Source organism: Lathyrus oleraceus, chromosome 3 (assembly GCF_024323335.1).
Source record: "Lathyrus oleraceus cultivar Zhongwan6 chromosome 3, CAAS_Psat_ZW6_1.0, whole genome shotgun sequence".
Lineage (NCBI taxonomy): Eukaryota > Viridiplantae > Streptophyta > Magnoliopsida > Fabales > Fabaceae > Lathyrus > Lathyrus oleraceus.
In genome coordinates, this window is record NC_066581.1 from 18,840,554 (window position 1) to 18,912,642 (window position 72,089).

General features: G+C 36.5%; 1 protein-coding gene across 1 annotated transcript; it reads right to left on the reverse strand.

Annotated features, from left to right (window-relative positions):
- Window positions 1-33,507: 33,507 nt before the first annotated feature.
- Window positions 33,508-58,339, reverse strand: LOC127132177 (protein PIR). Its single transcript, XM_051061069.1, has 30 exons — window positions 58,130-58,339; window positions 57,527-57,599; window positions 57,125-57,189; window positions 56,956-57,033; window positions 56,389-56,508; window positions 56,207-56,277; window positions 56,029-56,121; window positions 54,173-54,242; window positions 53,951-54,015; window positions 53,189-53,384; window positions 52,860-53,011; window positions 52,054-52,147; window positions 51,748-51,939; window positions 51,035-51,246; window positions 50,288-50,435; window positions 49,568-49,736; window positions 48,525-48,601; window positions 48,150-48,320; window positions 47,579-47,655; window positions 47,389-47,491; window positions 46,319-46,438; window positions 46,072-46,215; window positions 45,715-45,858; window positions 44,295-44,438; window positions 39,038-39,125; window positions 36,838-36,965; window positions 36,116-36,323; window positions 34,431-34,603; window positions 33,996-34,205; window positions 33,508-33,858 (listed from the first exon to the last, which is right to left on the reverse strand). The coding sequence occupies exons 1-30, from the start codon at window positions 58,181-58,183 to the stop codon at window positions 33,664-33,666; spliced, it is 3,834 nt and encodes a 1,277-aa protein (XP_050917026.1). The 5' UTR covers window positions 58,184-58,339; the 3' UTR covers window positions 33,508-33,663.
- Between the last annotated feature and the right edge of the window lie 13,750 nt (window positions 58,340-72,089).

Here is a 72,089-nt window from a genome sequence, read left to right on the forward strand (position 1 = left end):
CTATGCTGAGTTACTACCTGAGTTGCTCAGACTAGGATTTGTCGAATTGAGGACTATGGCGCCGTTGACAAAAATACCACCTGGGTATGATGCCAACGTGCGTTGTGACTTTCACTCTGGTGCTCCGGGGCACCATATTGAAAACTGCAAGGCTTTCCATCATAAAGTCCAGGACTTAATTGATGCCAAAACTATCAATTTTGCTCCTGTACCGAATGTTGTAAATAACCCAATGCCTCCGCATGGTGCGCACAGAGTAAACAACATTGAAGGGGAAGAAGCTGAGGATTTGGTTGTCAATGTGGAGGATGTTCAGACTTCTCTGTCAGTTGTAAAGGGTCGTTTGTTGAATGGTGGTGTCTACCTGGGCTGTGATCGGGATTGTGTTGATTGTGCTGAGTCTGGAAATGGTTGTGAACGGTTGAGGGCCGGTATCCAGGGTTTGATGGATGAGGGTTGTTTGCAATTCAGTCGGGCTGTTAGAGATCGTGGGTCAGTGTCAACTGTCACTATCTACTTCAAACCGTCTGAAGGACGTGGTCAGAGGGTTGTGAATGCGCCTACAACTAGTGGTACGCCTGTTACCATCTCTGCACCAGTAACCGCCAGTAATCCAACTACAGTTGTCGCTCCAGTCAGAAGGGCTGTTGACAGTAGGGTCATGCCTTGGAAGTATGACAACGCCTATCGCAGCAACAGAAGGCTGAGAACCAGGTCAGACCGGTTAATCAAGCTCCCGTGACAATCATTGTGCCCAGTAAAACTCCTGTGGTTGTAAGTCCAGTTGTGGACAATGTCGGTGGACCAGGAGGTTTTACCCGAAGTGGACGGCTGTTTGCTCCACAACCGTTAAGAGACAACAATGTCGAGGCTCTTGCCAAGGCTAAGGGCAAACAGGTGGTGGTTGACGAAGAACCTGCTCAGAAGGAAGAGCCTGAGGGTTCATTCGAGAAGGATGTGGAGGAGTTCATGAAAATTATCAAGAAAAGTGACTACAAGATTGTAGATCAGCTTAATCAGACTCCGTCCAAAATTTCGATACTCTCTTTGCTTCTGTGCTCTGAGGCACATCGTAATGCCTTGTTGAAGATGCTGAATATGGCTTACGTGCCTCAAGAGATTTCCGTCAACCAACTGGAGGGTGTGATTGCCAACGTGAGTACCAGGCATGGTTTAGGGTTCACTGACCTAGACTTAACGCTAGAAGGGCGTAATCATAATAAGGCCTTGCATATCACCATGGAATGCAAGGGTGCTGTTTTGTCTCACGTGCTGGTAGACACCGGCTCGTCGTTGAATGTGCTGCCTAAGCAAATTCTGAAGAAGATATTTGTTGAAGGGGTTGTGCTTACTCCGAGTGACCTGATAGTTCGTGCATTCGACGGATCCAAACATTCTGTTTTTGGTGAAGTTACCTTGCCAGTAAAGATAGGTATGGATGTCTTCGATATCATCTTTTATGTTATGGACATTCAGCCCACCTACAGTTGTCTGTTGGGGCGTCCATGGATTCATGCAGCAGGGGCAGTCTCGTCGACTCTCCACCAAAAGCTTAAGTATGTTTGGAACGGTCAGATCGTGACCGTATGCGGTGAAGAGGATATTCTGGTGAGTCACCTGTCCTCGTTCAAGTATGTAGAGGTGGATGGTGAGATCCATGAAACCTTATGCCAGGCATTCGAGACTGTTGCTCTCGAGAGGGTGGCGTTCGCTGATCAGAGAAAGCCGGGTGCATCGATTGCGTCCTATAAGCAGGCCAAGGAGGTTGTGGACTCTGGAAAGTCTGAGAGCTGGGGCAAGATGGTGGATTTGCCTGTCAAAGAGGATAAGTTTGGAATTGGATATCAACCCTCGCAAGCGGAGCAGGGTGTGCAAGCAGGTCTGAGTACCTTTACCAGCGCTGGGCTGATGAATCACGGTGACATCTTTGCAGTCAGTAGTGAAGATGGTGACAGTGATTGTGATCTCGACAACTGGGTTCGCCCGCGTGCGCCAGGGGAGATGATCAGCAATTGGACAGTAGAGGATATAGTCCAAGTTACTCTTCAAACAGAGTAATTTTTTTTGTTTTTTCATTCTGCACAAAACCCTACGTTCTGCCCAAGACGTAGTGGTTCATTGTAGGGCCTCAGCATGTTTTACAATGATTATCATTAATAAAGGACATTTTGCAAACAATTTTGTGATCCCTGTCTTTCTATTTTTGTTTTTCATTTTTCAAAAATAATAAAAATGGCAATGTTTTTGTTTTTGTGACTTTATTGAACTCTTTTTCTAAAACAAAGCATTAAACATGCAGAAGTGATCTCACGGCATCTACTATGAACAGTTCTGTTATGGTTCAGTATGATTTCAATAATCCCATCTACCAAGCTGAAGAGGAGAGTGAGGAAGACTGTGAACTCCCTAAAGAATTGGTCAGATTGTTGAAGCAAGAGGAAAGGGTCATCTAACCTCATCAGGAGGAGTTGGAGATTGTGAATCTTGGTACTGAGGACGCCAGAAGAGATATTAAGATCGGGGTTGCTTTGAAGACAGAGGTCAAGAGCAGGTTGATTGAGATGCTGAGAGAGTATGTGGAGATATTCGCCTGGTCTTATCAAGATATGCCTGGGTTGGATACCGATATTGTGGTGCATAGGCTACCTCTCAGGGAAGAGTGTCCTTCAGTCAAGCAGAAGCTGCGCAGAACGAGTCCTGATATGGCAGTAAAGATCAAGGAAGAGGTTCAGAAGCAGTTCAATGCGGGTTTCTTGTCAGTGACAACTTATCCCCCGTGGGTGGCCAACATCGTTCCTGTACCGAAGAAGGATGGCAAAGTCAGGATGTGTGTCGATTACCGGGATCTGAATAGAGCGAGTCCGAAAGATGATTTCCCATTACCTCACATTGATGTATTGGTTGATAATACGGCTCAATTCTTGGTATTGTCTTTCATGGATGGTTTCTACACAATAACTTGCGGAAAGATAAAACATTTGAAAATCATTTTGAATGTCGAGGACACTTGAGTGTATCTTGTCCATGCAAACCCCTGGGGCATGTTGTTGTGCTGTTTTGCAGGTCGTCATCTGTGAGGACGATTCCACAGCAGATATTTCCCAAGCAAGTATGAGAGCTTTCAGAGCTATTCTCCCCTGCAGAGACATAGGTGGATAGTGCCTTCTATCCCAGCAGATCTAAGAATTGCCCATCCCCAGCAGGCCTGGAAGTGGATTTATTCCCTAGTGAATATTTCCCCAATTGAGTTCCCCACTGAGTTGGAAGGATGTGGTATCCCTAGCGGAGGTATCAGTGGGAATGGTGTGGATTCCCCAGCAGTCTGTTTGAAGTACTGCTATCCCCAGCGTGGTCGTGAGCGTTTATCCCAACAGGTTTGCGGATGTATTTCTCCAGCATGGTCTGGTATATTACTTTCCCCACCAGAGTTATGCTCCTCCTCAACATGATCTGGTGTGTTATCCCCAAAAGAGTTGCTTTCCCTAGCAGATCTCCCGAGTAGAGGTTTGTGTTGATGGTTTTCCCCAGCAGGTTCCCCGAGTGGATCAGGTCAGGTGAAGATTATCTCCAGCAGAGTTTATCCTACCTGTGGATTGGTTGAGTTTTCCCCAGCGGAGTAGCATTTATTTCCCAAAGCAGAGTTTATCCTACCTGTTGGTAACTCTCCCTAATGAAGTCGCCTTATTTTTCCCCCAGTGGAGTCGTATTGATGGTTCCTCAGCGCAGTCACCTTGTTTATTCCCCAGCTAGTTGTATTGATTGTTTCCCCAAGCGGAGTCCCCGAGTGGATTGGGTCTTATGAAGGATGTCCCCAGCAAAGTATATCCTTTCTCCAACAACTGTGTTATTTCTCCAGCACGAGTGAGAAGTCAGTGCTCTCCCCGCAGAGTATTCCTCAAGCAGAGTCTCCCCACAGAGTTGGAGTATCTGATCAGTTTGGCTCCCCGGCGGAGTTCATCATTTTGCATTTGGCATGTAGTAATCATTGCATCCTCAAAAATGCGTAGCATTTCCATTCAATATGAAGCATTACGCCATAGAAAAATTCAAACATATGCATTCATGTGGTGAAACCTAATCAGACCATATCCCCGGCAGAGGCGGATCATTGTTCAACATCTGTCAGCACGTTTGCTACAGTTGCTCCTGACAGCATTCAGGATTGATACTTCCCCAAAGAGGTTTATTTCCTCATCCGTTGGTGAAAGGAAAGCCTGCCTCTCCCCAGTGAGATCCCCAGCAAGTGTTTAGCCTTGCCCTGACATATGTAGATGTCATCCTGTCATGTCAGCACCCGCGTGAGTTATTTCTTTGGTGTCGGTAAACACCATCTTTCGGTGTCGGTAAACATCGAGTCCTTCCCAGTCATTCGTTAATGTCTGGTCGTCTTTCTTTGGTGTCGGTCAACACCATTCTTTCGGTGTCGGTAAACATCGAGTCTCGCACAGTCATCCGTTGATGTCTGGTCTTCTTTTGATGTCGGTAAACATCATCTTTCGATATTTGTAATACCCTTAACCCTCCCCAGAGGTCACCTCTCCGTTGGTTTCGATAAACGTTGAGTTTTTTCTATTCGTCCGTGATCGTCTAGTTGAATTATCCCCAATAAGAGTCACCTCTCCGTTGGTGTCGATAAACGTTGAGTTTTTTTCCTATTTGTCTGATGATGTATAGTTGCATATTCCCCACAGATCATTTGTTAATGCCTGTTGACTCCCCAAGCAGTTCACCTCTCCGTTGGTTTCGATAAACGTTGAGTTTTTCCCAGTCGTCCGTTGACGTTTGGTTGAGTTATATTTTCTCTCCCCAGAAGAGGTCACCTCTCCGTTGGTTTCGATAAACGTTGAGTTTTTCCCAGCCGTCCGTTGACGTTTGGTTGAGTTATATTTTCTCTCCCCAGAAGAGGTCACCTCTCCGTTGGTTTTGGTAAACGTTGAGTTTTTCCTATTCGTCCGTCGATGTATAGTTGTACCCTTCCCCTCAGAGTGACCTCTCCGTTGGTTTCGATAAACGTTGAGTTTTTCCTATTCGTCCGTCGACGTATAGTTGTACCCTTCCCCAAAAGAGGTCACCTCTCCGTTGGTTTCGATAAACATCGAGTTTTTCTCATTCGTCCGTTGACGTCTGATTGTATATCTTATTCCCCAGTCATTCATTAATGTCTGGTCGATCCCCGGTCAGAGTTCCCCAGTAGAGTCGTCGGTAAACGTCCTGTCTGGTCACCTTTCTCCGTTGGTGTCGATAAACGTCGAGCTTCTCCTTCTCCGTTGGTGTCGATAAACGTCGAGCTTCTCCCGTTCGTCCGTTGACGTCTGGTCGAGTATTTCCCAGTCATCTATTGATGTCTGGTTACCTCTCCGTTGGTTTCGATAAACGTCGAGTTTTTCCTAGTTGTCCGTTGACATCTAGAGGTATTTCTTCCCCAGTAGGGTTACCTCTCCGTTGGTTTCGATAAACGATGAGTTTTCCCTATTCGTCCATTGGCGTCTAGTGGTAATTTGCTTCTCCTTCTCCGTTGGTGTCGATAAACGACGAGCTTCTCCCGTTCGTCCGTTGACGTCTGGTCGAGTCTTTCCCAGTCATCCGTTGATGTCTGGTTACCTCTCTGTTGGTTTCGATAAACGTCGAGTTTTTCCTAGTTGTCCGTTGACATCTAGAGGTATTTCTTCCCCAGTAGGGTTACCTCTCCGTTGGTTTCGATAAACGATGAGTTTTCCCTAGTCGTCCATTGGCGTCTAATGGTAATTTCCTTCTCCTTCTCCGTTGGTGTCGATAAACGTCGAGCTTCTCCCATTTCGTCCGTTGACGTCTGGTCAAGTCTTCCCATTCATCCGTTGATGTCTGGTTACCTCCCCGTTGGTTTCGATAAACGTTGAGTTTTTCCTGGTCGTCCGTTGACGTCTAGTTGTGATTTCTATTCCCATTCATCGTCTTTCGATGTCTGGATGCGGATGTACCTTTGAGAAAAAGAATCAAAGTCCCCAGTAATAAGTATCGGATCCCAGTTGAAGTTACTGTTGGATCCCCGCAGAGTGCAAATTTCTACGGTTCTTCGGTATTCAATCCCTGTTTACCCTGAAAGTCTGACAGCCGATGCTCTCATCCGTTCGGGTTCCCAGCTGATTGAATAGGGGCAGCTGTAGCACCTCAAATTTGCACCTCCCATTTTGTACATGCATTTCATTTTAAGTCATTAGCATTGCATTGTCCACTGCATAGCATTGCATTGTCCATTGCCAAGTCATCAGTCCATCAGTCAAGACTAGTCAGGAGATCCAGTTGTGCAAGCAAGCAAGTGCATTTCCTATTGAAGCAAAGACCTAGGATTGGTTCATTGAGTTCATATGACCTAAGGATCATTTTGAAGTGGTTTGGTCAAGCATTGGATGTTCAGAAGTCATCAGTCATTGCACAATGCATCTGAAACCCTAGAAAGTCAACCAAAGTCAATTGTGCATTCAATCATGGATTTGAAGGTGGGAGATGGTTAGAGAGGCCTCATTCATGTCCATACAAGTCTCATTTGACATTTCAAACATCAACAATGAAGAATTTGAGGTCAAATGAAAAGTTTCCAAAAATAGTAAGTGACCTGTAATTTGAAATTGCCAAAAATGGAAAGGTTTTCTCCTCAAGTTTACATCATCAAGCAAGCTTCAAATGAAATTTTGTCCAACATGAAAGTTGAAGATCTTGCTCTCACCTTTCCAAAAAGTCCAAGAACATGAATTTCTCATGTATGGTTGAGAAGATATGGATCAATCCTTGTCAAATGAATTTGAACTTCACAAGTGCATAACTTTTGAACCAAAAGGCCAAATGGAATGGTTCTTTTTGCAACATTCTTGTTTTAACATGAACTATCCAATTCATGCATCACATATCATGCATTTCCATCACAAAATTTTTGGCATTTTCATTTGAATTTTGGAGGGAAATTCCAAATTCAAAAATTATGCATTGCCTTTACATTTTTCCACTTGCACTTGGTCTTAAACAGCATTTGGAGTGAATTGAGCACAAAAATCGTGCACTGTAGCATTCATTTCATGCATGAGGGTGCATTGGACAATTTGCACTTACACCTTGGATTTCACTAATTCCAATTGCATTTTCCTAATTATGATTAGGAGCATCATTAGCAGCTCATATATAAACATAATCATAACAGAAAACAGGGTTAACATTTCATTTTGCTCAGATCTAGATCTCATTCACCCATCTTCACATTTTTTTCTCTCAACTTTTCTTCAATTTTCTTCACAAACATTGCTTTGATCTTCATTAATCTATGATCCACAAGCATTTTTGAGCTGGATTGAAGCAAGATTCGAAGGATTACATGCATATTTGAGGACTGTTGAAGATAACCTCCATCAATGGCAGTTGGAAATTCTAGCTAGATCGTGCAAGATCAACCTCCAAACCTTCATCCAAATCATCGTCCAAGAGCTAAAGAAGGACTGTTTGGACATTACAAGGCTTGAAAGCAGCAAATCCAGTTCTGCACTTCAATTAAGGTCAGAAATCGATTCTCATAATTCGTGAAATTGATGTATGCATGTTGTAGATCTTTCTTAGGTGATTAATCTGAGCTTTGTTCCATGAAATTCCATGAAGAAATGACTTAGTTCTGTTGATTTTAAGTTTGATACACAAAACTTATCTTGCTCGATCCAGGCATGTTGGTGAGAGTTAGGTCAAATTGAGTTTAGATTAGTAATGTGCGTGGAAAGACGAAGCCAATGATGTATTCAGTTTTAATTTCTGTGCATGAGTGTTCTTGAGCATATGAACGCGTATGAACATGTTGAAGGAGCTAGGGTTTCTGTCCAGAAACCTGTTTGATCTTGCTAGCTCGTGTTTTGCATGCGTTTTGTTGTTTGCCGCCATGTACTGGTCCACGTGTGACTGGCGTGGCAAGTTGGTTGGACGAGATTGATTCCCAGCGCCACATGTGCTTAAGTGAAACGGCGTGTTTCACTTAAGAAGCGCCACTTTCAAATTGCAACACGGTTCGAACCTTGCCGTGTGCATTTCCAAACCAGGCCTTTGCATTTTATTCCTTTGTTCACCATGCCGTTCATGTACATGCTTCCATGTTTTTTATTTTTTTCATTCATTCAAAAATTCATATCTCCATGAATAATGATCCAATTGAGATGAGATTTTTTTCACTTTGTTCCTTATGATGTCTACTATTTTATGAGATTTTTTCCAAAAATTGTGCACGGTTGGAATTTAATTTTGCTTAGGGAATGTTCACATGTGTGCTAGCTTGTACCTTGCTTGCCATTTGCTTCATGAAATGATGGATATTGGTCCAATGCTCTTGAAACTTTGCATGCTTAAAATAGACATCTTGCTGGTCATTTTGGTGTAGAGTTTGTATTTTTCTCATTTCTGGTTGTTGAGATATGATCTGCTTAATGTAGGTGTGACAAAGTGTGTCACACCATTGCTTGCTCAACTTGAGGATTTTCTTTACCACGCCTATTAAATGCCAATTGATGAGATTTCTTTCATGATGCTTCTTCTGGATGTTAGGATTGATCATGAATTTTCCTAGATTTTTTGGATTGATTTCTGATTTGTTTGGTATTTTTCTTGCTGGTTGACCATTTGTGGACTTTTTGATAGTCATGAACTTCAATGATTTGTGAAAGGCTTGATGATTATCATATGAACTTGAAATTTGGTACATGGATTCTAGACACTTTGAAGTTTGTTTTGGCTTTGGTTTGAGACATTTATCATGTTTGGATTCTGTTTTAGGCTTGTGTGAAGTTGAGGAAGCATTTTGTGCCCTAATTGAGCTTGTTTATGCTTACCTTGCCTTATGGAATTTATTTGCCATGTTTAGACTTGTCCAAATGCCTTGATTTTTGGTGTGTTGATCATTTGATGTGTGCTGTTTAGCCATGATTTTTCTTGGGTTATTGAATTATGTTTGAGTTGATGTGGATTGGTTTATTCTGTTTCCTTCTATGAGCTTTGAACTTGCATGCTTTGCGTTATATGCTTTGTGAAATGTAATTGGTTGATGCTATTGATATGAGACCACTTGGATATTGTTCTTAATTGATTAAGCTTGATTCTTGCCAATTTTCATGTTCTGTTTTGAATTATTTCTCCCTCTTTGACCCTAGGCCTTGCCCTAGTGGTTTGCTTCTCATGTTTGAGCTTGGTTTGCAGGTTAAGAAGCATATGGCTATGAGGGAATTGATTCACATTGCTTGAGTTGACCATTTGGTTTATCTTGACTAACCATGACTTGTTTTATAGGTTGCTTTTAGCTCATTTGAATTGAGCTTGTGGCTTGCACATTGGTGCTTGATGCATTGCTTTGCTTGTTTGTCAGAGTTGTCTGTTGACTGTTGACCATTAACTGTTTGACTTTTGGATTGTATACTGATTGTGTTGGATTGTTTTCAGGTACCTTAGTTGCTATAGTTCATTGTGAACTTGCTTTTGCTTTGCTTGATAGCTTGAGCATTGAGGTATAATGCCACTAACTCCATGTAGTCTGGAAGACCTGTCCTGTTACTTGGGCAGGCACCTGTCTGAAGTCCTCCTTAAGAGGCAATGCTTGTGATTATTTATATTTGTGCCAAGCAGGAAAAGACCTTTGATAAGGCAATTGGCAGATAAAAGAGATGTGTAGTCCATCTCCTGCTATTCAGTTGAGTCATCCCTTTGCTCACACACCTTGTGTTGATGCATTGTGGATAATAGCCCAAGATCTTTGTTGTGTCAGTCATGTGGATAGAAGAGTTCATGCTTTATGAACTCCCACACCTTCTATTTGAGTCAAGCTCTCCCAGGCCAAGGATAAGAGCTGTGAGGCACACCCCTCACTTCCCATTTCATCTGCTTCACCCTAACTCTCAATGTTAGGTTTAAGAGCTAACATCACCCTGTTACAGTGGCTTGTTTGTCGAGGTTGACATGACCCCTCGACTAAAGCTTAACCTTGTGTGAGCCCACTTTGTTTGTATATAGTGTGTGCTATTTGTGTGTATGCTTGCTCTTGTGCTTTGCCTGTGCTGTTTAGGATAGCTTGCTCCCTGTGCAAGTTAGATAGAAACTTCAACCTAGGACCATGGTGAATTTGCATGATAACTATTAGGCTCGAGTTAGTCTCCCTTATAGTTTGTCATTTCCCAGTCTCTGGTTAGGTTAGAAGTCCTTTGTCCCTGGGTAGGGGAACTACGTCGCCCTGATCCTCATACCAGATGAGGTACGTAGGCAGGAGATGAGCTGATCTCTCCGGGCGCCCTTTTTGTTTTGTCCCTTGTGTGAGTTGGAGTTTGACATAAGTCCAGCGATTGGCAGTCGGCTTCCTTTGTGTTTGTTGGTTGTAGGGGTGTTCGCGGTGCGGTTTTGGCGATAAAAATCATCCGAACCGCAAGAGAAAAAAGCATGCGGTTTGGTTTGGTTCGGTTGGCTTTTAGAAATAAAACCAAACCAAACCAAACCAAACCAATGCGGGTTGGTTTGGTTTTTTATAATATTTTTATTATGCCATACATACACCTATAGAGAACAACATACATAACTTTGTATTTAGTCATTCATACATGACTAAATAACATCAAAACTCATCATATTTAGACAAAAATGTTTCATTCAATATACAAAAAATTAGATTAGACAAAAGTGAAATAAAAAACAAATATAAATAGTAGCATAAAATAATATCGAAGACATTATAATAAAACATAAAAAATATATGAGATTAGAGATTAGAGAAGATGAAAAAAAGAACATAAGAGATGCGAGATTGAGAAGAAAGGTGCGATAAAAATATAATTAAAAGAGAAAATAGTAACATAAAAGATGAAAAATAAAGAACATAAGAGATGACTTATTATAGTAGAATAGGCGAAACCTACATGGAAAAGAAGACAAGAAGAATGTGTGATACTACTATGAGAGATTTAAGAAGGTTGAAATTGAAACCCTAAACGTGAGTAAGAGAAAATCGTTTGTAATTGTAAGGTTAAGGCATACTAGGTTTGATGTTTTGGTTGGATGTGGGATAAGTAAAATTTGAGTTGTAACATAATGCAGTTTGGTTTGGTTTAGTTCGGTTTGTAAAATACAAACCGCAAACCAAACCAAACCGTGCGGTTTTATTAAAAAATGACCCAAACGAATCCGAACCAAATGCGGTTTTTTGCGGTTTCGGTTTGGTTTGGTTTGGTTTGCGGTTTTCTATTGGGTTGGTTTGGTTTTAAACACCCCTAGTTGGTTGTGTTGTTGGAGTCTGACATAAGTCCAGCGATTGGCAGTTGGTTTCCAGTGTGTGTGTGTTTGTTTCGGAGTCTGATGTAAGTCCAGCGATTGGCATTCGGTTTCCATGTTTGCCTCTTTGTGTGGAGTCTGACATAAGTCCAGCGATTGGCAGTCGGTTTCCTGTTTGTGGTTTTGTTTGGCGTCCGTTAGCCGAGCTACGAGTGCTCTGATTCTTCTTTAGTCCGAGAAGATACGTATGCATAGGACGCGACATCCTAGCGAGCACGTTTCCCCTTGTCCCGAACTACGTCGACTCTGATGTCTGTGCCTCACAGACTACGTAGGCCCAGGATGCGATATCCTGCCGAGTTAGTTTCTTTTGTTTTCCGTGTCTCTTTCAGCCAGTGTTTGATGTTTGTTTGAGCAGCGTTTAGCAACCTTTATCCTTCCTTTTGTGCGTGGATCCCGTCGAGTACGACGGATGCGTAGGGGTGTTAATACCTTCCCTTCGCATAACCGACTCCCGATCCCACTCTCTTTGGTCGCGAGACCATGTCTTTTCCAGGTTTACTTCGAGCGTTTCCTTTCCCTCCTTTGGGATAAATAACGCACGGTGGCGGCTCTGTTGTTTTGTTTTCCCGCCGGTTTTTCGCGTAATGCGACAAAGACTCATTGTCCATCACTAAGGATATAGGAGAGTATTACATCTACCTCAAGGATAACTCAAACCTAATAGCTAAAGGTTATGAAAAAGTGATTTAAGAAAGTGGCCATTGAAACCACAAAAGCATTTGAATGGGTTATATTTACTAATGAAAAGTATTTACAAAAATGGTCAAACTTGACTTAGAAGTTCAATTCAAAATAAATGTTATGAAAAGAAAGTTCGAAAATCAAAAGCATAAGGCTTAGGTTTCTAATGTTGAAAACAAGTATTAGATGCTTGCACAAAAGTTTGGCTTGGGTTAGAGTGGGGAGAAGAAGAAGAATGGCTAAGATCCTAAGCATACAAGAGGTAAGGGACAAGAAGTGAAACCACAAATGGAGTTCCTCTCTTGAGATCATATTGATGATCCAAGTAGCTCCCATCCTTTGGAATAAGCAAACACATAAGCATAAACTCAAGCAATCAACAATCAAATGAACTCTTGGAAGATCCCTCTCTCTTAGAAGCTCATGGCAATGGTTCCTCAATTTGGCTCAATGTTGGAATCCCTAGCACAAAAACACACACATCAAAAGGTTCTATTAACAATCAAAGAATGGACAAGAGGGAGTTTAGAATATGGTCCTTTCAATGTTCATCCTTAAGCTTTAAGCATTCTAAAGGCATGAGGCCTAGTTTCTCTTTGACATTTAAGCACTCTAAAGGCATGAGGCCTAGTTGCTCTTCAAACTCCATTTGCTTGGGTAAAGTCCTAAAGTCTAAGTCCATTTTGTCCAATTCTTCACATTTGGTTCACAACAAACAGACAAACACAAGCACACAAGATATATGTATACACAATTATATGCTCAAGTAAGCAAAAGGCAAATGGCATTAACATAAACATGTGCTCCAATGAACAAAGGAAAAAGCAAATGAATAATATGTACAAGAATGATAAATTGCATAAATGTAAAGTGCAAAAAGTAAATGTTAATGGTTAATGGTTAGTGTTAGTAGTTAGTGTGCCATAAGGCAAATTTAGCGCTATGTTAAGCAATCGTAATTGGACTTATGTAGAAGTCACAACTATCTGAGGTCGGTCAATAATAATGTAGGCAACAACACAAGTTAGAAATCTTGATTAGTGAACCAAGTTCCAACAACTTGCCATGCCAAAAAGAAAAAAGAGAATTGATCTTGTATTGGTTTAAGTCCTTTGCATGATTTAGGAAGCAACCTATCCTTAATGCAAAGCCATTCACTTGATCCTTTGGTCAAGATGAATTAGATTTGAATCAAGGAAGATTAAACCTCCCTAATCAATGCTAACTTATCAACCTTCAACTCATTGATCAAAAAGAAGAAAGAAGAAGAAGAAGATGAATAATGGATTATGAAATGGAAGGATTAAAATGCATAAGGTGAAATAAAATGTACCAATCCATGTGTGTTGACCAAATGACATTGAAAGTCAAAGTCAAACAATGAGAAACCAGAAATGGGATGAAGATTGGAGGTCAAACAATAGCAAAATATTTTTGGCATTTTTAATATCAAAAATACACTTGAATTAAAAATAAAAGAAAGGTCAAACTTCAAAATCACTTCAAATCAACCTTGAAAGGTCCAAGTGATTTATCCCAAGTTCAACAAGGTCAAACAAAGTTTGACAAAAAATTTCAGCATTTTTAAAAGTCAGAAACTATTTTTAGTCAATTAAAAATGAATAAGAATAATCTAATTGAACTAAAATCTCAAATCAATTAAAAAATTGATGAGAATATTTTTCATAGATCCATCATCATTCAAATAGGTTAGGAAAATATTTTTGATTTTTTGAATATCAAAAACTATTTAAAATGAATTAAAAATAACCAGAAAAGAGAAAATTCACAAAAAATATCAAATGACAAAATAAAAAATATTAAAAATCATTTTTAGAAACTAGAATTTATTTGGAGAAGAATGCAATTGGTCCCATATTTTTTGGATTTAAAATGAAGAAGATATGAATTTTTGAAATAAAAGAAATAAAATCAGAAAATAGGAAAATCAAAAAAACAAGGAGCGTCTGATCAAGCCTCATTAATTGACGTGGCTGATCAAACGCTCCAGATGCGCGCTTCCATGGTAGGCTTCAATCCACGCGTAACACAATGAATTATTAAAAGTCATAAGATCCAAAGGCTGGGATACAAACTGGAGATCAGATCCAATGGTCCACAATCCATCTGGCAAAGGGACGGTGACCGGAGCCACCGTCTTCTCCGGTGAGCATGAAGATTCCGGCCAAAATTGCAGACAATAAAAACTTAACCAAATGAAGCGATCCTCATATCATTGGAAAGCTGGAATGATGTACATCATCCCTGTACCACTGGTTTCTCCTCTAGATCCTCATAGAGAGAGAAAGTCATGGTGTTCATACTGAACTTCATGGATTTTTAACAATTGAGCACTCAAAACAATTGCCTCTATGAAGAGGACTTCAGCCAACACAATATCCAAGCAAATAGATCAAGAAATAGTGAGTTTCGAAGAAAAAATCAGTTAGAGAGAACCTTTGAATGGTGGTGATCTGAGCTTGCTTCCTTGCTTCCTTTGGCCAAACAGAGCTTCAATGGATTATGAGAGAGAGGTCTAGGAACTTTAGATCTAGTGTAGGTGTTTAATTGGCTGTATTGTATGGTAAAACACTAGCTGGATTCTAATGTCTTGACTGATGTCATGACATGCTGTGGAGATGTTTGTTTGACTGCATTGTATGTTAGAATATCTAGTTGTACTCTGATGTCTTGGTTGATGTCATGACATTTTGAGTAGTGTACTGCAGGATTAGCTAATACAGGATTTATTGAATATCAAACTGGATGTTATGACATTCGTCCCTGTCAGTAGATACTGAGGAATAGAACAGGTGGTGTTCTACTATAACTCAGTATTTATTATCAGTCTGCCTATCAAGAGGATAACAGACCTGATGTAAATCTCTATGTGTGAATGTCAAATTGGACGTTTTGACATTTATTATTGTACGCTGATACTGAAGCATGGACAGATTGATTCTGTACAGTACAACAAATTGTACAGTCTGTTTTCAGGAAAAACAGACTTAGCATATGGTCCTTGATTTGGATGTCAAACTGAATGTTGTGACATTCATTCCTGACAGCGTATGCTATATTGTAGGTTGTTTAGTTTTTCTGTTTCAGCATTTTTCTCAGGCTATTCTTCAGGGATTCAACAGCTAAGAGAAAATTCAGGAAACCAACAACCAAGCTACAATTAATGAACCTAACAAATAGCCTATTTGTTAGTAACCTAGATGTGGAATTTAGGGGAACTCGCGTGACCTTAATTTCAGGAAAATACAAGTACAAGGCCCAAGTGCTGCAATATAAAAGGATGGCAATCCTTCATTCAGAACTGGGGATTTGAGGCGTGAAGATTTAGTGTGTTCATCATACTTCACTGCTGTATTTTTGTGTCTTGTATTAGACGTATCTTGTAAGCCAAGCCATTATCACGTAGATGATTGCTTTGGTATAGGGTGTTCATTGAGTTGTAAGTGTTGTGTCACTCTAAGCTTTTAAGCGTGAGTGCTGTGTATCTTGATTAAAGCTGTTAAGCACAATCAAGAGTTGTTTGAAGTGTGACTTCATAATTGTCTTTAATATTGATTAAAGGTAGTAATCACTGAGGTGATTGAGGGGGAGTGAGTAGGAACTCTGATCTTAGTGTAAGATTGAAATTGCATTGGGTAGGGATTAAGTGAAGAGTTGTAAACGGGGGAGTTTAGCTTTGAATTAATACTACTAATAGTGGATTTCCTCCCTGGCTTGGTAGCCCCCAGACGTAGGTCATATTGGACTGAACTGGGTAAACAATTACTTGTGTTATTTACTGCACTTACTTTTAAGTTCTGCATAATTCTTGTCTGTGCTGAATTGGATGTCATAACAACCCGTGTGACATCGAAAGTCTGATAACTAGAATTTCATCTAGAAATTCAACCTGATTTAGTTGAATTTCATATCTGAGAAATTTGAATGAAAATGAAATAGTTCCTTTGGTGAGAGGTTTGGTTTTTAATTCAGCAGCATTTCAGGTTGATTCATGGATCCCAATTGCATGGAATGGTGCTTCTATTTATAGCCAAGCATGGTGCAAGCAATGAGAAATCTGTGTGTGCATGGCAAGTGGATACTCTTTGCATGGGCTTGCATGATCATGTAGAAGGCCCAAATTCAATACCAAATGCAATCTGAAGTATAATTGAGCTGAAATAGACGTGTAGTTGGCAATGCATAGGCTTGTATAATGAGTTCCAACATGTTATGCACAATTATGCCTAAAACTTCTCCTCTTTGAAAATGCCATTTGCTAAATCCAAACATGAGCATGTGAGTAATGGTTGGAAAGGTCTTGATGTAAGGAACAAATGTTATGTTGGGAAAAAATCCATTTGAAGTGTGGAAATTAGTGAATTTTGAGTTTAAAGTGTAAGGTGCAAAACATGCAAAGGTGAGGTTTCCAAATTTGGCCAATGTTCAAGCCCCTTTATTTTGATGATGCAAGCCTCAAATGAAAATACCTTCAATATAAAAGTTGTATATATTCTCAAGACAATCAAAATTGACTTAAATTTTGCATCATTTCGATTTTTGATGAAAGAGTTATGGGCACTTGAAGTTGGATTTTTTTGCCTTTCAATGCATTTGGTCCAAAGTGACCTATAATAGTTTGCATTATCACATGTATTTCCTTTGAGATTTTGAAATTTTGTTCAACATAACATTTGACGAAGACATCTTAAGCTTTCCAATGAATTTGATCCCACCTCAAAATCATAAAAAATGAATGAGCTATGTTCTTGGGAAGTTGACCCAAAATTAGGGTTTCAGTCAAAATGACCTATAATGTCTTGGAATGGATGATAACCTTCCAAGATTCAAATAAATTTTTGATGAACATGAAAGTTGTTCATATTGTCCTTAGTAACATTGTTTCTTTTAGGATCATCTCCATTTGATCAACACATGAAAAGTTAGGTCTCAGTGCATTTCAAAATAGTCAGATGAATTGACTGATCAACTTCTCAAGTCCATGACTCATATCTTGATGAATTGATGATTGAGGACACTCAAATAAGTTCAAATATGCATGAAATGATGAATTAAGTAACTTCCCTTGATTATATTTGATCATGGGCTGAGGTTGCTTCATGAGCAAGGCATTGTGGTACACAGATGAATTAGGGTTTCTTTGAGAAACAAAACCTCAAAACCTTTGACTTGCTTTGATCAAAAATGATGAATTGAGATACTAGGGAGGCATATTTGATGAATGAGAGCTTTGGGAACCATTACCATGCTTGCTTTCATCTTCTCTTGGCCATATCTCTGCACAAAAGATCTCCTTGAAGCTCTTGACCTTGTGATTGCTCAAGCTATAAACAAAGGATGTTAGTGACATATTTTTGTGCTTTTGGTTAGCAAAAATGAGAAACGCAATAATATACAATTCAAGCATGCTTGGTGATCTCAAACCACTCACAAGGAGGTCCCACCCAAAGGCAAAGGGAACCAAGATGCTCATGATCCTTGAGGCTTTGCAAATGCAATCTAATGATGCCATGAGGGATCTTAGGGCCAAAATTGGGGTCTTACACTTACTCTTCATCTCGCTATTTGTATATTGATATTGCTTGATTCTAAAGTCCAAGGGAAATTTGGGTTTCTATATGATATTCTTGTCTATTGGATTGTCGCCCATTAGTCAGATCTTTTCAACTCGTAACTTTTAAATTTATGCTTAGGATTAGTCTCTTCATCTCCTTCCCAATTCTTTAATTTCAAAATCTCTCCCCCTTTTTTCAAATTTTCTTTGCTTGTGTCTTTTTCTAAACTTTGACCATATTGCAAATTAGAAACTTTGGCCTTATGCCATTGCATTTTAAACCCATTTTGTTAATCAAACTTGTAAATGAACTTAACTATACTTGACTTAAAATTTCAAAAGACAAAAATAACTAATACTCATTCAAACCTTTTTAGGCCTTTTGTGCCTTGGTTAAACTCAATTTTTTGTTAAAAGCTCCTCATTCACTTTGAAATTGATACCACGAACTACGAGGTTTTGATCCCTCATTTTTATGTTGGTACGTAGGTACAAGTCCAAAGGTCTTGTCAAACACAAAAATATAATTAATGAATTCTTTCCTCATCCCTCCACTCTATTTATTGCAAATATCATTTTGTACAAAAACACATATGCACACAAGAAAGGGCTCCCTAGGAGTACCTAGGACACTTTGGGTGCTAACATCTTCCCTCTGTGTAACCAACCCCCTTACCTGTAATCTCTGTCATTTTATTAGTTTTGATTTGAAAACTTCTTATCTTTTGGGCTTTGTTCGTACTTTTCCCTTTACCCTTGGAAACAATAAAAGTGCGGTGGAGACTCTGGTTTTATTGACGTCTAGCTTATCCATAGCTTGATGGTTATGAATTTACCACTACAGTTATGAATTGAGCTAAACCTCTTGCCTTCAAGATTATTCATACATTCATATAATCAACATCAACAACAACAATTTAATTCAGAATTTTCAGAGTCGATTCTTGAAGAGGAGGAGTTCGTAGTAGAAGTAGAAGATTAAAGGTTCGACGTAGCATACCTCTAGTTTTCACATCATCTTTTTCATCTCCAACGCCAAATTCCAAGAACAAAGCTCCGTTCTTGCAGGTCGGTGAAATTTTATCCTTGTTTGTTTGCTGAATTTTTGATACCACAATGTAGCTTATGTAGTGGAAAACCAAAACCCCAAGGTTTGGTGGTTTGATTCTCCTCCATCCCTATTTAATTTTAGATTTTGCGCTTAGTGTTCTTGACTTTATTGACTCAATTTCCAGAATTTATTAACTTGTAGTTAGAATAGATGAGAGATTAGGATAGAAGAGGTTGAGAGGAGTAGGAAGTTAGTGTTTTTTCTTGATTTCGGCCAACTCCGCCGCCTCCAGCGCGGTGGTGCCGGAGTTTCGGTGATGGTTCCTTTTTGACATGAAAATTGGAAGTCGATGTGTAGAGAAGACAAAATGGATTGCCGAATTTTTTACATTCCCCTTTGCAAATTCTGTTGGGCTTAGCCATTAAGCCCAATATTTTGCTTTCCACACCCTTGTTTCAATAGATGCTAACCATATTGAATCCAACAACATTTCTTTGTATTTTAGGATTATTTTGTTGGGCCCAAAGCCCCTATTGCTGAATTCGGGACTCTATGTTCAGGTTCTGCACCTCTTTCCTTGGGCTTGTTTATGACCTTAGGATTATTAGATTAAAATTTTTAGAAATTTTGAGTTTTGATTAATATTAGAATGTTGACAATTAGTTTTAATTATATTTTTTAGGAAATTAGAACTAATTAGATTTAATTGATTTTCATTAGGATTGCATGATTGAAATCTAATTCAATATCAATATTATTGTGAAATGACCTTTTTCCCTTAAGGGTTTATTTTGTTATTTTTACCATAACAAATGCATGCTCCCTTAGGATAAATTTTGACTTAGGATTCTAATTAGTTTTAAATTAAGTTTTAACAATTGCATGCTCCCTTAGGAATAGCCTTTGAATTCAATTCTAACCCTTAGAGTAGGATAAATCATAGCTTTAAAATTAATTCAAACCTTTCAATTCAAGTTGATCAAAAGAAATTTTGATCAACTAAATCCTTTGATCTTGTATAATTGCACAGTCTAATTCAAGTGATCAAAAGACCCTTGATCACTTGATAAGACTTCTTCTATAAGTTATGGAGCTCGAAGCCTCAAGTCATACTCTCAATCAAGGCATCCCCGGTCATACCAAGCAGTGGGTTATACAAGGCACATCAAAGGTGGTTCTTCAAGAGCTTGTTAAATCTAAGTTAGAATTGTGTGGCATGAGCCTTAAGAAATAGAGAACGAATGAGAGTGGAGAATTCCAATAACTCATTCTGAATAGCTTTAGGTATGGGACACTTGACCCAGTTGCTCATCGTATTCACCTTTATTCATAGACTTTAGCACAATACAAATCATATGATTGGCAAGTCTCTCCCTTCATAAAGCAGCAGTGCAACAAACAAAAGGATATCACCAACGACTTATCAATCACAATTCAAGTCGTACGGCATGAGCCTTAAGCAATAGAGAATAAATGAGAGTGGATAATTCTATTAACTCATTCTGAGTATCTTTGGGTACGGGACGCTTGACCTAGTTACTCATCGTATGCACCTCTATTCATAGACTTTAGTGCAATTCGAATCAAACGATTGATAAGGTCTTCATCATTACAAGAAACAACAAAGATTCTTCTCCAGCAACTTGGAAGTTAGGATGATAATTACACATTACGAGCCTTAAGTAGTAAAGAAGGGATAAGAATGGAGAATTCATACCCTCATTCTGGATATCCTTGGGTACGGGACGCTTGACCCAGTTGCTCATCGTATACACCTTTACTCATAGACTTTAGTGTGGTTCTTATCAAGTAACTATCAAGTCTCTTCATATTCAATCAATCACTTCTTTTGCCTCAATCATCTTGTTGTCAGTCCTAGTGGGCTGAACTATGAAAGCTCTGATTTTCTCATTGCACGATGAGAATACGTAGGTAGGAGAAGCCAGATTCTTCGTGAACTACCCTATTTATCTAATCCTTCATTCTTCATTCATAAATCAAGACCATCTTTTTGGGATCAAATATACTTCTCCTTGGACTCCTTGTACATCCTTTTAGGCCGATATAACACAGTCCACCTCATAAATCAAGAGCTGTTTGGATCGTCCCCAAACATTTAATTCATTCTTTTTTGGCTAAGGCGTTGATTTTCTCTTTGGTTCAGAGTTTATCTCTTTCATGGATCCAAGATACCATTCATCTTTGATCTCAAACTGTTTATTCTCCAGCCAGTGATACATTGTTCCCTATACCATATAGTAGTGCAATCATTCCTTGAAGTGGTGTTTGTCTTGTGAGACCCCGTTGCTTAGACAAATATCTCTCTCTTTGTTCCGTGGCAGTTAACCTCTGAAATTGGGTTTGTCTTGTGAGTCCTCGTTGGTTAGACAAATACCTTGTGTTACCCTTTTGTTGGTGCAAGTCATACTTTTCATCACTTTCAATCTTTTTCCTTTGTTCTCGTGGTTCGACGAACTACAAATGCTCTGACTTTCTCATTGTACCATGAGAATACGTAGGCACGAGGATGCGAACCCTTGGCGATCATACTCCTAATTATTCCTCCCGCCTTAGGGCACCATTCATATCTTTCATGATTTATCATCTACTTTCAATCATTAAATTGTTCACCCTAGTGACATATTGTTTATTTGAAACCGAATATAGTTTTCTGTGGAATTCCATATATACCCTTTTAGGACGATATAGCGGCAGTCCGCATTTGTACTTAGAGTTGTTTGGACTGTACCTAGACATTTTATTCCTTCTTTTTTGGCTAAGACGTTGTTTCCCTCTATGGTGAAAATTCCATTTCTCTTATGGATTCTAATACACCTTTACCTTTGGTTTCAAAGTATACATTTCCAGTCACTTGTTAACAAACTCTTCATTTCTGTGACTTTGGTCATTCATTCCATTCATCTCTATGATGCATCCATATTACCTTCATTCACTCCATATGATATAATCTTGCTTCGAGCCAAATACACTACCTCTTTGAGCTCCACTTTGTGTCACCTTGTGAACCAAGAGATGTTTTCCTCATACCCAAACATTTAATCCTCCTTGTTTTTATCTATACCATTTAGTGGCAGACACTACTGGCTAGTCCACATATTAGTCAACGCCAATTTTACTCTTGGATTCATATTTCACCCCTTTTGGAGTTCAAATCATACAAACCTTTGGTTTAGACCATACTTGTTATCATAATTCCTTTTCATCTCCCACTACTAGTTTTATGAACTACGGAGCTCTGAATTCATTATTGCACTATGAAGATACGTAGGCATGAGGTCCCCAATCCTCATCGAGCACTTTATCTATTTCTTTATTTTTTCCCTCATTCTTTTGCGAGTAATATTTTGATATAACACCTATTCGAGCAAGAACAATTAAAAAGGTTCCCATGGAGTACCATGGATGTTAGGGGTGCTAATACCTTCCCCTTGCACAACCGACTTCCTTACCTAGCATATCTCTTTCCCTTGGGTTTTATCGATGTTTTCCCTTTCCTTCGGGAATAAATAAAGTTCAATGGCGACTTTGTTGTATGTTCGAGCGCGCGACGCGTTCGGGTATATTTCCTCTAGCGTCACACATGGACTGCTATTTAACATGACAAATTTGTGCAATGTGTATAAAGTAGTAAATTGGGGGGGGGGGGGTGAGTGTTAAGTTTCAATGCGAAAAGAAAATAAAGGTGTTTGACAATAAGAAGAAAGTGGCCAGGTGGTGTTTAGAATCCCTATTTATCTATTGTTGATGTTCGATGCATTACATGAATGATATTGGCAATATAATCCAATGACAAACTAACAAAATCGTTATACCCAATCCCTTGCAGTAAAGCTCATTAATCAATACTCGGAGTTTTCTATCCCTAGTCCACTAGCGTAAGCAAGATTAGGCAATGCAACAGAGCATTAGTTCCTAAGCCACTACTCGGGATCTCCTATCCCTAGTCAACCATCGTAAACACAACAATTTACCTAGGTCTAACACAAAGACTAATGGTCAGTATTCTATATGTGCCCAAAATCAGATTAAAAAAGCATCTCACATAAAAAGCATTAAGAACAAGGTGCAATTGAATAGAATTATAGATTAAATTACTCATGCAATTTCAAATCAAACATATGTTCCAATGATATTAAAATAGGTTCATCAAACACAACCTAACTGTAGCGGGGTATTCGTTACCATTAGAGATATTGACTAAATCTAAGGTAAATCATACAAGTCGAGTCGCCACCGCACTTCTATTTATCCAAAGGAATGGTTAGAAAGCGAACAAAAACCTAAAAGTTTTATTGAATCAAAAACTAGTAAAAACGTCAGAGATCTGGGTAAGGGGGTTGGTTATGCAATGGGAAGGTGTTAGGCACCCAAAACATCATAGGTACTCCTAGGGAGCCCTTTTCACATTTGTTGTAAGGTTGGTATTTTTGTGAAAATTTGTTTGTGCAAACATGATTGAAGAGATGAGAAGAGAATATACCAGTTATTTACATTTTATGTTTGGATGGATAAACCCATTGCCTACGTACCATCTTTTAAAAAAGATTAGGATCAAAACCTCGTAGTTCGGGGTAAAAATCTCGAGATGAGTTGGTGGATTGATTGGTCCAAAAGCCTTAAGGTCTTTTGTTATCCAAGGGAGAAAACTCAACCTAAAACCACAAATCCACCATGTGAGGATAGCTTCAACATGCTAGTGAGGGGTTAACCCTATAATAAGCATGGAAGACTTATTGTCAATCACTAAGGATATAGGTGAGTATTACATCTACCTCAAGGATAACTCAAACCTAATAGCTAAAGGTTATGAAAAAGTTTTGATTAAGAAAATGGCCATTGAAACCACAAAAGTATTTGAATGAGTTATATTTACCAATGAAAAGTATTTACAAAATATGGTCAAAGTTGACTTAAAGATTCAATTCAAAATAAGTGTTATCAAAAGAAAGTTTGAAAATCAAAAGCATAAGGCTTAGGTTTCTAATGTTGAAAACAATTGTTATATGTTTGCACAAAAGTTTTAGCTAGGGTTAGAGTGGAGAGAAGAAGAAGAAAGGCTAAAGTCCTAAACATACAAGAGGTAAGGGATAAAAAATAAGACCACAATGGAGTTCCTTTCTTGAGATCATATTGATGATCCAAGTAGCTCCCATCCTTTGGAATAAGCAATCACATAACCATAAACTCAAGCAATCAACAATCAAGTGAACCCTTGGAAAGCTCCTCAATGCATTAGGGGTCCCTCTCTCTTAGAAGCTCATGGCAATGGTTCCTCAATTTGGATCAAGTTGGAATCCCTAGCACAAGAACACACACATCAAAAGATTATAGCAAAAACAAACAAGGAATGGATAAGAAGAGTTTAGAAGTTGGTCCTTTCAAGGTCATCTTTCAATATTAAGCATTCTAAAGGCATGAGGCCTAGTTGCTCTTTGACTTTTATAGCACTCTAAAGGCAAGAGGCCTAGTTGCTCTTTGACTTTTATAGCACTCTAAAGGCATGAGGCCTAGTTGCTTTTTGACTCCAAATTTGCATAGGGAAAGTCCTAAAGTCTAAGTCCATTTGTCCATTTCTTTGCATTTGGTCCACAACAATCAAAACAGAACACAAGCACAATAGTATATACACAATTATGTGCTCAAGTGAGCAAAAGGCAAATTACATTAACATAAACACGTGCTCAAGTGAGCAAAGGGAAAAGCAAATGAATAATATGTACAAGAATAGTAAATTGCATAAATGTAAAGTGCAAAAAGTAAATGTTAATGGTTAATAGTTAATGTTAGTAGTTAGTGTGCCATAAGGCAAATTTAGCGCTATGTTAAGCAATCGTAATTGGACTTATGTAGAAGTCACAACTATCTGAGGCCGGTCAATAATAATGTAGGCAACAACACAAGTTAGAAGTCTTGATTAGTGAACCAAGTTCCAACAACTTGCCATGCCAAAAAAAAAAGAGAATTGATCTTGTATTGGTTTAAGTCCTTTGCATGGTTTAGGAAACAACCTATCCTTAATGCAAAGCCATTCACTTGATCAATTGATCAAGATGAATTAGATTTGAATCAAGGAAGATTAAGTCTCCCTAATCAATGCTAACTTATCAACCTTCAACTCATTGATCAAAAAGAAGAAAGAAGAAGAAGAAGGAGATCAATAAGATGGATAATGAAAAGAAATAAGTGCATTAAATGAAATAGCATGTACCAATCAACAAGTGTTGACCAATGACATTGAGGATCATGGCCAAACAATCAAAAACAGAAGTGAGATGGAGATTGGAGGTCAAGAAATGAACAAAATATTTTTGGCATTTTTAATATTTGAAAATAAACTTGAATTAAAATATTAAAGAAAGGTCAAACTTCAAAATCACTTCAAATCAACTTTGAAAGGTCCGAGTGATTTATCCCAAGTTTAACAAGGTCAAACAAAGTTTGACAAAAAATTTCAGCATTTTTAAAAGTCAGAAACTAATTTTAATCAATTAAAAATAAACAAAAATAACCTAATTGAACTAAAATCTCAAATAAGTTTCAAATCAATTAATAAATTGATGAGAATATTTTTCATAGATCCATCATCATTCAAATAGGTTGAGAAAATATTTTAGTATTTTTTGAATATTAAAAACTGCTTAAAATGAATTAAAAATAACCAGAAAAGAGAAAATTCACAAAAAATATCAAATGACAAAATAAAAAATATTAAAAATCATTTTTAGAAACTAGAATTTAAATGGAGAAAAATGCAATTGGTCCCATATTTTTTGGAATTAAAATGAAGAAGTTATGAATTTTTGAAAATAAATGGAATAAAAGAAATTAAAACAGAAATTAGAAAATAGCAAAAATCAGGGAGCGTTGGATGGAACTCATTAATTGACGTGGCAACATCTAATGGTCCAGAAGCGCGTTTCCATGATAGGCAAGAGTCAAGCGCGAAACATCCAGCATTATTAAAAGTAATCCAAACGCATGGCTGAGATTAAAACGTGGGAGATGCATCCAATGGTCCATATTCAATCTGGCATGGTGGGCGGTGGCCAGCGCCACCGTCTTCTCCGGCGAGCACTAAAGCTCCGGCCAGAGTTGCAGGTCCCCCAAACTCAACCAAATCTCACGATCTAGGTACCAAATTAAAGCTGGGGTGATGTACATCACCCCTGTGCCATCTATTTCTGCTCTAGATCTCCATAGTGAAAGAAACCAGAGGTTGAAACTTGATGGTGTTCATCATGAACTTGCTCGATTTTGAAAATTGAGCATACAACAATGATGCCTCTATAGAGAGGACTTCAGACAACACAATAGTCAGGCAAATAGATCAAAGATTAAGGAGTTTCGAAGAGAAAACCAGTTGATGAAAACCTTTGAACTGTGGAGCTTTGAGTCACTTTCCTTGCTTCCTCTTGCTAAACAGAACTTCTATGGACTGGATGATGAAGGTTTAGGAACTTTAGATCTAAAGATTCAACCCAATTCAGTTGAATTTCAGATCTGAAATTTTGAAGAAATGTGAACTAGTTCCTTTAGGTATGGCTAGGGATTCGATTGTGCAGCATATCAGGCGCCTTCATGTTGAGATTTGAAGTGAGCAAGCATATCTATTTATAGCTGAATTGGAGGCAAGGCAAGGAAATACTCGTGTGCATGAAAGTTGAAGGCCTCCATGCATGGGCCTGTAAAGGCGCATGGAGAGCCCAAATCCAATGCCAAATGCAAACTGAAGTATAATTGAGCTGAAATGGACGTGTACATGCAATTGGTTTGGAGTGTGCAATGAGTTTCAAACAAGTTTCCATAATTGCACCAAAATCTTCCCCTCTTCGAAAATGCCACTTGAAAAATTGAAACATAGGCATGTGGGTAATGGTTGGAAAGGTCTTGACATGAGGAACAAATGTTATGTTGGACCAAAACTCATTTGGAGTGTGGAAATTTATGAAAACGGGCCATGAAGTTCATAGTGCAAAACATGCCTTTGAGAATTTTGTCAAAATGGTCCAACTTCAAGCCCTTCTGTTTTGATGATGCAAGCCTCAAATGGAAACACATCCAACATCAAAGTTGTAGGTCTTTTCAAGACAATCAAAATGGACTTATATTTTTCATCATTTGTATTTTGGATGAAGGCGTTATGGGCACTTGAAGTTGGACTTGTTTGCCTTTCAATGCATTTGGTCCAAAGTGACCTATAATGTTTTGCATTATCACATGTATTTATTTTGAGATTTTGAAATTTTGTTCAACATAACATTTGAAGTATACATCTTAAGATTTCCAATTCATTTGATCCCATCTCGAAATCATAAAAAATGAATGAGTTATGTTCTTGGGAAGTTGACCCAAAATTAGGGTTTCAGTCAAAATGACCTATAATGTCTTGGAATGGTAGATGACCTTCCAAGCTTCAAATAAATTTTTTATGAACATTAAAGTTGTTCATATTGTCCTTAAGAACATTTTTTCTTTTGGGATCATATCCATTTGACCAACCCATAAAACGTTAGGTCTCAGTGCACTTCAAAATAGTCAAATGGATTGACTGATCAACTTCTCAAGTCCACAACTCATACCTTGATGAATTGATGATTGAGGACACTCAAATAAGTTCAAATATGCATGAAATGATGAATTAAATAACTTCCCTTTTATTTTATTTGATCATGGGCTGAGATTGCTTCATGGGCAAGGCACACTCGATACACAGATGAATTAGGGTTTCCTTGGGAGACAAACCTCAAACCTTTTGACTTGCTTTGATCAAAATGATGAATTGAGATGCTTGGGAGGCATATTTTATGGATTAGAGCTCTGGGAACCATTACCATGCTTGCTTTCATCTTCTCTTGGCCATATCTTTGCACAAAGGACCTTCTTGAAGCTCTTGACCTTGTGATTGCTCAAGCTACAAACAAAAGATGTTAGTGACATGTTTTTGTGCTTTTGGTTAGTGAATAAAGATGAGAAAAGCAATAATATACAATTCAAGCATGCTTGGTGATCTCAAACCACTCACAAGAGATCCCACCCCAAAGGCAAAGGGAACCAAGATGCTTATGATCCTTGAGGCTTTGCAAATGCAATGTTATGATGCCATGAGGGATCTTAGGGACAAAATTGGGGTCTTACACTAACCTAGAGAGAATTATCTACTCATGATTCAAATTACAATACCAAAATAAGAATAAGATGTTTGCATAAGAATCCCCTTGAAGAATTGGCCTCAAATGGCTTCAAATGCTCTCCAAATATGCCTTTTAGTGCTGCAAATCGTCACTTTTGGTGTAGAAAATCTTAACGCTTAAAAAACTCTCAAACTTCCCCTTAAAAATCCTTCAGGATGGATCAGAATGCGTCAGAAAAGCCAAAATCATCGCGCGCATGATTACATACATCGCTCGCGATGCAACTTTTACTTTCATATCGTGCATGATGTTGCACGTGATTATTCCAGTAGAAACACATTTTTGCTCCCTTTTTCACCTAATTTTCACGAAGTCTCTATTTCTATACACATGGCTATTTTTTCCTCTTTCTTTGGCCTTTATTCTTCATTTTTGCTCCGCTTTCACTTGTTTTGATTTGTTTCTTTGATCGAATTCATGCAATGATGGAGTGTCATCACAACCCCAAACTTGAATTGTTGTTTGTTCTCAAGTAACTTACCTGCATTGCAAATTCCAAACAAGAAAACCAGTTGCACAATAACAATTTAACATCACCATATAACTTTTTCTTTACCTGACCATCGTTCAAGCTTCCCATTTCCATCCGGAAAATTCAGACAAATTCTTTGAACTTTGACAAGTATTTAACATGTCTCTCATCTCACCTTAATACACTCACTTGACAGGGTAGTCTCTCAACCAACATGCAAAATAGTCTATACTAAGTTTGATCATGTTCTAATATAATTCGTCACAGAAATTAAAACACACACATTTGAGGTCTTTTCGGTTGTATTTTGGCTTATGTTTGGGTAGGATATTTTTGGAAAAAGTAGGTTTAAACCTTTGGAATTAGGTGTCTAGTTCTCCTTCTATTATCAACCCTTTATTTGTAATTTCTGGTTTTCACTCTTTCCATGTCTGAATAGTTCCATTTGGAAGACCACGTAACCAATCTTTATCCCTTCCAATTAACTATAAACCAAATAACCTCAGCTTGACTTGGTCTTCTGTGACATCAGCTGGTCTGCACATCGAAGTTGTTTCGTAGAAGCGAGCAAGATGCTCCCACGAATCTCTAATTTCGTTTCCATCAAACGGATAGTCTCTTAGACCTAAAACACATAATTTTGTATATAAAAGTTAGCTGGGTTTGTTGGTACAAACCCTTTAGAAACCTGTCCTTCGTCGGTCCTTTTGCAATAGTCCCCTATAGTGGGTGGTGGTATGACTGCCATGGTGATCTCTTCTTCAGCTACCAAAGAGATTAGTGGATTGTCTTCTACTAAGATCATTTGAGATAGAGTTACTTCTCTAACTTCTCTCTTGTTAGCACGTGCAATTCTTTCAATTTCTGGATCAAACGCTGTCAATGTCGATTTTGAGTTGCACAAAAAAAAAATACCTCTATTATATGGTAATTAATGAATATAAAAACAAAAACTAAATAAACAAACATTGCACAAGTGTTGCCTTGTTGAAATGATCAACATTCCCTAACAACGACGTCAAAAACTTGATGACTTCTCGACAAGTATATCGATAATGTCACATTATAAAATAAGATCGAGTCCATAGGGATTGTATTTAACAAGACAAATTTGTGCAATGCGTATAAAGTAGTAAATTGGGGGGGTGATTTTAAATGCGAAAATAAAATAAATGTGTTTGACAATAAGAAGAAAGCGCTCAGGTTGTGTATAAAAGCTCATATTTATCTATTGTTGATGTTCGATGCATTACATGAATGATATTGGCACTATAATCCCACGACAAACTAACAAAACCGTTATACCCAATCCCTTGAGGTATAGCTCACTAATCAATACTCGGATTTTTCTATCCCTAGTTCACCAACATAAGCAAGATTAGGCAATTCAACAGAGCATTAGTTCCTAAGCCACTACTCGGGGTCTCCTATCCCTATTCAACCAACGTAAGCACAACAATTTCCCTAGGTCCAACACTTAGACTAATGGTCAGTATTCATATGTGCCCAAAATCAGATTAAAAGAGTATCTCGCATAAAAAGTATTAAGAATAATATGCAATTGAATACAATTATAGATTAAATTACTCATGCAATATCAAATCAAACATATGTCCCAACAATATTAAAATAGGTTCATCAAACACAACCTAACCTGGAGAGAATTAGCTACTCATGATTCAAATTACAATAATAAAATAAGAATAAGAGGTTTGCATAAGAATTCCCTTGAAGAATTGACCTCCAATGGCTTCAAATGCTCTCAAAATATGCCTTATAGTGCTGCAAATCATCACTTCTGGTGTAGAAAATCATAACCCTTGAGAAAGTATCAAACTTCCCCTTAAAAGCCTTCAGAATGTGTCAGAAAAGCCTAAAAAATGGGTCATCAAGCGCGTGATGACATGCATCGTGCGCGTGAATGCGTCAGAAGATTAAGTCAGTTTACGCAACCTTGAAATTCAATAAAATATACCATCAAAAACAAATTTGACAATGCATCATGCAATGGACAAATGTGCCTTGAACTCATGAATCAAGAAATGACCTAATTGACTATAACTATAATGTATGCAATGCCTTATGACTAGACAAATGTGCATGATAATCAACGGATTAATAAATGACCTAATTGGCTAAATTAAGGGATGCAGATGGATTAACATGAACTAGTGAATACACACTATGGACAATGCATGATGAATGATCCAATGAACTTGCACTACAAGCAATGGATCAAGACCAACTTAGATAAACTAAAACCCTATAATCATGAAATGACCTAATTAAATGATTGATGGCAAATGCAAGGCAACATGATCTAATGCACTCCCAATGAATTAGGGTTTCAAACACCAAGTCAATGCACCACAACTAGGGTTTTATGCACAAGCAAATATTACCAGATGAATCCAATTAGGGTTTCATACTTGAACAAAGATCAACAGATGAACTATTATGTTGAGCTTCCCCAATTAGGGTTTCATGGATTAATAGGTCCATCAAGGACAAAAACCAAGTCTACTAGGGCTTATGCATGAATAAAATGACATGATACAATCCCACAATGTCAATGAATGCCCAAGGTGAAGTACCTAGGGTTTGGGTATGATTGAGATATCATGGTACAATCCCAAGGCCTCAAGCAATAAGAGTTTAAGGTTTCATACCTTTGATCTACATTAGATGTCATACCATCATCTAGAGCTTGATTCTCAAGCAAAAGTGATAGTACTTTGAATCCATGAAGCTTATCCTCTTGTCTTGAACATGCTAATGCAAATGAAATGATGACATGATGTATGCATGTGCATTAGGGTCATGGACCAGATGAAAACTTTATATAAGGTAGAGTGAATTTTGGGGTATGACTGTTATCAAACACTTAGAGTGCAGTTTGCACAACAACATTACATTCTTCTTCTTCCTCCAGAATTTATGTTTCCTCTCACTTTCAATTACATTGTTTTCTTCTTTCAATTCTCTATGTAGTGTAGAATCATCTTGCAACCAAGGAGTGATTGTTTCACCTGAGTAAAGGGTGAAGAACAAGAGATGTGATCAATCGGAGAGATTGATTCTTATTCATCAAGATTGATTCGGTTAAATTCCAGATTTGAGTTTTCCCAACTTCAAACATACTCGATTGTGTGTCCTTAAGGAACTTATTCATATCCGCAATCTTCCTCAAAACTTTGTACTTACCCATCGACTAACAAACATGATAGTAGATTTACTCATTTCCATTCTTCACTTTGATTCATCATACTTACTTACATGATTTTTCTCCGACTTTCTGTGTACTTAATCTCCTCTCAATCTCATCGTTCACTCGTGTTGAAATAATATGGTAAACATTAATTCACAAACAATCATCATCAAACATATGAATTCATAGAACTTCTAAAAATTATCACTTACTATTCGAAAACACGCTTTTGAGGTCTTTTATCCGTTGTAACTTAATTTATGTCAAAGTGGAGTATATTTTGTCAGTAGGTTCAAATCCGTGGAGTTAAGCACCAGCTTATTCTTACACCCTTTACACAAGTTCTTCGTTTCTTTTCACTTTTGGGTACTAGACTTTCGACTTTCTTTTTTTTTCTTTCACAATTTTTTTTGCGGAAGCTTTAAATTTTTATCTTTCTAACCAATTTTCTAGCTTCTTTTCATTGACTTTTTTGTCAACGTGTTCTCGATTTTTAGATTCTAGTACCCCAACCCCAAACTTAAAATGTTGCTCATTCCGTAAGCAAACCCAAACTTAGGTTTTTGCGATCATCAAAATTACACAAAGAGAAATACCAACAAGCTAACTCCAAGGAAGGGTGGAAAGATTTTTCTTTCAAGTTAATTGGCTAAGTATGCAACTGAAGTGAACATTCGACTACCTCCATGTCAGATTCATCTTCAACTACTTCGATTGTATTCAAAATGATTCGGTCCAGTGGTGGTGATGTTGACTTTTCTATTGCTACTTCTTGCATAATCTCTTCGATTATATCAATTTTATAGCAATGAGGATTCTCTTTTTGATGTTTCATTACTTCAAACACATTAAAGACAACATTTTTTTTGTTAAATCTTAAAATCAACTCTCTCATTTCCACATCAATTAAAGCTCAACATGTTGCTAAGAACGGTCTTCTTAAGAATAGTTGCGTTTCAGAGTCTTCTAGAATATCAAGAATCACAAAATCTATTGGGAACAACATATCATTTACTCTCACGAGTACATCCTCGAGAACTCTGTACGAATAAATGATAGATTGATCAACTAATGTAAGAGTCATCTAAGTTGGCTTTGATTCCCCACACTTCAACTTCCTCATTATAGCCAACGACATCAGATTTATGTCTGCTCCTAAATCACACAATGTCTAACCAATTGTTACGGAACCAATAGAACATAAAATATTAAATATGCATGAATCAATAACTTTGGGTGAAAGTTTGTGTTAGATTATAGTGTTGCATTCTTCTGCCAAAGAAATATTCTCATCATATTTCAATTTGTCATTTTCTGACAAGAAATCCTTCCTAAATTTTGCTTAAATTGGCATCTACTTAAGAGTTTCACAAGATGAAATGTTAACCTTTATTTTTGTAAACATCTCCTAACTTTTTGAATTGTCCCACTTCCATTTTCTTCTTTGATGTCTTTTTTCAAGATCGAGTAAGATGGTTTGACATAGTAAGATAGTTATGAGTTTGGTTCATTTAGGATATATTTCTTGATCCTTTTCAAATGTGAATTTCAGTCTAAGAGTTTGTCAAGAATATCCTCCCTTGAGTATTAGCTCGTTTCTTCCCTTTCTTCTCCCTCTGATTTTTTTTTTCAACCACTTTTCAACTTCTACCTTATCTTCAATATTTTTCTCGCCCTCATTTCCTTTCTCTCACCATTAGCATTAGGGTCCAAAGATACCACTCTCTTTTTCAACTCAATGGCTTTGCTACTCTCATTTTTCAGATTGTCTACCGTATTCCCAACGAGGCAACGAGGCGGAAGAACTTAAATGCAATAGAAAAAAGGTTGCGTGATGAACCAACCCAAACCCACCGTAGAACTCACCAATAGAACATAGAACAGATTGGATTTAAGAACTTACTTTTATTAATGATTACATATGGTACACGTCAAAATTGTAATTTCTATGTTTTAATGTTTCTCCTGGTTTTTTTTTCTATGAAAGTAAATGCAGTATTATCAAATGCTAAACTGTTATACTCTCTGAATAGAAATTCCTGTTCATGAAACATATACATAATACTTGTTTATATTCTATCTATTACATACACCACCACAACGTTACAGGTTACATATACACAGAATTTAACAAAGTCTGTAACTTGCACTCGTTTAAGCACCTTTCTGCGGGAGAGTTTCAAACGCTGAAACTGTGTTTTCAAATCTTATACGATGTAATGGAGCACCACTTTGCTTAATAGCACATGCTGTCTTTTCTTCAAGGGGGCATCGAGCTTTAAGCATTGAGAATACATGGTTATTTAATCGTCGTGCTTTTTTCATTGCCTCTAATATGGCTTCCCATCCCTGTTAAAAGAAAAGTAAATGCAATCAATAACAGCATAAATGATACTTAATCAAAGAATTCTAGAGATGGTAGAAAAATGAAACATTTGTATAGCAATGAAAGATTATTTGGTTTGAACCGGAGAAGCAATATAAACCTGAACAGCAAAGTGGGAGTTCTTGTGTGTTTGCACAACAGATGCAGCTTCCACTTCTGCGATATTGAGGATCTGATACGAGAAGTCAAAAAGCTCAAAATGCAGCTGTTGCCCAAGCAAATAAATTATGGTGCAGCCTCCCCAAGCGACTGAATCCCCCAGCCTTTCAGGACTACTTGATGGTACTTGGACAGACTCTTCCAAATATCCCTATGTAGCTCAAGCAAAAGCACATGTTAAGAAAATTAAGAAACAAAGAAAGAAAAGGACACTAGCAAATTCATTAATGAATTGACCAAATCTTACAAAGTGGTTCAGGTTACTATTTGGTTTACACATGAAGCCAAATAGAGACGGGATCGGTAATTGATGTTTATCCAATGACATTATAGTGTAAATAGTGAAATGTAATAGCTGTAGAAGGTTGTTACTTACAATTTGGAGACCACTATATATTCTGTAGAAATCTTTTGAAATTGCAATGTCAATGAAGCCTGTCTTTGGCGCAGCACTCCATTTACTACAATATTTATCTAATGCAGCACTTGTGAAAGCAAGTGCATACTCCAGAACACTTCCGGTATTCAAGTTAGCCTTGTATAAAAGATCTGTAATGAAAGAGACAATGTCTGAACCATCAATAAACCTATAAAATATCATAAAAGTAAATGTATAAAAAACATAACACAGAGATCTCTAGAAGTAGTGACAAATAAAATGGGGGAACAGATCTAAATAAATCACAAACCCAGTACAAAAATCGATGGACCATGAATGATGCAAACAAAAATGAAACAAACTTTTCAAAAAAAAAAAAGTATATTTAGCATGATAATTTTAAGACTTCTCATCAAGATCATCAATCAGCTTCCTCAGTGGCTAATAATTTTTCATTTCGTCTGAGAAAATAACATAAAAGGAGTGAACGTTGAAGCTGTAGTGTTGTACTCATAATGTACACAACAAATTGTATCACTGTCACTAGACAGGAAATTAGAAGACAAGAAATTCTTGCTAATATTTCTAAATGCTCCATGTGATGACCATTGGAACATTGTGATTCGCATTAAGTATATAAAGAGTGTGTTGGGTAAAGGATTACTTTATGAAAACAAGGGTAACACCCAAGTCGTGGGTTATTCTGATGCTGATTGGGCAGACTCACCATCAGATAGAAGGTCCACTCCAGGGTATTGTGCTATGGAAGCAACATGTGAACTCACGTGGCTAAAACAATTACTCCAACAACTCAAATTAGGAGACATCAAGGCAATGAAACTAATTTGCGATAACTTCACATTGCCTCCAATCTGGTTTTTCATGAAAGGACTAAGCACATACAGATCGATTGCCACTTTGTAAGAGACAAGGTTCTTTTAGGAGAAATCATAATTGATTTTGTTGGTTCAAATGATCAATTGGCTAACATATTTACTAAATCCTTTAGAGGACCTCGGGTTGAATCTATTTGTAACAAGCTTGGTTCATAGGACATGTATGCTCCAACTTGAGGAGGAGTGTTAGAATTAATTAAGATTGCAGATATTCTAACTTTGATTGTTAGTATTCCTAGACTATACAACTTCCTAGGTTAGTGCTTATTCATTAATATCCATGTATTTATTGTAAGACTATAAATACAAGTAGTGTGATCTAACTAAAGACACGCAGAATTTACAAAATTTCTATAAGAGGAAAGAAGAAACAAAGACCTGGAAAACATGTGAAAGTCAAACTGACATGCTTTGCCTAAAACATATATAGTCATTTTCATGATGGGAAGGGAGGGTACTATTAGAGCAACCAAGAAGTTTTGGCAATTCATTGTTTGAGCGTATAGCTGATAGCTACATTTTGACAAAGTGGTTCAACTTTCAAAGCAGCTATGTCTAATGTACAATGCTAATATTCTACTAATTTCAATTATAAATATTTTCCTTACATTTATTTCAACTCCCCCATGACTCTATCATTTTGAAATATCTGAATGCCATTAATTTCCTATTGTTACAATATAAGATTGTTCTCAACTATATTTTAACATCAAAGATCTGCCCTTTTATTTTGCCAGCAAACAAGCCAAACTAACAAAGAAAATTAGAACACATAAAATAACACACCTGCAGCTTCTGCTTGTTTTGACATGATGTGGAAAGAATTAGGAGATGGGCAACCAGGATATGAAACCATTGCAGCAGCCGTAGATTTAAAGAGACTGACAATAGGGCTATCCCCACCATCTTGAGAAGGTAATATTTGTCCATCTGGTCCCGGAATCAAGCCCAGCCAGGGAGCAGTTTGCATGAAATTTGTTGTATCTGTTTCTCTCTGTCAAGAATGCAACATTTGCTAACTATTACTCACAAACTAAAGTAATGTACAGGAAAATATCGATAAACTACAGCTAAGGGAAGTGAGGCTATCCTCCCCCTTTCTTAAGTAACAAAATCACCATTGTGTGAAATTTATTTTGCCATATTCAATATCTTTGTAAAATTCATTTTAGGAGTTTGATTATAATTAGTTACCATTTGTTGACTGACATTAGATCTCCTTTAGCTAAAACTCATTAAAAGAAGATTGTCAATCAAGGTTGTCAGGTCCAAGTCTTCCTACAACTAACCTTTTGTCTCCCTAGGGGGAGCCAGCTTGAACCAAATATCTTCAGTGTCTTGTCATAAATCATTCTAATAATAGACCATTTTACCTTCATATGCTACAAGTGGCTAAATTTAATGTTTAAAATTCGTTTAGTTTGTTTTGACCTGTCAGATTTCTTTTTAGACTTAGTTTATTACAAAAAAACATCAAATTATTTTGATAAGAGCACTAGATTACCCACCAACACAATATCTAGAAGCCCCATCCAGTATAATACACTTCCAATCTCTTTAATACCATGAAGAACCTCAACTTTCAGCTCTGGTTTTGCCTCCCAGTTAAGATGTTCTTTAACAAGCCTTACACAACCTGTGTAGAAATAATCAAATAATTAATTTCTTGGATTTGACCATGCATCTATGTGCCTGATTCGTTAGTACTTATAATTTGTTAGACCTTAGGAATTACTAGAAATCAAAACAGAATTTTCTTTCACCTTGAGGACAAGGTGATAGTTTAGGGGGAAGTATTGTTAGACCTTAGGAATTACTAGGAATCAAAACAGAATGTGACTATTCTATTCTGTTAGTTACAAGTATATGAACAGCCTTATTAAATATTATCTGTAGCAGTTAGAGAGTCTAAGAGCAGCCATTAGTATTATTAGAGTAATAATTATTATTATTATTAGGAGCAGTTACAAAACTTAGGCTAAATAAGTAGGGATCAGAACCATGTTTTAGGGAGGCTGAAAATTAGGAAGAGGTTATATTTGGGAGGGAGAGACCAAGTTCTTGAATTTCTTGGAAACTCATTGTAATTACTATTATATTTTATTATTTGAAACCAGTTTCTATCAAGAGCACTTCTGATCCGAGAGAGGAAATATAAAAAAAAACAGAGAAAAAATGGAGTTGTCATCAAGAATGGAAGGAATGTTTGACCTTGTTGATGAAGTGTTTAAAGAAATTAGAGATTGGAGAAGAGAACTCAAAGAGTTACGATTAGAAATACCAATCTTTGAGGGAAGGGATGTTGTTGGATGGATGATCAAGGTTGAAAAATATTTTGATGCAGGAGGTGTATGTAAAGAAGAAGATCAAATACCAAAACTTGCGCAGTGGATGAGTGGTAAAGTCCTCACATGGTACCAATTATGGATTTCGGTCAATCCAAGTTCTACTTGGGGAAATTTTAAAGACGCAATTCTCAAGAAATTTGGGTCAAAAACTGAATCAATAGAGGATGAAGAACCAAATGAGAGGACACTACCGGAATGGTTAGATCAACAACCTCCATTGTTAAAATCACCAGACATCGGCACAGTGGTGTTTACTGATATTCCTAAGATGAAGTCTGGTAACGACAAAGTTCCACTGCCGATAACGCCATCGTCCCAGCAACTGTTCACTGGAGGGCTGCTGGTAGCAAGACAATCTGATCCAGGAAGAATTTTTTATATTTCATGTACAACTCAATCCTTCTGCTTCAAGTTATGGGATTCGGGAGGATATATTTTTTCTCCAGTGTATTTTCTTTCACCTTGAGGACAAGGTGATAATTTAGGGGGGAGTATTGTTAGACCTTAGGAATTACTAGAAATCAAAACAGAATTTTCTTTCATCTTGAGGACAAGGTGATAGTTTAGGGGGAAGTATTGTTAGACCTTAGGAATTTCTAGGAATCAAAACAGAATGTGACTATTCTATTCTGTTAGTTACAAGCATATGAACAGCCTTATTAAATATCATCTGTAGCAGTTAGAGAGTCTAAGAGCAGCCATTAGTATTATTAGAGAAATTATTATTATTATCAGGAGCAGTTACAAAACTTAGGCTAAATAAGTAGGGATCAGAACCATGTTTTAGGGAGGCTGAAAATTAGAAAGAGGTTATATTTGGGAGGGAGAGACCAAGTTCTCGAATTCTTGGAAGGGAGAGAACCAAGACTCTCGAATCTCTTGGAAACTCATTGTAATTACTATTATATTTTATTATTTGAAACCAGTTTTTCTATCATAATTTTTCCGCAAACACTATTTGTGACGAACATGAAATATATGTGTCTTAATAAATTTCCAGCAAAATGTCACAGTACTTACACGACGACAACAAGACTTTATCCCATTAGGTGGTTTCAGTGCTGAGATATTGAAGTGTCCCCAATCAATGACACTAGCATTTTTTAACTCGGAAAGCAGGGCGAGGTAAAACATGCTACTAATGATTAGTACTCCGTCTCATATTCACTTTTGTCTAAGGTTATAACACATCTTAAGAAAATGATTACAAGTACTATTTTCCAATGAAAAATAATGCGCTAGAACTAAATATCCTTGTAATCTTATTTATAATCAAGTTACCTTATACTTGTAAGCATTTAAACATATGTAAATTTCAGAATAAAGGTTAAAAAACGGTGAAAAGAAAAATGTCATGTACCTGTCACACCTCCATCAAAAGGAAGAAGACCAATTGATTTTGGCATGGATTCTTGTAATCCTGTTATCATTGGTTCAAGCAAAGTAATCTGGAATAACATGCCTTATATTGTCAGAAAGCACAGCTAAATTTATATTATAAAATCAATAAATATAGACATGGGGAAACTATACACGTCCAGTATGGCTATCATTCTCTAAATGAAAATTAGTTGCCCAATATTGTTAAAAAAGGTAGAACTTTTAGCGAACGTCATTGTGGAGTCTATAATTAGAGAAAATATGTGTAGTGTATCCTCACACATTTCTCATATTCTTAGCATATATGTGTGAATTGACCAACATTACTTCGCAGTATGGTTAAACTTTTCACATTCATCCATATCATGAAAGTTTTGGCACTTAATCACTATTCAATATAAACTTACCACAATCTTATTGCTTCTGATTTATTTTCATATGTGTAGAAATATATTGTATATTTCCTTCTGTTTTATGAGAATTACATATGCTGTATTTATAGAGTGCATAAGGCAGGATTTGAAAGAGAAATCTGACCTAAGAATCAGGGGAATTAATTTCCCATGAATGCTAATTCTAATTACAGAAAAAAACAGGAAATAATAGCTAATTAATTACATTAATCCTAATCCTTAATGAGTTGTACAAACAGAATCATTTGATTCTGTATTGATTATTCCATACTCCCCCTCAATCTGGGTGGTAGATGTCTATCATACCCAGATTGGATCTGATATTCTCGTATATGTTCCTTGGAAGGGTTTTTGTTAGAATGTCTGCAGTTTGCTGGCATGATGGAATATGATTAACACTTATAATTTCATGATCAATTTTCTCCTTGATGAAGTGTCGGTCTATCTCCACATGCTTTGTTCTATCATGTTGTACCGGGTTCTTAGCAATGCTAATAGCAGCCTTGTTATCACATAATATCTTCATGGGGTGATTGGTAGGAATTTTGATCTCATCTAGCATTCGCTTAAGCCAAATTCCTTCACAAATACCTTGTGACATAGCTCTGAATTATGCTTCTGCGCTACTCCTAGCCACAACAGATTGTTTCTTGCTTCTCCAAGTTACCATATTACCCCATACAAATGTGCAGTAGCCTGTAGTTGATTTCCTGTCAGATAAACATCCTGCCCAATCAGAATCGGTGTAGACTTTAATGCCTCTGTTTGAGTTCTTTTGAAAATAAAGTCCTCGGCCTGGCGTACCTTTCAGGTACTGGAGAATTCTGTTCACATTTCTCATGTCAGTTTCAGTTGGATTTGACATATAACGACTAGCCATGCTTACAGCAAAACCAATGTCTGGTCTGGTGTGAGTTAGATAGATTAGTTTTCCGACTAGACTTTGATATCTATCTTTATTAGCTGGTACATTCTCATCTTCACTCCTTTTTACTTGTTCTATGGGAGTATTGGCAGCTTTGCATCCAAGCATGCCTGTTTCTTGAAGTAAATCCAGAGCGTACTTCCTTTGAGAAACTGAAATACCATTCTTTGTTCGTGCAATTTCCATCCCTAGAAAATACTTGAGTTGTCCCAAGTCTTTGACTTCAAATTCTTTTGCTAGAAGTTTCTTTAACTGGTTGACTTGTTCATCATCGTCTCCCGTAATTACGATATCATCAACATAGACAATAAACAAAGCTATCTTCCCATCCAAAGAGTGCTTGACAAACATGGTATGGTCTGTTTGACATTGAAGAAAACCATCTTGCTTGACAACTTTTGTTAGTCTATCAAACCATGCCCTTGGTGATTGTTTGAGGCCATATAGAGATTTGCGAAGTCGACACACCATGTTGGCGGTTCCAGGTGATTCAAGTCACGGAGGAATTTGCATATATACCTCTTCTTCTAACTCTCCATTTAGAAATGCATTCTTTATGTCTAGTTGGTGTAGGGGCCAATCTGGATTTGCTGCCAAAGATAGTAGAACCCGGACAGAATTGAGCTTCGCAACAGGTGCAAAAGTCTCCTCATAATCCACCCCATATGATTGTGTGAACCCCTTTGCAACCAACCGAGCTTTGTACCTGTTTATACTCCCATCAGCATTGTGTTTAATTGAAAATATCCACTTGCATCCTACTGCTTTCTTCCCTTCTGGTATAGCAGTGATCTCCCATGTGCCATTTCTTACAAGTGCTTGAACTTCTTCTGCTACAGCTGCTGCCCGTTCAGGTTTCTGCAATGCTTCTTGAATATTATTTGGAATTTCTATGTTGTCAACAGCTGCTACAAAGGACCTGTAACTTTGTGATAGTTTTCCATAGGAGACATATTTTTCAATAGGGTGTTTAGTGCAAGTTCTAATCCCTTTTCTCGTAGCAATAGGAATATCAATATCTATTGTATCAACATGTTTAGAGTTAGGAAGAATATTACCTGTGGGAACTTCATTTTCTATGGTTTGACTCATGGCCTTGCATTGAAGCTTTGCTTGACTCTACCTCCTTCCTTTTATAACAAAAACCCTTCCACTTGCCTGTTTTTGGATCACAATCCTGTTGAGATGTGGTTGAAACTATAATTGGTTCTGTTTCCATCACAACTTCTGTTGTCCTTTCACTCGGCTGAATGTTTGAGGTCTGGTCTGGTAATTTTTCAGCTGGTTTAGGCATAGGTTCGGCTGATTGAGTGTTGCCGGTTTGGTTTGGTAAGATTTTGTCATGTTCGGTTAGTTCAAGAGGCAAAAGTTGGTATTCTGAATTTTCTATATGCTCCCCCTGAATACCAGTTTTGGTGTAATAGGGTTGATTTTCAAAGAAGGTTACATCCATAGTGTGGTAAAAAAATTTGGTATGGGGTGAGTAATGGTTTCGAGTATGTTTAGACAATTGGCAAATTTCACACTGAATATGTTCCTTGTTTTTATTGAATAAAGAGGGAAATATTTTTTCCAAGTATATGTAATTTGGGTGGCCTAATCTATAGTGCCACATCATTACAGGATTATTATCACTTGAAACTGCAGCTGCAACATGACAATTATTCTTGAGTTTTTCTTCTGATTTTTCCACTTGAAGGAGGTAGAGTCCAGCACAGTCTTCAGCATTGCCAATCGTCTTCCCCAACTCCAAAGTCTAAAATTCACACAAGTTAGGGAAGAATTTAGTAACACATTTCAAATCTCTTGTAATCTTGCTAATAGACAGCAAGTTACAATCCAGTTTAGGCACATACAAAACAGAGTCAAGTGTAATATTTGGTGAAATGATAATTGATCCTTTACCCATGACCTTAGAATGTGTACCATCAGCTATTCGAACATTATAGTTATAGGGACATGGAGAATAACTACTAAACAAAGTAAAATCTCCAGTCATGTGATCTGAAGCCCCTGAGTCAACAATCCATGATTTTATTTTTTCCTTACTAGTGTTTAGAGCATGTAAGTAATTACCTCTTTGAGCCACTACAACAGTACCACCTTTTTCTGCAGTTAACATGGTTTGCTGAAGGAGTTTTTGAAGAGCCTCCATTTGTTCTTTGCTAAAAAGAGATGAGTTAGAGTATACCTCAGCTTCTTAATTGTTAAATGTTGTGTTACCTCTTCCCTCCTTGCCTTTGAAAAATTTGGTCTCTGAAGGTTTTCCATGTATGATCCAACATGTTTCCTTCGTGTGGCCTGGTCTCTTGCAGTGTTCACACCAGGGGCGGGTTTTCTTTTGTGGTGGCCGAGGCTGATTCCCTCTTGCTGCCATTGCAGAGCTCTCGCTGTACGGAACTGAGCTAGGTGTTCCCAACATGATTTTCTTCATGCTTTCTTCCCTTCTCCCTTCTGAAAAGGCTTCTCGAATTTTGAGAAGTGGTTTGGTTCCAAGGATCCTTCCACGAACTTCATCTAGGTCCTTGTTTAGCCCCAATAGGAACTTGTAAATCCTATCTTTTTCCACCAGCTCCTTATATTTCTTTTGATCTTCTGTACAACACCATGTAACCTCTTCATATATGTCGAGTTGCTGCCAGTGTTTGTTAAGTATATTAAAATACTCAGTAACAGAAGATTCTCCCTGTCGAAGGTCATGAAGAATGCTTTTAATCTCAAATATGACAGATGTATTGTCAACATTTGAGTATGTTTCCTTCACTGCATCCCATATCTCTTTTGCAGTGTCATAGAACATGAAATTTTCACCAATTTCGTTTGTCATGGTATTGAGCAGCCATGACATTACTTGGCTGTTCTCAAGTTTCCATTTCTGAAAGTTTTTGTCTCCTTTTTCGAGACATTTAGAATCCCCCGTTGTGTAGCCTTCCCTTCCTTTTCCTTCGAGGAAGATCTTGACTAACCTTACCCATTGGGTATAGTTTTGACCATTTAATTTATGGCCTGTGATGAGGTGAGTGAGCCCTTCGTGTGAACTGGTCGGAAATGATCCAGTCTCCACTTTGAGCGATTCATCAGATTTGGGATCCTCCATAGTTTGGCGGCGCTAGGTTAGGGATGGTTCAGATCGTGCTCTGATACCATGTAGAAATATATTGTATATTTCCTTCTGTTTTATGAGAATTACATATGCTGTATTTATAGACTGCATAAGGCAGGATTTGAAAGAGAAATCTGACCTAAGAATCAGGGGAATTAATTTCCCATGAATGCTAATTCTAATTACAGAAAAAAACAGGAAATAATAGCTAATTAATTACATTAATCCTAATCCTTAATGAGCTGTACAAACAGAATCATTTGATTTTGTATTGATTATTCCATAATATGTTTATATTCATAAGTTTTCCTAAGATCAAACAACTTTGCACTAAGGTATCTGTTAATCTACTTGTAATTATTAACGCTCCAAATGGTATCTGTTAATCTACTTGTAATTATTAACGCTCCAAATGTCTAGTCCCAAGTGTGAGGGGGTGTTGAGATCTTTATTACTCCACCTACATTAGTTCATGCTTCAGATACCGCCCAATCTTGATTGTGATGGAAAAATTGACAGTCCCACATCAATGAAAGATATGACCTAGGTAGTGCTTATAAGGTTTAGGCAATCTATACCCTTTAAGTTGATTTTGGGAGTATGAGTTAGACTTAAGCCCAAATTCAAATAATATTGATACCGACAAAAAAGATATGTTGGATGCTACTAAAGATGATAATATATCAATCCTTTAACAAAGAAATAAATCCTTATATATAAAGAAATGAGGAAAACAATATTGATATTATCTACATTACTCTAAAATAAAATCAATATATTATCACATATCTTATACCTTGTTTGATATATGGTCAAGAAGGGCTCTAATAAGCCAAGGTAATGATCGGGATCCCAAAAGTCGAACAATAGAAAACATGTGAGGTATTCCAAAGAATCCGCTATGCAGTCGAGCAAAACTTTGATGAGCCGAATTTAAATCCTATTATTGCATAGAGTGAGCTTATGAGATTTGAGAAATTCGTATTTACATAAAAAAAAAAACAATAACACATACATACAAAACAACTATGCATCTCTTTTCAATTCTCTCTCACTACACATTTCCTCAATAGGTGAAAAAAACAGAACCACACATATTAAAGACAAAAAATATAGTTAAAAAGAATAGGGCAAAAGCTGAAAACGTCTTCAATTCTGCACAGCAACCATTGCCACCCTGAGAAAGCACATGGCATGACCATGCTAGCAGTGGCTAGATAGATTCACTATAAATAGCTTCAGTCAGTCAGAACTTGTGACTTTAGGATGGAGATTCAATCTATCTATTTCCTCCCTACACCACTAGAGTTTGGGAAGCTTCAATCTTTAAATCACAAGATTCGTCATATGCTAATGGAGTTCCTTCTAATCTCATCTTCTCTTGTTGTTATTATCTTTTCTTTTAGCATTTGTAACTAAATCTCTAGTTAGAGAAGTATGAATCTCATTCCAATTTCTATGTAATTTGCATTCTTTCATCTCAATTCAAGTTTACCTTTCCAAATTGAGTGTCTATTTTATGCTTAATTCTTTTCTTGAGTTGGCCACCTAAGAATTGATCTTATACTCAATTGCACCAATTGGAAAATGGCTACTTGAGGTAAATCACCATAATTGTTGAGATATCCTAGAAATAGGATTGTGTGATCTTATAAATTCCCAAGCTTAATGCTTGTTTGAGTTGAAATGCCTCAGGAATAAGGGTTCTTGATTTTAAAAAGATTAATAATAGAGGGATTGGTGTTAGCCTGAATTTGTGAATTTGATCTTCAATTAATGAATTTCTCTTGATTAAATAGTTGAATTGAAATGTAAATGAAGAAGATTGAGAGGATTCTATCCTTAACCACTGTGTATGTTGGTTCTTTGAATTCCTATTGTTTTTTACCTTAATTCTTCAAAATACAAATTCATTCTTTCCAGGTTCCAAATCAGAGTTCAGTTTCAGTTCAGACAGCAACTACTTTGTAAGTTGGTAACTGAAATACAACCCTTTCAGGACAATACTTTTATTCACCACTTAATGACTTGGTACACTTGCCAATTCCTTTCACTGACTGGCCTGGGCCCAAACAGTATAAATATGCATATGGTCTAAAATTGGAATATTTGTATGTTATATGTTTATGACCACACATATATGACTACATAAGCCATAAACACTATTCGCAATTCATTTTATAACAATAGGAAATTGACAGTAAGAGGATGCTTACTTGAGTACCACAATAGAAACTAGGCTTAGCAGAGGGTATGGATGGCTTTTGAACAGGAATTGTCTTTGATGATCTGATAAATCGTTGAGTAGTATTGCAGAGGATGAAACTTGGCAAAAAATCACTTTGCATCTCAGACCATATCTAGCATACACAGAAATTGATCAATGAAATAGCAGGAAATGGATCAAGTCGTATTATTATCGATTACCATTCAAATAGTGGTTTTAATACGAGCACATAATAAAAAATAACATAAATCTAATTGTCAATACAAGATGATGTGTTATGTTAATGATCAGAGAACAAGGAGAGATATCAAATTGAAGTACATGTTCAAAGTTCAAAAGGAAAAACCTGCGAGGCCAGTCGACTAGAAAATGATACAAGGGAGATGTTCTCTTGCATTTCATTCAACATAAGACTAAAAGAGTCAACAGAAAGATCTCTTGACAGTAGTTCATGGGAATGTTTTAAGACATCCAATAACTTCTCTAATTCCTGATAGAAATAGTCATAGTTTTATTTTAGTTTGATAAATACTGATAAAATAAAAAATTTACAGTTACTTGCAAAAGGAGTTAGCAAAGGTAAAATCACTAACCACTATGGCACACAGATCTTGACACTCAAAACGATCAAACAGAAACTCAATATTTTCACGGAAAATTTTATTTATCCGTTCAGATATCAGACTTCGCAAGTTGATCATCCTTCCAAGTAGCTGCACACAAAAGAATCGTGTTTAGTAATTGCGACTCACTTAAATTTCTAATAATGTTATGCAGCAGAACTTGTGTGAAAGAAAAATAAAGAGAGACAGAGAGATCTTATACATGAAAGGAGAATACACCGCGAAACTATTAGTTCAAAAATCATGTTTAGTATCAATCCTAATCATATTATTCATAAGCATTTTCTTAAACAATCTTCATTTGTGTGCTGTAGGTTGTGTCTGGTCTTTGTGATGACATAACCTGCTTATCATGCTTCTAACACCAGAAATTTATCAACTCAATCAACTCAGGTTGTGTCTGGTCTTTGTGATGACATAACCTGCTTATCATGCTTCTAACACCAGAAGTTTATCAACTCAATCAACTCAGGTTGTGTCTGGTCTTTGTGTCTGCACAAGGTGATTCTTATGGGAGAGTATTATTAGACCTCTTATTAGTAATATTATTAGGCAGTTATTATTATCATATTAGGGTGGTAGTTATTATATCATTAAGCAGCAGTTATTTATTAGATAGTTATTGAATAAATAGGGAAACTGAAGGAAAAGTCCTTAGGAATTTTTTTTTGGGTCTGGATATTGATTGAGAGAGACCGAGCTCTCGAATTCTTTTGGGACTGTATTTTGGTACCAGTTTCGAACATAATAAATTTTAAATTTTTGCTAAAATAATAAAACAGTTAAGCTTCTTCACTTTGAGCAAGGCCATTGGTCAAGTGTTTTATATTCTAAAAGGACAAGAGCAAAATATGTACATAACAGCATAATACTTGTGTAATTATGTTTTCCAATCTCCCAATTTTTCCCCACCCTAGACATTTTGAATGAAAGTTGACTCAACCAAAAATTGTTGAGTAGGTTAGAGATGTCCAGTTTATACTTCAAAACACCAAATTAAATCGTGGAAGAGAAACATTATGATAGCGCAGTCCACTAACCTTCACTCTAGTCATTTTTAGCAGCATATTGAGCCTCATAGGCTGTACAGCATACTTTTCTGCATTGTCTGAGGCAAAGATAAATGTAGGATCAAGCAGTTCACTGCATGGTTTTGGCATCCATCAATAGAAAAGGTTAGTCGGAGGAGTTATCAAAAGAAAAGCTGGATAAGACAGAAAAATGACAGACCTTGCTGCCCAACTTTTGTAATACATGAAAATGGCTTCACATAGTCTAGAAACAAATATGTCAAAACAATGATCCACCTGTAAAAAAGAAGATAAACAGAACACTTTATCAATAGAAAAAGCACATGATATAAACAAGTAATCAGAGCTGAAATTATAGTAACACTGAAAATTCACTTTGTCGCTGATATAAACTGATATCAAAAAGAGAAGGTAGGATTTATAAGTAACTATTAATTAGAAAACTACTCCCTCTCTTCCTAATCTTTGGTCCTTTAAAATTTTACCTTTGTCCCAAAACTTTGGTTCTTTAGGAGATCAAGAAACAATTTATGATGTTTTTACTTTTGTACCCTTGAAAAAAACCAAAATCATGCACTAAATGAATTTTTCTTAATATGTGCGCTCAAACGTTAAAGGGCCAAAGATTAGGGCCAGAGGGAGTAAATGGAAGCAGAGACATGAAAATATCCTCTTGAAGGGCCCTGCTTCCTTCCTTATCATCAGACATTGTACCGCTTCATGAAAGTCACCACATAATGATCCAACATTAAGTTCAGAGTGTGTAGTACCTCAGCCTCAATTTCATCGTATAGAAACCGTTGTTTCAGCAACACTAAGGCTTGCTGAGCTGAATCATTATAGATGTCAAATGGTATCAGAACACTCTCAAGAAGACCAGAGTTCGGCGACTCAAGTACACAATCCACCAACATCCAGGGAAGAGAGCATTCGATTGGAAACTGCAGGGAACAAATTAACTAATTTTAGACAATCATCATTTGACGGTTTGAATCATTTGTAACTAACAGTGAAAGGTTGGACTGCAATGCCATATGTTGCAAGTAGCTAGGAAATTTGTAACTGCTTTTATTTAGAAAAGTTTTTGGTCACAATATAGACTGTGAAATTCAAATAATCGTGTGGTAATAAGTAATAAGTATTACCTGAATGACTCGTGAAGACTCTAAATAAAATTCTCTAAACCATAAGAAACCAAGATCGGTCAATGTAGCAACTGTCACTGTAAGCATCACCACCCAAGTCAAAACACTGAAGGATGCAACAAGGCAATGGTACAAAGCAAAGCATCCTATACTATTTAATTGTTTCAAATGGTAGAGAGTAGAAATATTTCAAGATTTATTTCATTCTAATACATTTCTTTTCCTGTCAGAAAAAATAAAATCTTTTGGGATACTTTCTAAAAGAATTAGTGGCATAATGGCATCCCATTTGGTAGACTTGTGGAATAATAATCAGTGGATAAATAACACATTGTAACTGCAAAATCACAAGCTCTAAATGAGCCTGGATGCTTTAAAAGGACTGATCTTCATTTTCAAGTACCCATGCAGGGGCAAAAAAAATTGAGGGAGGCCTACAATTTGTCATAATCATAATTAGAATTACTAGAATGCACCCAAAAAGCAGAAGTTTTTTCATTCATTTCCCTAATTAAGAAAGTGAGATGCCAGCTTAATGTTGCAATCCGCTACCCTTTAAACATCCATCTGCCCTCTAAACCCCAATGGTTTATAGTTTTGTATTGGATGTTTTAGCATTGGTAAAAGTCTAAGGATTTCATGAACATACAAATGATATTATTAATAACCAGGCATCTGTCAGCCCCACTGCATGTATGTTCAATTTCAATTTCAGGGTGTTCAACCAGCAACCCTTTTAGTAACGCAGATAAAAAAAAATAAAAAAATAAAAAAGTAAAAGAGGGTTAGAAAAGCCCTGCCGGAAGAGCTCATTGTGAGGCCATGTATATTTGTGAAACCAAATATTATTCATTAATAGAGATACCAAACAATGTAATGCTTCCAAACTAGCTAACTAATGTAGGAAAAGAACTACTGACAGTGGGTAGCAACAGAGAGGAAGAAGCTGTCAGTGAAGAAATTTAATATATCAATAGAGATTGTTCCCAAAGGACAAACTTTGGAGTAAAATTGATGATGTGGTCAATCTAAGACATCATTACCTGAGTAGTCTAAAATATGTAGGAAAAAACCAAGCTTGTAAAAAAATGTCTCCAGCTGCTTTAAATCATTAACTGGTATTTCTGAGCCACTATTGCCAAAAAGTCCACCGGGTCTCCTAAGGTTACCACCAGAAACCACCTCATATATTAAGAACTGCAAACAGTGCACCTGTATTGAAGAGGTTAGTTAAGCAATTATAATGTGGTAAGATCAAACTAGAAATCTATACATATCAACAGAAAGAATTCATAAAGCAGCAAGCCTGGAAATATAGAATATTTTGCCAACAACTTCTGATAAGCTTCTCCATAAAAAATCATCAGTGAAAGCTCTCTAATAGTTATAATAAATTGGCTACAATGTACGTAAATACACAAGAACAAGAGAATTGGTTAAAAAGACCTAAGTTTGAAAAAAGTGAAAAACAAAAAAAATGTTTTTTTCATAATCATATGTACATGTCTATCTACATGCATGCCCATAATAAAGAATTTTGGTTCAACATTTCAGAATAAAGCATGTGTCAACCTCTTTATGCATATTTACTTTTTATCAAAGCATAGTAAGTCCATGTGCAAGTTCAACAAAACATATGTGCAAATGGCACAGTTCGATAAAAAGCAAAAACACTTTGAGCTCTTATAAATTCACTTGAAAGCATACCAATGGTAACAAGTTACACAACACATGTCATAAAGAGTACGGAAAATAAGGCAGACCTGAGCAGTAGTTGGGGCAACTGCCCTTGGATAAAATATGTTTGCTTTGCTTTCTTCACCTCCATGCTGTGAGGACTGTAGCTCAGATTCTGACTTGTTTGTATTAGCCATCCAATCAGCTGAAAGGGTCCTCATATCAGAAAGAATCCTGAAAATCCATATTTGAGTAATTGATATGTGCAATCTAAAAAAATTGAATGAAAGCAGACAGATCTCGGAGAGCTCCTACCAATCAAGTTTTGAGGAGGAAGCCTAACAAGGGAAGGAAGTAAAGTAGAAAGGCTTATAACTGTCAGGTAGGGAAGTTTGTAACGTTCACTTATAGTATAAATAAGACAAAGCATAAGGAGTTAATCACTTGTGCACTTTCAACAGAAAGGGTTTCCTCTTTTAATCCCGTTTAATTCTACATCCCGTTTAGCCAACTATCATTAATTTATGAAAACATTCTACAATTGATTTTGATCGAGATGAAGTATGTTCTCATGACACAGTCTAAGAGCACAGCTTCAGAACTTCCATCAATTAAGAGTTGTATTTGTCCAAGGAACATATCAAGTTAAAAAGGCTTAATTTATAAACTAGTTAAAAAGGTAATAAACGATCATGTACAATTTGCAAGAAAGTAATTAGGCTAACACAATTTCCCAAGATACATAGAACTTAATCTGAAACGAATCTTAGCTACTTGGAAAATGAAGAATTAAATAAATTTAATTTCCAGCACAACTGAAATTAGAATCCTACCTAGAGAGGTCCTTCTTCTTTCTGAAGGTTGTCCGCAACATAGAAGCTAATGTGTTTTGAACAAAATCTTGGACCTCAGCATGTATTGTTTCCCATAAAGCATCGGCAACCAGTGTATCACACCGCTGCATCATAGAACCAACACTCTTTATGTAGCTCACAAGTTCGACCAGTGCTTTCCTTTCCTCTGCACTGTAATTATATCGTACAACCTACAAGCAAAAAACAATATTTATGTCATTATATTATATATTTTATGTTTGTGCATAGTCAAAACAACGATATCGTATTTAATTAATATTGAATTATTAAGAGGTTAAGTGATATAATAAACTGGCTAGTTTTGTGATACACGGTTAAATTTAACATGAACAGTTAATTGTTCCATCCAAACAAAAAATGATGGAAATATTGGTTAATGTGAGAATAGCTAATTTTGATGGGGGCATTAAAGTTTGATCTGATTGGAAAAAGTTGCAGGTGTTATCAACACCACTATAAATACAAATTGCAATGATAGAATTTCTCTGTGACATGAATAGTTAATTATTCTATACAAATAAAATTAAGAGAATATTAGCAGCACCATAGTGCCTGTGTAGCAGATTAGAACATTGATTATACATCACAGCCAGAGAAAACAAGCAATTATTGGGCTACAAGAATAACGAGAAGAAAAGCACAAGATAATAGAAAATTTGATCATTCCTTACCTTTTCATAGTCAGAGAATGATGGGGATGCATCCTTGCATGGTCGAGAAAATTTCCATGCACATTGTTCCCAAATGCGTGCAGTCCATCTGCTTAAAAGCTGAAAACCTTCAACAACCATATCATACATGTTCCCTTTGACCTCTTTGCTCCAATCAACATCAGAACCATCAGTGGACTTCAACAACAACAGCTGCAAAAACAGTGATGGATAACAAAATAGCACAATGGTATGCAACAGTTAACATGAAACAAAACAAATAAGATTTCAGGGATGGCTTTTCTTTTGCAGAGAAGGGGGCAATACCTGATTCATTGCTGAAGCAAAACGAATTGTGAAATCATCATGCTCAGCACGAATGGCTCCAATATGATTGACAATTAGGTAATGTCTCTGATACGTGTCTCATGTCAAGGTTACTTTCTAATGACAAAGAAGGAATATGCTTCATACATTTATATACAAATTTGAAGCTTGAGAAGTAAAAGAATTCACAATAATTTTTTTACCGGAATTCCATAATTAAATTTAATTATAAATTAATCTAATTATCCAAATGCATCATATGTAGTGAGAACATATATTAAACCTATCAAGTTTTCCATATCATCTAACAATGAAAAGCACAACTTTGCAGGAAGTGAAAAACTTTTGCACCAAATTTTCAATGCCTAGACAACCGTGTGGTTTTCAATAAATGTATTATTTAATTGTGGCTAAAATACAATATAATGAAATTTTCAATGATCATTGTTATAGTACCCGTGTATATATACATAACTAGACAGTTAAGTTGCTAGAATCTATTAAACAGATTATCAACTGACTGTACAAATATGAGAACTTTATCTAGGTTGTTTCTATTAGTCTTCTTCACTTTCTCATTTTAACACAGTTCATCAACCAGAAGTAGAAAGAACAACAGAGTATGTAATTTAACTTGAAAGAACAGAAAGCATCAATTTGTTATCGTAAAGTATATGTCACAATCCATCCATTTGTTGGGAAAGTGGTAACTTCAAGACACGGGTCACAGAAATGAAATATTGGCTCATAGTAACAAATATTTGCACAAAGTTATCAGTTAAAACAAAAAACAATTTAAAGGATATTCTTGTGATTCACGGGGTGGAAGCTCATGCGGTGCTGGAAGGGTGAGAAGGCGAGCTTGGGAAGAAAATTTTGGGAAGTATGTTAATAATTCCTTCAATATCGCAGCTGGAGAGAGATGCAGATCTGGAAAAGCAGGAATGACTGCTTCATTCTGTTTAAGATAAACAGATCTTAATGTCCAGTCAACAGCGAAGAATTCATGGCATGAAATGTAACATTCTTCAGGTAATTCAACAACATCATCATTTTTTCATAACCCAGTAGATATAATGTATCTCTAGGCCTTTATATAAAAATATATATATATATATATACATATAAACAGTACCTTAAATAAATTGATCAGTCTGTTGATTTTTACCCTCTTGTACAGAGACTCACTATCTTTCTCTGAAGATGTCACTAGGACAACAAGAACAGGCAAAACACGCAAAAGAATGTGGCGCTCTGGAAAGAGAAGTGCAAAGTCCAATTCCAAGGACTCTACAACAAATACTATAAGAACTTGAAGAATGTCTTCTACACTAATTCAAGTCAAGGAATTGAATAAGAAATAGAAGAGGAGGATATTAAAATCAATAGTGGTGATACAAATACAAGTAAAAGTTGAGTTAGGGTGTGTATCATAAATAAACAAGATTATTTGCACTCTCGGTATTCAAAGACAAAAGCCAAAAAGTAAAATATTCAAAATTCCTCTAATCAGCTAGATTTCCCCAACATCGTTTAGATTGAAAACTTGATAAAACAGTTTTTCTTCATTTCCTGGCTCTGAGTGAGGAACCAAATCCACTTGTTTCTTTTGAATGAAAGTATATATGCATTAAGGAGAAAGTCCTTCAATATCCTACACTCTTTCTCATAACTAAAATTTCAAAAAAAACTAGCACTCACATTTCCTTTTTAATAGAACCTTTTAACTGTCGGATGGAACCAGTTCCCATATTCATCATAAGCACAGATAGTTTCTATCCAAAAATAAATATTAAATAAACCAAAATAAACAAACAATTACAAGTTAAACTAGAAAAGTGGAAATTATGGTAGTCATATATGTAAAGAGAAAAAAATGTGAAGATATCCAGGATACTTATTTACACGGAACATCTCAACATGCAAATTCAACAAAATAGCCCATCTCGTGCTCAAGAAAATCTGCACATGCAATTAAAGAAAGGTCAATAATTTGTCTTTGTCAGGATTTTTTATCAAAATAAAATATAAATGAGGAAAATTTTGGAAAATCAAACAATAAATAATAAGTGTGCAGCTTTTTGTATTTCAAACACTGGGAAATTCAACAATTATGCACCTGTAAATCATCTAACTCCTCCCTCATTGAATCGGTGTCCTGCCACTGACCGCTAACTTGTGTGAAAGTCCTGACAAAGTGGGGGGGAGAACCAAAATGAATGAATGATAAACTTCATTAAGTAGGTCTTCAGATACAGAAATCCTAAATCAGGTGAGGTGGCTGCATAATGATATTCCTAAAAATTATCAGACATGCCATTTATCATGAAAACCTTGCTATTCTTTTTCATATCTGAAGTTTGACAAGATTTTAAGCAATTTTTATAATTTTCTAATTACAAATAACAAAAACTACATTTCTCAAAATAGTTAACACAGTCATATTTTCATTGTGATCTATTGGACTTATATTCATCTTACCTCCTAAATAATTAGATGATTTCAACACTCTAGCTAAAAAAAATTAAAAATCCAGAAAATTCTGATTTCTTGACATGGAAATTTTATCAGAGTGGAAAAATAAAATACAAGATACAAAAGGACAATAAGAAATTTGGTGTTGTTCTGCAGAAACTATTGAAAATTCCCCTGAAAAATATATCTTATACTTCGGCAAATTGTCAGGGCTTTTTCCACAGAGATGCCATGAGCAAACCATTGGGAGATCTTAAAGAAAAACTATGACAATTCTAATATTTTCTCCAAATATTATGGATCTTTGTTTGTTTGGAAAGAGGCGGTCTTCTCACTTTTGAATTGTTTTCATTGAGTACTAGGTAGGGGTTGTGAAACAGTTTCCGGCTTTTGAGCTTGGCTTTATGTTATTGTTGAAGAATTGATGAAGCTACAGAACAGCAACCCACGGTTTACTTTTCCGTTGTGGCTTTATATTCTATTCCTAAACTTGTCATACTTATGGTGAATAACCAAAAAAAATGGAGTATCTCCAGCAGCAGATTGCTGTCAGGTGAGCTCACCACAGCCACAAGCAGGGTAGAAGGTCAGGGTTGAATCAGCAGCTATAGAGATTATTGATATCTACCTAACCATAAAGTATTTATGTTAAAGAAGACCAAAACCACACATTTAACCTTTTTACGAGGAGAAAGAAAAATGAAAAGAATTTATTTTTCAAAAGAATAGAAATGTTGAGCAAAAAATATTGAGCTTGTTGTTTCTAAAGTTCTCTTTCTTCCCTTTCCTTTTCACCCAAATGAGAAAATTTAAAATATTGAAAAAAATTATGTCTTCCTTATCTTCTTTCTCGCAAACCAAACGAAGTGTTAATCAATTATCTTAAAGAACCAAAAAAAACTGAATGAAACAAAACTGTGTAACTTGACTGGAGAATATGGATGCCTATTACTTTTTTTTAATGGCATGGATGCCTACTACTTGTTTATTTTATATCGAACTAAGGTAGCTAGGCATTTCTGGCAACCGTCTTTTAGGCATGCTGTTTTAGAGGGTGATATTATCAACTGTATGCCCATTTTGTTTCTTCAATGACATTTTTGTTCACCTGATAGTTCCCAATCAAACACTTTCATCTGAAAATCCCATAGTCCAATAGCTGGTTATTCGTATAATATATAATATAACATTTTAGGTGAGGCAAAAAGCTAGATCCCTAAAGTGCCTAAATTTGACGTAGGTGTTCTAATCAACAAAGCATTTGATCGACTGTACTACAAAAGTTATATTTACAAACAATATTGATAAATGGAGAATATCTTTGCTCATTAATTTACATATCAAATTACAGACTCCTATAAGCACAGTGAATATAAAAGGATTCAAGGAAGGAACAGAAGAAAGATATAACAGAATCAAATGGAACCTGAAAGTAAAGTTGAAGATCCTCTACATGAATAAGATAGAGTAACATAGGCAGAAGAGAAACTAAACACATACCTTTTGTACCATGAAAAGTCATTAGGTATGCTTGCCTTAGCATTTTTAAGATGGTCAAGTTGCACCAGAACATCAAACAACTTCAACATAGACCTGGAGTCAAGAACAAAGCTATTCAATAAATTCACTAAATATATAAATAAATAAATAAATAAATAACAATGACATTATAACACACCAAAGATGCGATATTGTAGGGCCATTAATGCGCCGCTCAGGCCTAGAAAAACGTTGCATATCAGCAGCTAACTGCATAAAAAATGATGTGAATGAACTTACTTAACATGCTAAGTCTGGATCTAGTGAAGTTTCTGGAAGAAGAAAAAAAGCATCATACGATATGTAAAGCACAACCCGTACTTTTGAGGAAGCTGATGCTTGCCATCGCTGAATTTCACGCAAACGACTCATTTCCAAATCCAGAACTTGATATGTTTCCAAATATAAGTCAGCTTGACTTTGCTTCATAGAATCAGGAAGCTGCCCCATCGTGGCAAAATGCACAAATTACAGGAGAAACTATAAACATATGGAAACATGAAAATGGATCTCTGATAAGATCATTTTAATATTATCAAATATATCAACAGACCAAAAGTGATTTTGAAAATGAGTGAATACAGGATATCATGTTGCATTAAGCAAAACTATCAACTACTTATGAAGCTTTAACTACTTGAGACTGTCCCAAAAATCTGGGTTTGACATGAGAATTTTGGGTGTGAACCAAAAGAACCAGCGACTTTGTTTGCTTTCTTAACACTTGGAAGAAATTTTCCTTGTCAAAAAACAAAGTATAAACATTTCATGACTAAAGAGTAACCCTTTCCCTTCTAACAAAATCCCCTCATTAGACTAGAAAAACAGCCTATTTCATGTTCGTTGTGTTGACTGGCTCTAACTACCGATTGTTAATAAAAATATTACCTGAGGAAGTGCTTTGACACAACTACGATACGTGTAAAGCACTGATGCCATCTCCTTTCCCTCTTGGGTAAGAGAATTCTGCATTTTGTATTAGCAAAAGCAGTCAAAATTTACGACAGATGTCAACAGGACAAATTAAACAACAAAAAATATCTCAAAAGCAGTGTACCAGCTGATTGAGAGCCTTCGTATCCTCCGACAGAGATAGTCTGTACGCAGCAACATCACAATATTCTACAAAAACGAGGGTGGTAAATGGTAGTAATTACCAATAAATCTATGCATCTTTCAAGTAAAGCTGAAAACACTGGTTTTTTTCAAGTAAATTTACAGCACATTCACAAACTATGTTGCACCGATACCTCTGAAAAAAGGTGTCTCCGTATCTATATCGGTGTCGGACACCTGTACCGACACTTGTGATTACGTTTAATTTATTCATTTTTTCAAATTATTACAGGTCTCACCGAGTCAGTGTCGGGGTCCTGTTCGGGATGTCCGTGCTTCATAGTTCACAAATTAATAACATATCCAGAGAAGAATCGTGAAACTATGGAATAAGAAAAGTTACCTATTGGACTCTCTGTTGCACCTCTCTCAGTTGACACCCATACTCCAGGTCCTTGCACCTCTGGTTGTTCATCCTATGTAATTAATGAACAAAAATCAATCACATAGAATGATGGAATTGGATGGAATTGAGTGGTATGAGATGAAATGAAGTGTTATTCCATTGTTTGGATAAGTTAAAATCGGCTGTAGCTGAGCGGAATGAGGTGGTATGGATTCTATGCCATTCCATCAATTGCCGTCATATATCTTCCAAAATTTTCCCTTGTTGCGTCCTAGAATATACATTCCCCTCTATTTAGTTCCCCTCCATTAATTTTATGATATTCAAACTAACTCGCATATATGGAAATAAAAACCTCACGTTCTTACAATGCCTTACATTGGAACATCCAAAATCGCCATAAATGTAATTTAGAAATCAAGTGTTCAATCTTAAGTCAATATCACATTACTAAACATTTCTATAATTAGAATTAGCGCGAATTTAGGGAATAATTGACTAAATCGGACCAAACTGTAGCAAAGAAAAAAGAACGATCCATAAGCGCATTTCAAATTTAGTAGCAAAAGAAGTGAGAAAAATGTAGCAGAAAATTGGTACCTCAAGCGAGAATGTGGAGAGAGCTGCAATGGCTTCTTCAACGGGTACTGCCATCAATGACTCTTCTAGCGATGTTGAAGGAAAAGAAAAGCTCAAAGCATAGATGTGAGAAGATCAACTACGATTGCTTTGTTTCTCTCTCCACTTCGACTCTGTTGTTGGTGGAGTCTTCAATTGCAAGGTTGAGCAGGTACAACTTCGGTTTGACCATAATGCCCTCTTTCTTTGTTGTATTTTCCATTTTGCAAGGAAGTGGTAATTTTCAAATGTATAATATAAGAAAATTAGATGAAATGGAAAAAATTTAATTTGTCTTTTTTTTTAATCTGTCACTTCACTTAAAGTAATTTTGGTTCAAAAATTATTTTTTAAAATTAATGATGTTATATTGTTCAATTTTAATTACATATTAATTATATTGTAACTTTAGTTGTTAAGTTTGGATCAATTGAAAATGTCATATAGTTCAATTGTAATTTTTTTTTCTTTTTTAAATGTCAGCTCTAATACAAAAAAATGCATTTTCACATTCTTTCTCTTCCTCTCTTTTTTTCTCTCTTCTGATATTTTTCTCTTCCTATTGTTATTTTTCTATGTTTTGTTATCTCTCTCTTCTTCTTCTTCCTTCTCTCTTCCTCTTATTCTTTCTTCTCTCTTGCTTTACTTCAACAAAGATTATAAATTTCTTGAAGGATTTACAGAGATCTATGAATTGAAGTATTTCTAGATAGATATTGAATTATGAAAATTATTGGATTTATAGATTTACAAAGATCTTCTTTTTATGGCTGTGTTTAACTCATGGTCATAAGGTAAAAGCCAACTTTCTTACTACTTTAATATTTGGTTGAATCTTTCATTTTAAGTTTTATTTTTTTGATATTTAGGGTTTAGTTTATGTTTTTTTATTTTATGGGTTTTGATGAAGAGTCTTTTAAGGTGTTAAAGATGTGAACTTGCTATTGGATGGCATCAAACTTTCCATTCATATGTGGTTGTGAACTTGGTGTGTTATCGTCAATTTGGTCATAATGAGATTAGCTAACCATCTTTCACACAGCCTAAAATGTATAAGGTTAGTCATTTTGTTAATAATGTTTTTCTTCACTTTATATGCACATTATTTTTGGACAAGTCAATCAGATTTGTGACTTTATTATTTTAATATAGGTCATATTGATGTTTATTTTACATTATGACTTAATAGGTTATATTCAAAAGAAAGGGTGTTTGTCCCCATCAAAAGTTCTACAATTTTCTCTTGATATTGTCAGGTAATTACTGTAGCGGTAAATTCATGACCATTAAACTATGGATAAACTTAACGTCAAATAAACCAGAGTCGCCACCGCGCTTTTATTGTTTCCAAGGAAAAAGGGAAAAGTACGAACAAACCCCAAAGATAAGAAATTTTCAAATCAAAATTAATAAAATGCCAGAGATTACAGGTAAGGGGATTGGTTACACAGAGGAAAGGTGTTAGCACCCAAAGTGTCATAGGTACTCCTAGGGAGCCCTTTTTGTGTGCACATGTGTTTTGATATAAAATGATGTTTGCAATAAATAGAGTGTGGGGATGAGAAAAGAATTCATTAATTATATTTTTGTGTTTGACAAGACCTTCAGACTTATGCCTACGTACCAACATAAAATGAGGGATCAAAGCCTCGTAGTTCGTGGTAACAATTTTAAAGTGAATGAGTTGCTTTTAACAAAAGTTTAAGTTTAACAAAGGCACAAAAGGCCTAAAAAGGTTTGAATAGGTGTTAGTTCTTTTTGTCTTTTGAAGTTTTAAGTCAAGTATAGTTAAGTTCATTTACAAATTGGATTAGAAAAGAGTTTGAAAATACAATGGCATAAGGCCAAAGTTTCTATTTTGCAATAAAGTCTAAGTTTAGAAAACACAAGAAAAGAAGATTTTTAAAAGGAGAGAGAGATTTGAAATTAAAGAAGGTGGGGGGAGATGAAGAGACTAATCCTCAGCAAAAATTTAAAGTTAAGAGTTGAAAATATCTGACCAATGGGATGCAATCTAATAGACAAGAATGTCATATAGAAACCCAATTTCCCTTGGACTTTGGAATCAAACAATATCAATACACAAATGGCAAAGTGAAGAACAAGACATCAAATAAAGATAGCCACATCCAAGCTTAGCAACTCCATGTTCTTCTTCATAATCTCCCATGTATCAGATGGCATACTCCTTGAATGATTCAGAGATAGGCATTAGACACAGGTTCAAAGTAACAATTTCATTAAAACCATGTAGCAGATGAACTCAAAAGGGATCCCAATACTTGCATCAGATGAAAGTTTAATTCCTAATGACTGGCTTCAGAAAAGTTGACATTGGACAAGTCCTTTTGCATAGGGAATGTTGCCTAATCCTAAGTCCAATGTCTCAAATCAAATTCAACAGTCCACACAAATCTTTTTTAGAGTTTTTGTTGTTATTATATACATTAAGGTCAAAAGACCACAAACACAAACAAAATACACAAACAAGTATATACAATCACAATATAATCACAAGATATGGCTCAAGTGAGCAATTGAAAATGGCATTAAAGTAAACAAGTTAAATGGTATGAATAATGGCAAATGAATAAAGACTTGAATTTAAAGTGCAAAAGGTAAATGACTTTAAATTAAAAGTTAGTCAAATGTTAGTTGATTAGAAGTTAGTATTGCTTTTACTTTCAATTGTTTAAGTCATCCTTTGGAGAACACTCAACTCTCTATTCACAAGCATGAATTCTTGAACCAAGACATCTTCCAAAGGAAGGAAAAAAGACCAAGTTTCCGCATAATACCATGAAAGGGGGAGACTTACAATCTCACTTACTAGAATGTTATGCTTTTTGGGTCAAAATTTAGCGCTATGTTAAGCAATCGTAATTGGACTTATGTAGAAGTCACAACTATTTGAGGTCGGACAATAGAAATTTTAGTGCTAATGCATGTTAGACATATGGTGTTATGAACCATACTCCTAAAGCATACCACACTAAAAAGAAAATGGCAAAAGGGGTAAACCTAATCTCCTTCATACTTATGTTGATTTTGCAATCAACTAGTGAAATTCTAGTTATCAGACTTTGGATGTCACACTGGTTGTTATGACATCCAATTCTGCACAGACAGGGATTATGCAGAACTTAACAGTAAGTGCAGTAAATAACACAAGTAATTGTTCACCCAGTTCAGTCCAACATGACCTACATCTGGGGGCTACCAAGCCAGGGAGGAAATCCACTATTAGTAGTATCAATTCAAAGCTAAACTCACCCGTTTACAACTTATCACTTAATCCCTACCTAATGCAATTTCAATCTTAACCTAAGATCAGAGTTCCTACTCACTCCCCCTCAATCACCTCAGTGATATTAAAGACACTTTGAAGTCACACTTCAAAAACAACTCTTGATTATGCTTCACAGCTTAAATCAAGATACACAGCACTCACGCTTAAAAGCTTTGAGTGACACAACACTTACAACTCAATGAACACCCTATGCCAAAGCAATCATCTACTTGATAATGGCTTGGCTTACAAGATACGTCTAATACTAGACTCACAAAAATACAGCAGTGAAGTATGATGGACACACAAAATCTTCACGCCTCAAAATCCCCGAAACTGAATGAAGGAACGCCTTCCTTTTTATATTGCAGCATCCTGGGCTTTTGCACCTGTATTCTCCTGAATTTAAGGTCACACAAGTTCCCATAAATTCAACATTTAGGTTACTAACAAATAGGCTATTTGTTAGGTTCATTGAATGTAGATTGGTTGTTGATTTCCTGGTTTTTCTCTAAGCTGTTGACTTCCTGAAGAATAGCCTGAGAAAAAGCTGAAACAGAAAATTGAACAACCTACAATATAGCATATGCTGTCAGGCATGAATGTCACGACATTCAGCTTGACATCAAGGTCCATATGCTGAGTCTGTTTTTCCAGAAAGCAGACTGTACAATTTTGCTGACCTGTACATGATCAAAATGACCATACTACAGTGAAAGCTTACATTAATAAATGTCAAAGTGTCCAACTTAACATTTACACATTTGGCCTTAAGTTAGTTTTGTTATTCTCTTGAAGAACAAACTAAGTTACATGCTGAAGTATAACAGAACACCACTCTGTCTAATCTTCAGCAGCTGCTTTCAATGATGAATGTCATAACGTCCAGTTTGACATTCAGTCAGTAGGCCTTATGCCAGGTCTGGTTCTTCCTTGATAACCAGACTGCACTTAAATACTAAGTTCTAACAGAACTCCTGCTGTTCTATTCCTTAGTATCTGTTAACAGGTATGAGTGTCACAACATCCAGTTTGACATTCAATAAATCCTGTGTTAGCTAGTCTTGCAGTAACTACAATGTAGTCACACATACATGTTATGACATCAGTCAAGACATTAGTGTTTTACCATATAATGCAGCCAATTAAACACCTACAACTAGCCTTAGGATATAGAGATATCATAGGTCCATGAAATGAATGGGAATAGAATAGGATTGAGATGCATAGGGGGGGGGGGGGACGGGGTGGAATGAGATCAACACAAATTGGTCAAAGGGGAAATTTTATCAAATTAAAATCATTCATTCATTTTGGGAGATGAAATATATATTTCATCAATTCCCTGAATCTAATAAATTTAATCCAACAAAGTCAAATCAACATTGACCAAGGCTCAATAACAATATTCAAACTCAACAAGTCAATAAAAATAGCTCAACACAATTTATTTGCAATTAAACAATTAAAAATCAATTAAAAAACGCATTAAATTAAATTATGGTTGGTCAAAATCCTAAAACCTCTTCAAAACACCAAATAAATAGTCAAGAGATTTATCATAGGTCAAACAAGGTCAAAGGACCTTGGAGAAAAAAATTCATTATTTTTGGAAACTTAAAAATATTTTTAAACAATTAAAAATATGTACAAAAACAATTAAATCATGAAAAATATTAATGTTGATCCAAAAAATAATTTTAATTCATAAAATAAAAGATAAAAATATTTGAGAATTTTTGGTGAAAGTCCCATATTTTTTGGATCAATATTAAAATTAATATGAATTAATGAAAATAAGTCAATTAAAATGAAAATCAGAAAATGCAAAAATATGTGGACCACTTGATCTCCCTCATTACTTGAGGTGGCAGATCAAGTGGATCAGAGCGTGCATTCCATGATGTTCCCTAGCCAATGTGCCACACACGTGGTAATTAATTTGGACGCTCAAGATTAAAACAAAATAGAAGGATCTTGTGGTCTGGAGACATGCCAACACATCGCCGGAGTCAGGGCTCCGGTCTTCTTCTCCGGTGGACCTCACCGGACTGGTCCATCCTTAACCATCACCAAAATGAAAAAGGAGGACATGACTTTAAAGTAAAAATGCTCAGGAGCTCGAATCTGGCCTCAATTTCACCTAACTCCAAGTATATTGAAAGATACATGGAGTTGAAATTTGAGGATCATGAACTGAGTTGCTTCGATTTGACCTCAAAGCAACTCAATCTTGTTGCCTACATTGGTAGGACTTTAGACAACCAAAAATTATCAAGAATAATGGAGAATTGAGTGAGAATCGAAGAGATGAAAAATTCAGAAATTCACCTTCACCGCAGGTTCAGATGGACATGATATTGCTCTCAATTGTGCTTGGCCTTGCTCTGGATGCTTGATGGAGTGGAAATGGATCAAGAAAGAAGCAGGACTCTTGGAGTTTTAAATCTCAAAACAGTGGGAGATTTAAACTCGGTTTTCAATGAAAATCCTCAAGGTTATCCTTTGAATATGGAAGTTTAGGGTTGTAGCTTCAAAGTTGGCACGCCAGGGTCCTTAATTCTGAGCATTGACACTTCTATTTATAGCCAAAGCCTTTGATATTTGCACACTTCTTTCAAAATTTCAAAAATAGCAAAATGCCTTGCATGGATGCATGGGCATGTGATAAGCTCATGTAATGATGCATTCAGGTCCAAAATCATGTGCAAGCAATGTTGAAGTCATGTTAACAAGCCATGCATTTATGTGTGGAAAGTGGAAGTTCAAATATGTCAAATGGTCATCCAACTTTAAGCCATGTACAAGTCACTCATACTTTGTCTAAATGGTAATAATTTAGACTTTTTGGAAAGGTTAGATCAAAAGGAACAACTTTCATGTTGAACACTTTTCCATTTGAAGCTTGTATCATGATTGTAGCACCTCAAATTTGCACCTCCCATTTTGTATATACATTTTCATTTTAGGTCATTAACATTGCATTGTTCATTGCATAGTCCATCAAGTCATCAGGCAAGACTGGTCAGGAGATTCAACTGTGCAAGGCAACAAGTGCATTTTCTATGGAATCAAAGCTCTAGGATTGGCACAATAAGTTCATGTGACCTAAGGATCATTTTGAAGTGGTTTGGCCAAGAATTGGAGGCTCATAACTCATCAGTACATGGGCAAATCATCTGAAACCCTAAAAAGTCAACAGAAGTCAACTGTCAATTCAACTGTGGATTTGGAGGTGGGAGATGGTCAGAGATGCATCATTCATGTGTAAAGAAGTCTCATTTGACATTTCAAACATCAACATTGAAGGATTTGAAGTCAGATCAAGACTTTCCAAAAATAGCAGGTGACCTGTAATTTGAACTTTCCAAAAATGGCAGGTTTTGGACCAACTTCAACTTAAGATTACATCATCAATAAAGCTTCAAATGAAATTTTGTCCAACATGAAAGTTGTAGATCTTTCTCTCCCATTTCCAAAAAGTCCAAGATCATGGATTTCTCATGTGTGGTTAAGGAGATATGATCAAAACATGGCAAAGTGTGGTTTAAACTTCAAATGAGCATAACTTTCAAACCAAAAGGCCAATTTGAGTGGTTCTTTTTGCACATTGATCCTTGTAACATGTATTTTCCAAGCATACAATCATTTGGCATGAAATCTTATTTGCATGGCATTAGTTCATTCATGAAGATTTTTGGGAAAATTTCATAAATTCATTTTGGTTGAGCATATGCATACCAAGCCAATTCTAACATGTGCATGGAACATTTTTAAGTCATTTTAAGCCTTGAACATGCACTGTTCACGTGCATGAGGGTGCATGGAGCATGAAATCCATTTTTTGCATTTACACCACAAAGTCCTTAAACTTATTTGCATTTGCCCTAATCCTTTCCTAATCATGATTAGCATGGACTATAAAGCCTTAATCCTAACTGTTTCATCACAATTACCAATTCTAGATCTAGAATCACAAAAATGCTTAACTCTCGTCCTCACATTTAACTTTTAAAAATACTTTTTGAAAAAGATTAGAATTTAATTAACTCTAAAAATTGCTTTCGCCCTGATCTAGAATTAATGTCCAATTTACACTGTCCAGTTAAAAACTCAAACTCTCATTCTATTGATTTTAACTTCTTTAGTCTTTTACTCTCGTACAAAAACCTTGGTATTAAACCTGTAAATTGAGACCATAAAAAGAGTGATTTTTTTTTTAAACGTAATTAAACCAACTTAGTTTTGATTCCTTCATTCCACTTACTTTACATACTGATACCTAAATAAATTAGCCAGACATGCTAAACAGATCTAAACAATCATCATGCTTAAATAAATCCATCTCAGGCAAACAATATAAATAAACAATAATGCAGGGCATATATAAATTCAAACAATAATTAAAGAACCTGAATAATTAATGGCAATCTTGAACACTTCACCACAGACCGGTTGGATTTGTTCTTGAATTCTTCAATCGGACAGGAAAATAAAAGTGAAGGAATAAAAAAAACCTAGGGTCTAACGTAAGGTTAGATCCGGTAAAAGATACACAATAGTTTCCGGTGTAGAAACTATTGTGTGAAAAATTAATTAAGTGCTGAAAGAATGACTGAAAAAGAAAATAGAAATTGCAAAGAAAAGTAAAAACTATAAAAAATAATGCTGTAAAGTATGCTTGCACGGCTGGAATAGAAAAAGCACGAAGAAGAGAGACGGCCAAGAGAGCTGCAGGGTTTACCAAAAGCCACTATTTATATTACTCACTTTTTGTAACGGTTTCCAAAAGCTTTCCGTGTAAAAATCCTCACGTTCCAATAGTCAAGCGTAACAATAGGCTTCAACGTGCCTCTGTTGCGCTTCTGAAGCCAAAAATATAGGAGAATGGTGTGACGTCCGTCACACCATGTGTTACGCTCGTAACACAAGTAGGCAGGGCGTGACGCTCGTCACACCTTGTGTGGCGCTCGTCACAGGCGCAACGCCTGTGCTTTTGGGTTGGGCTTTGGCTTGGTGGAATTTGCTTCTTTTCATTTCTTTTTGCACCTCCTTTTCTTCCTTTTTCACTTGTGCTTCAAATAAACTACTTGAGATAAATAGAAAGCAAAATACCAAGTAGTATCGAATAAAATGAAATAAATTGAAGTGAATAATAATATAATTTAATTAAATCGAGTCCTAGAATGTGATATTATTTCATGTTATCAAACTCCCCCATACTTAGACCTTTGCTTGTCCTCAAGCAAAATACAGTATAGAAATCGTTTAAAAATTTAGCCAGGTGAAATTTCAAAACACACATCAATTCGTACTAGGTTGCAAGTAGATTTTGTTTAGAAGCAACTTGAGTCTAATCTCGACATCAAGAACTACCGTTACCGCATCTGATAACTTTACCTCATGCAAATCAGTTTGAGTCATGTTATTATAACCAGCCTAGTTCTTTTACTCTTATTTCACCCGTTTTCATTCTAGCGAAATCACATTAAGCCCTTTATCGTTTTACGCACATAGTGGAGTGACCGGTTAGTGATTCTGATCCCCTTTTTAGCTTGAAGCTCTGGTACATAAGTCGGATAACTTCATTTTTTCGGTTCATTGCAAATTGCGGGGGATCGGACCGTAGTCCGCCCTACCAAGTTCAGCACCAGATACCTGTCGAACCAACTCATAATGGATCTTTCGTATTATGCTTTCATATGATATGCAACCTTTAGATTAAATGATCTGGTAAGGATCACCTAACTTAGTTAGTGCATTTCCTGATATATATATATATTTTATTTTGGGAATCATTCACTTATATTCATCGGCCCTCCACGTAGTTTGCTATTAAGATGGTGATGACTTCTTGTATAAACTACTCGGGGTTACTATAAAGTTAAAAGTCCAGGGACTTGTATAACAGGTACCTTTCTGATCTAACATGTTGAGGTTTGTTTAGAGCGTTGGTATGGTAATAATTTTGTCTTGATTTCACTCAAGTTTGATAGAATAAGCAACCTTTATATTTACTGAGTGTGTTGAATTTTTGTTATGGCTCATGAAAATTTGAGGGAATAGATAATGGAAATTTTCTCACACTAGGGACTTAACTTAAAATAAATAATTTTTTTTATATATATAATAGAAATAACAATGAAAAGAAAGATACATACTTGAAAAAGGGAAGATAGAAAGAACACGGTTTTCCCCCCCACACTTAAATGAAACATTGTCCCCAATGTTTCAAGGAAAACAAAAGAAATACAAAAAAGAAAAGAAACTAGAGTCAATGTTGCCTTCCGCCGCGTGTTCTTGGACCTGGTGATCTTTGACGTACTTCCAAATCATCAAACCTGCTGAGCAACTGAGCGAACCGCTGATCGGTTATTGCATTCCTCGCTTGTTGTTGTTGTTGCATCTGGCGCATCATCTGCATCACTTCGAGATTCTGCGCTTGCATACCATCGATAGCATCCATGATGTCGTCGTTGGTTGCTGGCCTTCTTCGTCGACGACGTCGTGAGGATGGACCAGCTGCATTATCGAAAGGTTAAATTCTGGCTTAGTCAGAATTCAGATGTTCTACTCCAAGTCATGACATCTGATCTAACATTGTAACTAATACAACAAGATAATTATTAACCACTGTACTAATATGCACACGTTCATAGATGTCACGACATCTCATTCTATGTCACCCTAGAATGGATGAACACCTGGTTCTGTGCATCAGGAAGAAAGACTCAACAGAGATCAATCCTAGCACTCACTTCTGTTGTTTTCTTACACAGTTATCAGCATGATGTCTTACTGTTGATTTTGCACATCATCTGTTACATTATTCCAGTGTGTTTGTCTTTTCCTTGTATTTCCTGAATTAAAAGTTGAACACGTTAATCTAATTACCACTTATTAGATTGCTAACAACTAGGCTATTTGTTAGGTTCATTAATTGTAGGTTAGTAGTTGGTTTCCTGGATTTTAGCTCAGCTGTTGAATCCCTGAAGAATAGCCTGAGAAAAATACTGAACCAGAAAACCAATCAACCTATACTTTAGCACATGCTGTTGGGAATGAATGTCACAACATTCAGTTCAACATCCAGAACATATGCTGAATCTGTTATGTTCCTGGAAACATATTGTGCTAAGTTTGTAGTACTGTAAAAGACCAACTAGTCTCTACTTCAGTATCAGCCTTCAGTATCAACTGTCAAAACATCCAGTTTGACAGTTTCACAATAATCCTTCAGCCAGGTCTGTTATCCTTGAAAAGACCAGACTTAAATAAATACTGAACTGAAATTCCCCTGCTTATAATTCAGTATACGCTGTCACTGATGAATGTTACAACATTCTGATTGACATTCAAACAGAAGGCTATATACCAGGTCTGTTATCATCTTGATAAGCTGACTGGAATACCAGCTGAGTTATGACAGTAATAAAAACACATGCAGAAGGAAAACAAACACAGGAAATTGTTAACCCAGTTCAGTCCAACATGACCTACATCTGGGGGCTACCAAGCCAGGAAGAAGATCCATTATTAGCAGTATTAATTCAGAGTTAAACTCACCCGTTTACAACTCTTCACTTAATCCCTACCCAATGCAATCTATACCTAGGAACTCCTAGATAGAAACCTCCAGTTTCCATTCCTATCACTACAATTACAATGTAATGTTAACGCACCTTGAACTTGCTTCACAACTTCATTCAAGAACAAAATCACTCTTGCCTACAGGCTTTGAGTTACAAACACTCTCAGCTTTGACCACTGAGAAACACATGGTAACCTTCCCACAGATTGGGAGGTTTACCTCACACACACACCTAAAAATTCATTCTAGGAGGCTTACAAAAACTAGGTTACAATTAGCTATTTATAACCTAATCACCCAACTGGATTTGGGCCTTCAGAAATCGCAGCAGACTTGTTCTTTGCTGTTACAACTTCAGCAGAAAAATTCTGCTACAAACAAGGTCTTCAATCCTAAAATCTCTCCATATATATCTCCTTACTTTGAGCCTATATATCTTTTGATTGAGTCTTCAAGACCTCCACATGGGAGTTAGGATATTCACCAGATATCCTTGCTAATCCCAGAATATATACTGAATTAATTAATTCAGTTTTCTACACATGTACGATGTCACAGACCTGATGTCGTGACATCGTACAAGACATGTTGGTCCAGATGTTGAATTTCTTCAACCCAACATATTAAAACAACAGAGGTGATTACATTATTTGTTTTACTAAAATTAATGCCAATCCTAAGGTATTAACAATCTCCCCCTTTGGCAAATTTTAGCTAAAACAAATAAGCCTCTGTTATTCTCTCCACCACCACAAACACCTATGTTGGTGTACATGGGGAAGAAGAGGAACAAGACTTAGTTGTACCAGAACCCTTCCCCTCAACAGGAGAGCTTCCTGAAGAGTATGTAATGTTGAGTACATAGATAATGTAACTCAGATCACAAGGCACAACTGTCTTCTTAACTCAGATCACAAGACACAAGTGATATACCCAGTTGGTGGATTTTGTGCCTGACACCAACTTCTGTTTGCTACCACAGTTAGCTTGCTTCTGGTACATTCTCAACCCCAGGACTGTATTTCTCTCCCCCTTTTTAGCTAAACATTTGTAAAGGCACCCCTCACAAAACCAGATCCAGGCGCAGCTTGCCCAAACCTTAACATACCCCATGATTCTGAAGGAATGGAGTGTTTCTCTTGTGAGAAGAAGAGGGCTATTACATCCTTTAAATAGTCCAGCCCGTGCTTAGAAATTAACGGTAGGAAATAATGCTTGGTCAAGATTCATTAATGTTTGCTGAGAAACAGTCAGGGAATCAACAAAATCTCAGACTATCTTTGAATACCTTTTATAGCTCTTGACTGTTTCTTTTTCAAAACAGCAGTTCCAGTGCATGGAGACTATTCCATATATGCAGTCAGACACGTTGCACGCGATGTCTTAACATTACACGCGGCTTTGTCCTGCATTCTGCCGGTATTCAACATTTCCCAAGGTTCCTGTCATACCTCCAGTAGAGACTTGACATCTGGCACTGCTACAGTCAAATTCCCACACTTCAGCAGATGGTTACTCCCCCTGTACCACACAGCTGTAGCCATCAGGCTTATTCTGATTTATCAGAATTTGACACATCACCTTCATAACTCCTACTAATTTTAAGATTCAGAAGGAATTAGCAGCATTGTCCAGGGCAATGTCATGACATCCGGTCAGACATTCTTCTGCTCACTCAGCCTTGACATACATCACAGCATCCTAATAACTGACAAGGTGCCATACCTAGTTATCTGAGTACACAAAGACCACAAGCTTGATAATTACTTGCAGCTTCACAGACAGAACTCCCCCTGTCATGGACACCCTACTCTCCTCTTGTCACTTGGAGGTCACACATGAGCATATCCAACACCCCAAAGTTGGACCTTCACATACTTCCTGATTCAAAGAGAATCCAGACCACTTGATGAATGGAAAACATAAGACGCATCTTCATGTCTTCAAGAGCACACCCTCTGTTCAACCCTCTTAGCTGAACACATTCACACTCTATGTCAATCTCTCTTCTAACCAGAACAGAAGACCACTTCACAAGATGTTCTGACATCAGCTGGGACATCCTTCACAACATAACAAGGACCACCAACTGAGATTCTTCAAATATTGCTGAGTCACCAGCTTGATCAAGAAGAACCCAGACATAAATTGGGACATATACATTTTCATCCCATTACAAGAGATACTCTTCCATAGATAGCTCAGAACTCCTACCACAAGCTCCAAGAGATGAATAGAAAACACCTCCTTTAGTCTTCAACTTACTACTTTTCTGCTCAAAAGTAATTCGTCTCAGACTTTCCTCAAGAATAATCAGTTGCCATATGTGGATTATCTTGATTCTTCAAACTCACTTCTGAGATAGACCAAATGCCACTTGTTGATTACCTCCTTCATGAGTCCTCATTTGAAAAGGTCAAATGCTGCTGTTTGACCTCCCCAAGTTTATCAGACTTCTCCCAAAGATATTCTGACCTTCCAAGTGAGATTTGAACTCCAATTTTTGAAGAGTCCAATCTACAACCCTGTAGATCCTTCTATCTCAAGTTGATGTGCCACTTCATCAACTAAGAATCTGATGCTGAACCAAATGTCACAACTTGTGTTTTGACATCCGGCTGTTGAATTCAGCTCCTTCTTCTGCCACTTGAAAGAACTTCCTCCCTTCACAGAACAAGAGTTCAATGTTCTCATAAACTTGATTATGGAACCAAGTTTGAGTAGACAACCTCCATCCTGCAGGTTTGCAGTTAAGTCATCCAAGATCACATCTTGATGAATCCCTGCTTCTTCTCCAAAGACATCAGACATTTTGATGTATGAGTCTTCAGAAGGATCAGTTAGAAACTATCCCTTCAGCTATGCCAAGGATTCCTCTTCCTAAAGCAAGGCTGTTTCCATGATGTTAAGAAAGCTGCCACTCGTTCTTAACTTCATAGTGTGCATTAGCCAATGCACTTCCTTACCTAGATCAGGAATAAGCTGATCCAAGTAACCACCATCAAGACTATGATGTCTTCTTCTTCTTGTACATATCAAGGCTGAACATGTTTCTTGCCAGG

What these genes read in the sequence shown, in the direction of transcription:
- LOC127132177 (XM_051061069.1), bottom strand. Translation starts at nt 58,183, where the DNA reads ATGGCAGTACCCGTTGAAGAAGCCATTGCAGCTCTCTCCACATTCTCG. An exon ending in AAGCATCAGCTTCCTCAAAA is followed by an intron (nt 56,278 to 56,388) that starts GTACGGGTTGTG and finishes TTTTTTATGCAG; the next exon opens with TTAGCTGCTGATATGCAACG. An exon ending in AGGAGTTAGATGATTTACAG is followed by an intron (nt 54,016 to 54,172) that starts GTGCATAATTGT and finishes TTGCATGTGCAG; the next exon opens with ATTTTCTTGAGCACGAGATG.